Raw genomic sequence first — 72,089 nt, 5'->3', positions numbered from 1 at the left:
TTTAAAGAATTTGTTTGTAAATTATTTAAGTTAAATAAATATTTTATTTTCCATATATTTTATATTTTCCTAAAAAAATATTTTATATAATCTTTAATACTCGTTTGTTGATATTTTATTTTCCATATATTTTATATTTTCCTTAGAAAATATTTTATATGATCTTTAATATTCATTTGATGATTAATTAGTTCTGTAAAATATCTTCTATATACAACAAAGTTATAGTAACAACAATAGTGAATTAGTGCCTTTCATAAAAAAGTAGTGAATTAGTGACAATACAATTTTTATTTTTATTTTCAACTTCATTTATTTTTCTTCGTTCTTAATTTCTTATGTATTCAGTTGTTTTTTTTTCGAATACATATAATACTACTCCATATGAAATATCTTGAAATTATTAACTTATAGTTAATGCATATTTTTTTATTATATTTTTTTTAGTTAATTAATTAAGTTTAAAGCTAATGGAGTATGGTAGATTTTAAAAGGAAATAAGTGAATTAAATTAATGCAATATAATAATAAATTGATAATCCATGTCATATTAGTTTGACAAGTCACGTTGTTATTGCGTACGTGGCTTTTTTTCATCCCATGTGGCATTGTTTACGTGGCATTTTTAGGCTAGCCTTTTAATAATATTTTATAGATACCAATTTAACAAAAAGTTAAAAACCATCAAAGTCCAAGATTTGAGCTTTTAGGTCCTCTTTCTTGTTAACAAAACTCAACCACAACTGAAAAACAGAGAAAAATAAAAACAGAGAAAAACAAATACATGGGGTAACAAATAAATGTAAACGTAAAAGTCGCCACTGTCTTCCTTTCGCCTTTCGCCCATCACCAGCCTTAAAATTTTAACAAAAAAATCCAAGAACGAGATTTTAAGTTCCAATTTCTTGATAACAAAACTCAACAAAAACTGAAAAAACGAAAAAATAAGGAGATAACAATTTTACCTTCATTGCAAATCATAATATTTGAGATGGCTTTACGGTAACATATGGATAAAAAGCCCTCATTTTTACAGCCCAAAAAATCACGTAAGATGTCAACTCTCAAAACAGCCTTACGAACTGGCTCCTTACAGTTATACACCTTCAACTGCAAAATGGCCCTAATGTTATCACCGTTGATCGTCAACTGACAAGATTATTTTTCACAAGAAATTTGTACCAACTCCGACGGATTAATCTCTTCATCTGTCAGTACAGAAAGTGCAGCCTTGAGTTGTTTGGTAATCGATACGGTTACGTTAAGCGATGATGAATCGTCCATGATGGCTAGAGGAGAGTTATTTAATATGTTGTTAATCTTACCATGGACCCTTACTAACTTTATTCAAATGAATTTTGAACTTCAAATGTCCTTGTACTTTCCAAACAATCAAGCTTCTAAATTCGCATCATATCAGCATCCATTGTTGCCTCATAGCTGCAGAAGTCATACTCTTCGGGTTGCTGCTTCATTAGCAGCTCAATATTGAACAACTCAGCCTTGAAAGACCAAAGCAAACTCTTGTCAAGCGGAAAAATCGGACGGCTAACCGTTGCAGATTCTGCTGTACTGCTTACACTCATCATCACTTTGGTTAGAAGCCAATTTATCGGAATGGAAATGATTGGGCTAACATCAGCCAAGAGCCTCCATCTGCCTCTTTGCAGCAAAGTTGTCACCGTCCTTGGGTTGAGGGACAGAGATATATCCGGAGTTGGGTCTTTAGGTTTTCTCTGAATATCATGTTTAGAATTTTCCAGTTGTTTCCCCATGTATTAGTGCTGATTGTCCACGAGTCAATTTTGTGGCAAGGAACGAAGGGAAAAATAAGTCCTCTTTTTCATCCCACACAAATGAAGGGAAATCATAAGCTCCTGTTGGTTTGGGGTGTCATGTCCCCGTATCCATGGGTCATGTAGGATGAATGGTACATTGCATACGGTTTGTGTTGAGCCTAGCTCTCGGTGGTATCCAGAGAGGGTTTTGGTCAGGGGGATTTTCAAGTGGTTTTCCCCATTGGTACCCAGTCTTTTACTTGCTTTTCAAAGCTACGAGGTCCGAGTCAGCGGGGGTTATGGTCCAAAGTGTAGGAGTATTCCCATGAAGATGTGAACACGTGTTACAAAAGTCTCTCCATTGGAGACAGATTTTTGTGGTCGGTGTTCGTCTTTTATTTCTAAGTCCTTGGGGCGTGCACTTTGTTCTCTCTCGTTGGGTCAAGGGGCTCATTAGTTTCCTGATGATGTGTACCACAGGCAAAGAGACGAATCTCCGAGACGCTTTCTTGGGTCTTGTTGTAGGTATTTCTCTGAAGCTGTATCGATGAAGACGAGTATAGATGAGTTTATGGGGGCTCGTTGGTTTTCTGAGGAAGTTTATCACAGCCAAGGAGATGAATCTCCGAGACTTTCTCTGGGGTCTTGTTTAAGGTATTTCTCCGAAGCTTCTTTAATTAAGTCAAACAAAGATGAGTGGTTTCCTTTGATCGTCGATGCTCGTCCATTAAAGATTATAGGGGGAGTTGACTTTGAAGGCAGTGTCCAGACTTCAGTCGAACGACATCAACACGTTGATTTTAACCGATGCAATTACTTTGTCTTTTTAGTTTATGCTACTAGTAGTACTTTGTTTTATGTTATATTTTATAGGTATGGCTCCGTGAGCCGTACCAGCACAATGAAACACACTTTCTTTACAGCTGTCAAAAAAAAAAATTGTCTCATTAGTGTGCTCTAGATGAAACGGAAAAACGTATTAGTGTAAATTGTATTGAATTGATTGTCCAAAAAAATATATACCCTTTTTTCAGGGACAATTCTATTATAACAGTCAAAATTATGTGTCTGGCCATAACCACTATTCACTAACAATACCAATTTAACAAAAAAAAATCCAAGTCCAATATTTGAGTTTTCAGGTCCTCTTTCTTGATAACAAAACTCAACCACAACTGAAAAATAGAAACACACTCATACACCACCATCCATGTACCACGACCATCACAAGTAAACCAATCACAAAATATCGACATCACCCAATATAACCAAGACCGACAACATGAATCCGCAATAAAGACCAACGCGACTCATTTCCATAACACAATACAGAAACAATTACATGTAATAATGAAAGCCGAGTAGGGAAAACCCTACACTTTAGCAAATCTTCGCTAAGTAGGGAAAACCGAGTAGGGAAAACAGTCGAAATTACGGCTACGTAAGTAAAACGTATCTGACCATCACTACTACTATTCACTAACAACTAGTTTTCTGACTTGTGTAATGCACGGGTTTTATCAACACGCTTCCTTAAAACTTTGTCCTGATACGAAAATTTAATGAAAAAGCAGGAAAATGGAGACCAATTTTTTTTCAACGATAAATAAAAGATTTTAAGATAAAATGTAAAATGTAAAATGCTTGACACATGTTGTGAAATAATCCATGTTGTGGTAAGATTTAAAATAAGGAAGAATTTAGTTTGAGAAGTAGGTAGTTAATACAAAGTATAATCCTTTTTAAAACTTATTCATGCATATGTTTGTTCAAAGTGGATTGCGAAGTCGAAATGTACTTTTTCGTTAGTAAATCGACGTGTACTTAATGTAATGACATTATAAACAAAGAAGAAACACATAATTTTATTTACGTGAAAATTCTTATGTTAATGACAAAGTATGCAAACTTAAATTCATTTTGGTGGACTATCTTGTGAATTTGAGTTGTATTACAGTTATAATCTACTCCGTACATAATATTCTAAACATGATGATGTAACTTGTTGCCTCAAGTCATATGCATAATCATTTTTCATTGTATTTAATTAATTTGTAGAGTAACAACCGAATATTCTACATCACGTTTCAAACTAAACAATTCTTGTGACTAATCACATACTGTAAATCTGTCGGAATCTTGAAATAGGACGAATTTGTCTTAGCAATGTAAATCAAAATACTTCATTAATGCACAACATCTTCCATATTGGCTTGTTCAATTACATAATCTATACGTACTACCTGCATGTCAACAAAAAAAATACTTGTAAGCAGATTAATCACCTTATAAACAGATTATAAATACTAATCACTTGATTTAGAGATTAGCAAGGGAGGACCCAGAGTTGGTTTGACTTCATAATTATGAAGTTGAACTTTTTTATTTTACATAATACTTAAATATTAGTTTTTTAAAATTTGTAGCTTTATACTATGAAACTATGAACAATTAGGAGAAATCAACATGCAAACAAACTAAAAAGTTTAAACTTTAATAGCAATGTAGCGCCTTTGAGATGCCAAATTTATATGAAATTGAACTATTTATTTTCAAAGCACAATAAAACGGAGGCGGAAGTAATGTTTATCTTCAATGTATATTCCACATGACCCATGGAGAATTAAGAATGAATGATATAAAATGTGTTTGACTTTAGAGAGTTACAATATCGATTTTGTATTTGTTTGGTTCTCTTATTTCTCTATTAGGAAGTATTTATACAAACTCAATTGAGCAACTGAAAAGTCACCACTAATACACTTAATTATGCAAACTTATTGTATCAGTTGTTTTTTTTTTCGAATACATATAATACTACTCCATATGAAATATCTTGAAATTATTAACTTATAGTTAATGCATATTTTTTTATTATATTTTTTTTAGTTAATTAATTAAGTTTAAAGCTAATGGAGTATGGTAGATTTTTAAAGGAAATAAGTGAATTAAATTAATGCAATATAATAATAAATTGATAATCCATGTCATATTAGTTTGCCAAGTCACGTTGTTATTGCGTACGTGGCTTTTTTTCATCCCATGTGGCATTGTTTACGTGACATTTTTAGGCTAGCCTTTTAATAATATTTTATAGATACCAATTTAACAAAAAGTTAAAAACCATCAAAGTCCAAGATTTGAGCTTTTAGGTCCTCTTTCTTGTTAACAAAACTCAACCACAACTGAAAAACAGAGAAAAATAAAAACAGAGAAAAACAAATACATGGGGTAACAAATAAATGTAAACGTAAAAGTCGCTACTGTCTTCCTTTCGCCTTTCGCCCATCACCAGCCGTAAAATTTTAACAAAAAACATCCAAGAACGAGATTTTAAGTTCCAATTTCTTGATAACAAAACTCAACAAAAACTGAAAAAACGAAAAAATACGGAGATAACAATTTTACCTTCATAGCAAATCATAATATTTGAGATGGCTTTACGGTAACATATGGATAAAAAGCCCTCATTTTTACAGCCCAAAAAATCACGTAAGATGTCAACTCTCAAAACAGCCTTACGAACTGGCTCCGTACACTCATAGCTCTGCAAGTTATCCATCTTCAACAGCAAGATGGCCCTAATGTTATCACCGTTGATCGTCAACTGACAGATTATTTTTCACAAGAAAGTTGTACCAACTCCGACGGATTAATCTCTTCATCTGTCAGTACAGAAAGTGCAGCCTTGAGTTGTTCGGTAATCGATACGGTTACGTTAAGCGATGATGAATCGTCCATGATGGCTAGAGGAGAGTTATTTAATATGTTGTTAATCTTACCATGGACCCTTACTAACTTTATTCAAATGTCCTTGTACTTTGCAAACAATCCAACTTCTAAATTCGCATCCATATCAGCATCCATTGTTGCCTCATAGCTGCAGAAGTCATACTCTTCGGGTTGCTGTTTCATTAGCAGCTCAATATTGAACAACTCAGCCTTGAAAGACCAAAGCAAACTCTTGTCAAGCGGAAAAATCGGACGACTAACCGTTGCAGATTCTGCTGTACTGCTTACACTCATCATCACTTTGGTTAGAAGCCAATTTATCGGAATGGAAATGATTGGACTAACATCAGCCAAGAGCCTCCATCTGCCTCCTTGCAGCAAACCTGTCATCGTCCTTGGGTTGAGGGATAGAGATATATCTGGAGTTGGGTCTTTAGGTTTTCTCTGAATATCATGTTTTAGAATTTTCCAGTTGTTTCCCCATGTATTAGTGCTGATTGTCCACGAGTCAATTTTGTGGCAAGGAACGAAGGGAAAAATAAGTCCTCTTTTTCATCCCACACAAATGAAGGGAAATCATAAGTTCCTGTTGGTTTGGGGTGTCATGTCCCCGTATCCATGGGTCATGTAGGATGAATGGTACATTGCATGCGGTTTGTGTTGAGCCTAGCTCTCGGTGGTATCCAGAGAGGGTTTTGGTCAGGGGGATTTTCAAGTGGTTTCCCCATTGTTACCCAGTCTTTTACTTGCTATTCAAAACTATGAGGTCCGGGTCATCGGGGGTTATGGTCCAAAGTGTAGGAGTGTTCCCATGAAAATGTGAACACGTGTTACAAAAGTCTCTCCATTGGAGACAAATTTTTGTGGTCGGTGTTCGTCTTTTCTTTCTAAGTCCTTGGGGCGTGCACTTTGTTCTCTCTCGTTGGGTCAAGGGGCTCATTAGTTTCCTGATGATGTGTACCACAGCCAAAGAAACGAATTTCCGAGACGCTTTCTTGGGTCTTGTTGTAGGTATTTCTCTGAAGCTGTATCGATGAAGACGAGTATAGATGAGTTTATGGGGGCTCGTTGGTTTTCTGAGGAAGTTTATCACAGTCAAGGAGATGAATCTCCGAGACTTTCTCTGGGGTCTTGTTTCAGGTATTTCTCCGAAGCTTCATTAATTAAGTCAAACAAAGATGAGTGGTTTCCTTTGACCGTCGATGCTCGTCCATTAAAGATTATAGGGGGAGTTGACTTTGAAGGCAGTGTCCAGACCTCAGTCGAACGACATCAACACGTTGCTTTTAACCGATGCAATTACTTTGTCTTTTTAGTTTATCTACTAGTAGTACTTTGTTTTATGTTATATTTTATAGGTATGGTTCCGTGAGCCGTACCAGCACAATGAAACACACTTTCTTTAAAGCTGTCAAAAAAAAATTGTCTCATTAGTGTGCTTTAGATGAAACGGAAAAAAGTATTAGTGTAAATTGTATTGAATTGATTGTCCAACAAAATATATACCCTTTTTTCAGGGACAATTCCATTATAACAGTCAAAATTATGTGTCTGGCCATAACCACTATTCACTAACAATACCAGTTTAACAAAAAAACATCAAAGTCCAATATTTGAGTTTTCAGGTCCTCTTTCTTGATAACAAAACTCAAACACAACAGAAAAATAGAAACACACCCATACACCACCATCCATGTACCACAACCATCACAAGTAAACCAATCACAAAATACCGACATCACCCAACATAACCAAGACCGACAACATGAATCCGCAATGAAGACCAACGCGACTCATTTCCATAACACAATACAGAAACAATTACATGTAATAATGAAAGCCGAGTAGGGAAAACCTTACACTTTAGCAAATCTTCGCTAAGTAGGGAAAACCGTGTAGGGAAAACAGTCGAAATTACGGCTACCTAAGTATAACGTATCTGACCATCACTACTACTATTCACTAACAACTAGTTTTCTGACCTGTGTAATGCACGGGTTTTATCAACACGCTTCCTTAAAAATTTGTCCTGATACGAAAATTTAATGAAAGGGAAGGAAAATGGAGACCAATTTTTTTTCAACGATAAATAAAAGATTTTAAGATAAAATGTAAAATGTAAAATGCTTGACACATGTTGTGAAATAATTCATGTTATGGTAAGATTTAAAATAAGGAAGAATTTAGTTTGAGAAGTAGGTAGTTAATACAAAGTATAATCCTTCTTAAAACTTATTCATGCATATGTTTGTTCAAAGTGGATTGCGAAGTCGAAATGTACTTTTTCGTTAGTAAATCGACGTGTACTTAATGTAATGACATTATAAACAAAGAAGAAACACATAATTTTATTTACGTGGAAAATCTTATGTTAATGAAAAAGTACGCAAACTTAAATTCATTTTGGTGGACTATCTTGTGAATTTGAGTTGTATTACAGTTATAATCTACTCCGTACATAACATTCTAAACATGATGATGTAACTTGTTGCCTCAAGTCATATGCATAATCATTTTTTATTGAATTTAATTAATTTGTAGAGTAACAACCGAATATTCTACATCACGTTTCAAACTAAACAATTCTTGTGACTAATCACATACTGTAAATCTGTCGGAATCTTGAAATAGGACGAATTTGTCTTAGCAATGTAAATCAAAATACTTCATGAATGCACAACATCTTCCATATTGGCTTGTTCAATTACATAATCTATACGTACTACATGCATGTGATCAACAAAAAAAATACATGTAAGCAAATTAATCACCTTATAAGCAGATTATAAATACTAATCACTTGATTTAGAGATTAGCAAGAGAGGAACCAGAGTTGGTTATTTGACTTCATAATTATGAAGTTGAACTTTTTTATTTTACATAAAACATGAATATTAATTTTTTAAATTTGTAGCTTTATACTATGAAACTATGAACAATCAGGAGAAATAAACATGCAAACAAACTAAAAAGTTTAAACTTTAGTAGCAATGTAGCACCTTTGAGATGCAAAATTTATATGAAATTGAACTATTTATTTTCAAAGCACAATAAAACGGAGGCGGATGTAATGTTTGTCTTCAATGTATATTTCACATGACACATGGAGAATTAAGAATGAATGATATAAAATGTATTTGACTTTAAAGAGTTACAATATTGATTTTGTATTTATTTGGTTCTCTTTTTTCTCTATTAGGAAGTATTTATACAAACTCAATTGAGCAACTGAAAAGTCACCACTAATACACTTAATTATGCAAACTTATTGTATCATAATTTCACTAATAAACTTAATTAGGATAATTCATTGTGTCATAATTTATACATACCAACTCATAATCTCTTACTATTCCTAATAAAATGCAAAGAAAAATAACATAAAATGTGGCACTTAAAATTACTTAATATGGCACACGTCACCTTTTTATTATGTTGTATATATACTAATAGTTAAGTCATTTATCATACTAAATTTCGAAAAACAATTAATTTGAAATAAATTTTAAAGGATAATTAAAAAATAAAAGTGGAATGGAGAAGGTCTCATTTAAATTCACCGTGAACACAAAATTATAAATATAATTATTTTAGTTTTACTTACTAAATATATTACTAAACAATGCAATTTGTATATTTTTTTTTTTTACAAAACCTTATCCTTTACGTTAAATAATTTCATGAACTAAATACATGGTATTTCTACCCATTTAAAATTCTATTATTTGTGCTTAATTTACTTAAGTATTTGCAGAATTTGTTTGTGAATTATTTAAATTAAATAAATATTTTCTTTTCCATATATTTTATTTTTTCCAAAATCTTATCATTTACCTGAAATAATTTAATGAACTAGATACACTGTATTACTACCCTTTTAAAATTCTATTATTAGTGTTTAATTTTACTTAAGTATTTAAAAAATTTGTTTGTAAATTATTTAAGTTAAATAAATATTTTATTTTCCATATATTTTATATTTTCCTAAAAAAATATTTTATATAATCTTTAATACTCGTTTGTTGATATTTTATTTTCCATATATTTTATATTTTCCTTAGAAAATATTTTATATGATCTTTAATATTCATTTGATGATTAATTAGTTCTGTAAAATATCTTCTATATACAACAAAGTTATAGTAACAACAATAGTGAATTAGTGCCTTTCATAAAAAAGTAGTGAATTAGTGACAATACAATTTTTATTTTTATTTTCAACTTCATTTATTTTTCTTCGTTCTTAATTTCTTATGTATTCAGTTTTTTTTTTTTCGAATACATATAATACTACTCCATATGAAATATCTTGAAATTATTAACTTATAATTAATGCATATTTTTTTATTATATTTTTTTTAGTTAATTAATTAAGTTTAAAGTTAATGGAATATGGTAGATTTTTAATGGAAATAAGTGAATTAAATTAATGCAATATAATAATAAATTGATAATCCATGTCATATTAGTTTGCCAAGTCACGTTGTTGTTGCGTACGTGGCTTTTTTTCATCCCATGTGACATTGTTTACGTGACATTTTTAGGCTAGCCTTTTAATAATATTTTATAGATACCAATTTAACAAAAAGTTAAAAACCATCAAAGTCCAAGATTTGAGTTTTTAGGTCCTCTTTCTTGTTAACAAAACTCAACCAGAACTGAAAAACAGAGAAAAACAAATACATGGGGTAACAAATAAATGTAAACGTAAAAATCGCCACTGTCTTCCTTTCGCCTTTCGCCCATCACCAGCCGGAAAATTTAACAAAAAACATCCAAGAACGAGATTTTAAGTTCCAATTTCTTGATAACAAAACTCAACAAAAACTGAAAAAAACGAAAAAATACGGAGATAACAATTTTACCTTCATAGCAAATCATAATATTTGAGATGGCTTTACGGTAACATATGGATAAGAAGTCCTCATTATTACAGCCCAAAAAATCACATAAGATGTCAACCCTCAAAACAGTCTTACGAACTGGCTCCGTACACTCATAGCTCTGCAAGTTATCCATCTTCAACTGCAAGATGGCCCTAATATTATCACCGTTGATCGTCAACTAACAAGATTCCTTGTCACAAGAAAGTTGTACCAACTCCGACGGATTAATCTCTGCATCTGTCAGTACGGAAAGCGTAGCCGATGATGAATCGTCCATGATGGCTAGAGGAGAGTTATTCATCGGGAGAAAAAAATTGTTGAGAGAAAGTTTAAAAGGAAGAAGAAAGTTTAAGTGTCGAGAGTATTTGATTGAAGAAAAGACAAAATCGAAGGCTTGGGTATATATATATATATATATATATATATATATATATATATATATATATATATATATATATATATATATATATATATATATATATATATATATCCATGATGGCTAGAGGAGAGTTATTCATCGGGAGAAAAAAATTGTTGAGAGAAAGTTTAAAAGGAAGAAGAAAGTTTAAGTGTCGAGAGTATTTGATTGAAGAAACAGACAAAATCAAGGCTTGGGTATATATATATATATATATATATATATATATATATATATATATATATATATATATATATATATATATATATATATATATATATAGAGTAAGGATCAAGTGAGTCCACTAAGAAGCATTGAGTCCCTAAGTCCTATTTGGAGCCATTAAAAAGATGGGATGGAGGGTTGAGATTGAAGGGGAAAAGGAAGGGATTAATGCTAAATGGAGGGGATTGAAGCTAATTAATCACTTTCCCTCACTACCTCCACTAATCAACCACTAATTTTACTATATAACATTTATTTTCCACTCACTTCTCTCTCATCTCACACAATTATCATTCCTCTCATCTCTCTAAAAATCAAAAAAATTCCAATCCTCTCAAAAATCCAACAAAAATCAAAAACCAAATAATTCAAAAAAATTCAAAAAAAAATAATTTCCCCCTCATCAGTCATCACCCGCCACCACCACGACACACCACCCACCGCTCACACACCCGCCACCACCACCATAACCCACCTCTCCTGCCGGCCACTCACACACCACCATCCACCCACACACCCGTCACCACCACTCCCCGCGACAACCACACACGACCCGACCAAAAACGCCAGATCTGCCTCACGCACCACAACAACCACCACCTTCCCCCGTCTTTTTCGAACACACCACCACCACCGCCTCTTTCAACCACCACCCTCACGCACCACACCGACACCACCTCCTCTGTTCCTCACTCTCCCTCACACACCCAGATCCGCCACCACCCGACACCACCATGGCCGAAACCCCCAACCACCTCCCTCCCTCCCTTTCTGCCACCGACACCTTCACTCACCACCAACAACATCCACGACAACAACACCACCATAAAATACCAACACGCCACACACCACCCACCAACACCACCCACCCGACTCCTCCCTCCAACCACAACTCCAACCAGTTCCGCAACCCGACACCCACGACAACAACAACCCCAGATCTGCTCATTGTTGTCGTTGTTTGTGTTTGTTATTGTTCTAACCACGCACCATCATGCCGTCTTCACGCTGCCGGCACGCCGCCGTCGTGTCGCCTCCCTCCTTTTCTTTTTTTTCAGATCTGTTTTCTGTTGTGTTTTCCTTGAGTTTGTGTTTTTGGGTGTCGTCCTCTTTATGTTGTGTCTGTTGTTTTGTTTTGTTTTTTTTTTTTTTTTTTTTCAACAATAAAGTTTGTGTTTTTGTATGTGTCGTCCTTTTTTTTTATGTTGTGTGTGTCGTTGTTTGTTGTCATTTATGTCGTTGTTTTTATTATTATTTTTATTATTAGATTTAATGTTATATTTATGTTTTTTTTTCAATCTCTCTTTATTAGATTTAGTGTTGTTGATGTTGTTTTATCATGATTTTTATTCTAGATCTAATAAATATATTTATTATACTCATATTTTTTTACATTTACACTCATATTTCTTTACATTTACACTCATATGTCTTTACAATTACACTCGTATTTCTTTACATTTACACTCATAATTTTTACATTTAAACTTGTATTTCTTCACATTTACACTCGTTATTATTTAAATTTACACTTGTATCTCCTCACATTTACACTCGTATTTCTCTTAAATTTACACTTTTATCTCCTCACATTTACACTCGTATTTCTTTAAATTTACACTCATATTTCTTAACATTATAATTTTTACATTTACACTTGTATTTCCTCACATTTACACTCGTTATTATTTAAATTTACACTTGTATCTCCTCACATTTACACTCGTATTTCTCTTAAATTTACACTTGTATCTCCTCACATTTACACTCGTATTTCTTTAAATTTACACTCATATTTCTTAACATTTACAGTCGTATTTCTTAACATTTACACTCGTATTTCTTTACATTTACACTTGTATTTCTTTACATTTACACTCGTTAAAATTATATAAATTTGCGCTCATATTTTTTGTGGATATGAGTTGGTGGGGAAGGACGATGATGGTGGCGTTTTTTGGTAGTCGGACTAAAGTTTTACTCGTAAAGGACAAAGTTGATGGTGGCATTTTTTGGTAGTCGGACTAAAGTTTTACTCGTAAAGGACAAAGTTACACTTATAAAGGGCCAAATTCACACTCAAAGGACAAAATTTACACTCTAAAACCTTCAAATTGACTAAAAAATCAAATTTACACTCTTAAAATGTTACATTTACACTCGTAAAACCTCACATTTACACTTGTAAAATGTTAAAATTATATAAATTCAAAATTTCCGTCACAAAAAATCAAATTTACACTCTAAAAATGTTACATTTACACTCGTAAAACGTCACATTTACACTTGTAAAATGTTAAAATTATATAAATTCAAAATTTCCGTCACAAAAAAACAAATTTACACTCTTAAAATGTTACATTTACACTCGTAAAACATCACATTTACACTTGTAAAATGTTAAAATTATATAAATTCAAAATTTCCGTCACCAAAAAATTAAATTTACACTCTAAAAATGTTACATTTACACTCGTAAAACTTCACATTTACACTTGTAAAATGTTAAAATTATATAAATTCAAAATTTCCGTCACAAAAAATCAAATTTACACTCTAAAAATGTTACATTTACACTCGTAAAACTTCACATTTACACTTGTAAAGTGTTAAAATTTTATAAATTCAAAATTTCCGTCACAAAAAATAAAATTTACACTCTAAAATTGTTACATTTACACTCGTAAAACTTCACATTTACACTTGTAAAGTGTTAAAATTATATTAATTCAAAATTTCCGTCACATTTACACTTGTAAAACTCATACAACATTACATTTACACTTCTGAAATCTAAAAGTCAAAACTGATTAATTAGGGGCTAGAGAGAGAAAGAAAAATTAATTAGTGTGTAGAAATTTGATTAGTGGTAAATTTTTTTGGTAATTTTTAATCTCAACCATCCATCTCAATCCAACCATCCACATTTTTTTCCTTTTCTTTTTAAAGGCCTTTAATCAAATTCATCTCAACCTTCCATTTAGTCCATCCAATGGCCCTTAGAGGGACTTATGGACTCAATGGAAGTGGTGGACTCATTAGATCTTGACTCTATATATATATATATATATATATATATATATATATATATATATATATATATATATAGAGAGAGAGAGAGAGAGAGAGAGAGAGAGAGAGAGAGAGAGGGGTAAGATCTAATGAGTCAAACATGGGCCATTGAGTCCATAAGTCCCTCTAAGGGCCATTGGATGGACTCAATGGATGGTTGAGATGAATTTGATTAAAGGCCATTAAAAAGAAAAGGAAAAAAATGTGGAATGTTGGATTGAGATGGGTGGTTGAGATTGAAAATTACCAAAAAAAATTACCACTAATCAAATTTCTATACACTAATTAATTTTTCTTTCTCTCTCTAGCCCCTAATTAATCATTTTTGAGTTTTAGATTTCAGAAGTGTAAATGTCATGTTGTATGAGTTTTACAAGTGTAAATGTGATGTTTTACGAGTGTATGAGTTTTACAAGTGTAAATGTGATGTTTTACGAGTGTAAATGTAACATTTTAAGAGTGTAAATTTGATTTTTTGTGACGGAAATTTTGAATTTATATAATTTTAACATTTTACAAGTGTAAATGTGAAGTTTTACGAGTGTAAATGTAACATTTTTAAGAGTGTAAATTTGATTTTTTGTGACGGAAATTTTGAATTTATATAATTTTAACATTTTACAAGTGTAAATGTGAAGTTTTACGAGTGTAAATGTAACATTTTTAAGAGTGTAAATTTGATTTTTTGTGACGGAAATTTTGAATTTATATAATTTTAACATTTTACAAGTGTAAATGTGAAGTTTTACGAGTGTAAATGTAACATTTTTAAGAGTGTAAATTTGATTTTTTGTGACGGAAATTTTGAATTTATATAATTTTAACATTTTACAAGTGTAAATGTGAAGTTTTACGAGTGTAAATGTAATATTTTTAAGAGTGTAAATTTGATTTTTTGTGACGGAAATTTTGAATTTATATAATTTTAACATTTTACAAGTGTAAATGTGAAGTTTTACGAGTGTAAATGTAACATTTTTAAGAGTGTAAATTTGATTTTTGTGACGGAAATTTTGAATTTACATAATTTTAACATTTTACAAGTGTAAATGTGATGTTTTACGAGTGTAAATGTAATGTTTTAAGAGTGTAAATGTAGTATTTTAAGAGTAAATTGGTCCTTTGAGTGTAACTTTGGTCCTTTATAAGTGTCACTTTTGTCCTTTACGAGTAAAACTTTAGTGTTAATGTGAAGTTTATATAATTTTATGTATTTGAAGATTTAAGAGTGTAAATTTGGTCCTTTGAGTGTGACTTTGGTCCTTTATAAGTATAACTTTGGTCCTTTTACGATTAAAACTTTAGTCCGACTCCCAACAAACACCACCAACGCCGTCCTCCACCACCAAATCATATCCACGAAAATATGAGTCCAAATATATATAAATTAAACGAGTGTAAATGATCAGATATACGAGTATAAATGTAAAGAAATATGAGTGTAAATGTTAAGAAATATGAGTGTAAATGTACACAAACACAAGTGTAAATGTTAAGATTTATGAGTGTAAATGTAAAGAAATATGAGTGTAAATGTTAAGAAATATGAGTGTAAATGTACACAAATACAAGTGTAAATGTTAAGATTTATGAGTGTAAATGTAAAGAAATATGAGTGTAAATATTAAGAAATATGAGTGTAAATGTACACAAATACAAGTGTAAATGTTAAGATTTACGGGTAGATTTACGAGTGTAAATGTAAAGAAATATGAGTGTAAATGTTAAGAAATATGAGTGTCAATGTAAAAAATTGTGAGTATAAATCTGAGAAATGCGTGTAAATGTAAAGAAATATGAGTGTAAATGTAAAGAAATACAAGTGTAAATGTAAAAAATACGAGTATAAATGGAACAATAACAATAACACCAACGATTAACAAAAACAGATCTTAAAAAGACTAAACATCTATTTTATAGATCTAAAAATAAAAGTAGATTTAAACTACTATATATTTATTAGATCTACGAATGTAGATTTAATAAAATACGAGTGTAAATTTGAAAGATGAATGTAACTTTAATAAATTGTGTTTTTTTTTAGATTTACACGTTAAACAACAAACAACAATTAAAAAAAAAAAAAAAAGAAAGAAATATACAAAACGAGCAAACAAACGACAAACACTAAATCTCTATAAACACTAAACGCAATGGTCAGAGCAAACAAACACAAACTCTCTAAATTTGTGTTTCACCACCAAATGTGAAAGGCAAAAGAAAAACGTAAGAGGAAGGGGGGCCCATCACCACTACAAAACCGACAGTACCAGTACAAGTGTGGTACCACCAATCCTCAATTTTTTAAAAAGAAAAAAGAAAAAAGAAAGAAAAAGAAGAAGAATAAAATCGACTAAACCTATCATTAGATATGCCTATTAAACATTAAAGGAAAGGAAAAAAAAATATAACATAATAAACACAAAATAGAATATTGTCTGCAACACTACACCAACAACTACAATAGATCTGAGAAGGGGGAAGGAGAAATAGACGCCCTTCACCAACATTTTTTGTTTTTTTAATTGAAATTTTATTTATTTTTCAGATCTAGAGTGACGGTTGGGTGGTAGTGGTGGTGGTCAGATCTGAAAGAGGAAAGGATGAAGTGGCGGCAGTGGGTGGTGTTGATGGTGGACGGTGGGTGGTACGTGATCTGAAAAAAAGAGGAGGGCGGTGTTTGTGTTTAGTTGGCGCAGTTGTTGTTGGTGGTTGGAGGCGAGGATGACAGTGGTGCGTAAGTTGTTGGTGGTTTGAGACGAGGCGGTGGTTGTTCTGGTGGATGGAAGTCCGGGTAGGTGGGGTGAGGCAAAAGAGGAGGGAATTTTTTTGTTTTTTGAATTTTTTGGATTTTTGGATTTTTTTTGGTTTTTAGAGAGATTGAGGGATGATATTTGTGTGATAGGAGAGAGAAGTGAGTGGAAAAAGAAAGGTTATATAGTGAAATTAGGGGTTGATTAGTGATGGTAGTGAGGGAAACTAATTAATTAGCATCAATCCCTTCATTTTAGCCTTAATCCCTTGTTTTTCCTCTTCAATCTCAACCCTCCATCCCATCTTTTTAAGGGCTCTAAATGGGACTTATGGACTCAATGAAAAAGGGTGGACTCACTTGATCCTTCTCTCTCTCCCCCCCCTCTCTCTCTCTCTCTCTCTCTCTCTCTCTCTCTCTCTCTATATATATATATATATATATATATATATATATATATATATATATATATATATATATATGCAAGATCCGGTGAGTCCACCTATATATTTGAGTCCATGAGTCCATAACACAATATCACGCACTATACAAAACAATACCACAATTTTTTTTTTTTTGAATTTTTTTTTTTGAATTTTTTTTTTATTTTTTTTTTCAAAAATTTTTTTTTCGAATTACAAAATAATATCACGATTTTTTTTTTCGAATTACATGTGATATTGTATTACAAAATAATATCACGATTTTTTTTTCGAAAAAGTTTTTTTTTTTTTTTTTTTTAAAAATTTTTTTTAATGTATGCTGTGATATTGTTTAGTATAACGTGTGATATTGTATTACAAAACAATATCACGATTTTTTTTTCGAATTTTTTTTTCAAAAACTTTTTTTTTTTCAGTTGTGATATTGTTTAGTATAACGTGTGAAACTGTAAGCTGTGATATTGTGTAGTATAACGTGTGATATTGTATCATGGACTCACGGACTCAAAAAGATAGGGTGGACTCATGTGATATATATATATATATATATATATATATATATATATATATATATATATAGGGTCGGGGTCAGGTGCGAACTAAAGTACGGTGCGAACTGTACGAACTACTCAGATACACTATATAATACTTCCAGATACACATACTACTACCCTCAGATACACATGATATAACTACTAGATACACATGTATCCCGTAGTAATACCATGTGTATCCGGGCCGGTATTATGTGTATCTACAGCTCCACTAGGTTCCACAAAGCCTCCCACCACCACCACCAGTGGCCCCCACCACCACCGCCACTACTACCACTACCTAGAACATCGATGTCGCCACCACCATTATGACCTCCACTACCACTTCCACCACCACCATTACGACCTCCACTGCCACCATCTTCGCCGTCACCACCACTCACCGCCAGCGCCACTGTGACCACCACCAGCAGTAGCAGCGCTACCGTCGCCACCAACACCACTGTCGCAATTAACTATTTTTTAGCATACATTATCGTTTCATATTCAAAATATCACCAGGAATCATCAAATGCACTCAGATTTGTTAAATTTTGTTTAAAAAATTGTAGATCTAATCTTTTCGGAATTCATCTTTTCAAAAATTAAACAAAATAAAAACAATCTCGTCCCACTTTTTTCGCCACAACAACCGACACCATCTCGATTGTTTGCCACAACAACCGCGCGACACCATCTCTAGCTGTTTTCAATTCTAATAACACTCTGATCTGAATCATCAATTTACTAAAACAAAAACAGAATTCTATAAAGTAATCGCAATAATTACGGCACGATACAGGAGCGTCGACATTGTTGCGGTGGAGTCGGATCTGCGGCGACATTGTTGTGGTGGAATATGAGGCCTTCAAATTAAAAGAGGGAGAAAAGGGAAAAAGAAATAACAATTAAACTCCGGCGATGGTGTGCGGCCTGAGAATCTGTCGGCGTCATTATCGTCGGCGATGGTGCGACGGTGGTGCACGACGGAGTTAAGGGTGGCGGCTATCGGCTGATAAAGGTGGTGGGTGAGTGAGTGAGTTTGAAGGGAAGAGTGACGTTAGTATTGTTTGTGAGTTGGTTTGCTTTTGGGCTACTAACATGTGTTTTATATTAGTTCGCACCGAACTTTAGGTTCGCACAGGATCCTATTTCTATATATATATATATATATATATATATATATATATATATATATATATATATAGGAATGGGATCATGTGAGTATTACTTAATTATATATTTGAGGATTGAGAATTAATACTATGATAGGTATTTAGGGTGGAAACAAGCAAGGGCAAATTTGTAATTTAACGCGTGCCTATATAAACTGCTTTTCCCAGCCAAAGTCGTTATTTCCTCCTTTTTCTTCTTCTTCCTTCAACTTCTCTCTCTACTGTAGCTTCTTCTTCCATTGTTGAGCTGGAAAACCCTATAATTAAGGCGTGATCTCGGTTTTTCCTCCTCATTCTTCACAATTATCGTATTATTCCAATTTTTTCGTTTGCTCAGGTACGTAATTGGCGTTTTTCGTCCCTAAGTTTCGAATTCGTTGTCATCTTACTCTGTTTGTTTTTATTTCGTTTCTATAATTTGAATTTCATCTTGCTTTAGTTGTTGTTTTCAATTTAATTTTGTGTTTCCTAAAATTCGGTACGTTTTTGTTTTATTTCCAGGTTTTGCTGCTCATTCTTCACAATTATCATATTATTCCAATTAGTTCGTTTGTTCGTGCACGTAATTGGTGTTTTTAAATCCCTATGTTTCAATTCGTTGTCATCTTACTCTGTTTGTTCTTCTTTCGTTTCTATGCTTTCAATTTCATCTTGCTTTATTTGTTATTTTCAATTTACTTTTGTGTTTCCTAAAATTCGCACGCGTTTTTGTTTGTTTTCAGGTTTTCTGCTCAAATCTCTGCGTATTCAATCGTCATTGTGATGTCTGGTATGTTATTCTTCTTAATTTTGTACTTTCAGCGTATTCTCAAATCTCTGCGTATTCTCTCTTTATTTTGTACTTTCAGCTTTGAATCACATGTTCTTTATACTTTTTGTAAATATTCTCTATTACTAGTCGTCTTTATTTCTGTTCGTATAATTTTTGTACCTATAAATATTTTCTGTTCATTTACGTTCTTCTTTTGTATCTTTGACAAGTGTGTTTTTGTTTTGCTCAATATGTGATATTGTTTTCGACAACTGGTGATATTGTTTATGTTGATATGTACCATTGTATATTCACCTTTGTGATATTGTTTTTCAACTTCATGTGTGATATTGTTCCAGAATACGTGATATTGTTTTCCTGGATATGTGATATTGTTCAGCCCCTTGTGTGATATTGTTCCTGCAAAATTCCTTTGTGATATTGTCTTCCATCTTCATGTGTGATATTTTTCCCAGATAATGTGATATTGTTTTCCTGGATATGTGATATTGTTCAGCCACTTGTATGATATTGATTTCGTCCATATCTTTAAGACTTTTTCTTGTTATTTTACATTTTACTTTTCTTGCCAGATCCTACAAGTAATGTAACTTCTTCTTCCTGTAATGATATTCATGTCTCTGACATTACCTCTAAAGATAGTAATGATATTGTTGAGTCTTCAATTACTTCTACTGTTCTCATTCAACCACCTGATGCATCTAGCTCGACCCCACATGTTGAACAACATTCTGTTCCTTCTCGTGTGCATCAACTACTCTTGGACTCCACACCTGGTGGTAGTGAAGTGTGGACAAGGAATGTTGCAGCTGAGTTTAAACCTCATATTGGCCAGTTGTTTGGGACGTTGGAAGAAGCTATTAGTTTTTATGATGTGTATGCAGAAGCATGTGGTTTTGAACCTAGGAAGTCTTCCCAAAAAAAGGTCTGTTTCTGGTGATGTGAAGTATAAATTTGTTGTTTGCAACCGTGAAGGTTTTAGAGATCGTAAGAGGACGGCTACTGTTTTAGATAGTGGAAAGGAGCAGGCAACTCCCAGGCCTTTTGATATTAGGAACACTAAATTAACTAGGATTGGTTGTACTGCTATGATTGAGTTTCGCTATAATGGGGATGGTTATGTTGTTTTTCAGTTTCGTGAGTGGCATAATCACCGTCTTTGTTCACTTAGAAATCAACAGTTTAAAAAATAAACACAGGCACCTCCATCTTTACCATAAAAAGACAATTATTGATCATTCAAGGGTTAATCAAGGCCCAACAAGGGCATTTAGAAATGTCAAGGAATATGTAGATGGCTATGAGAATGTTGGAGCTCAACTGGTTGATTTTAAGAATTTTGGAAGGGATATCAAATGTTTCATAGGAGACCGGGATGCTCAACTGTTTGTTAACTATTTTGAGGATAAACGTGATACAACTGAAGGTTTTTACTTTGCTTATGAGGTGGATTCTGGGAAATGTTTGGTTCGTGCATTTTGGTGTGATGCAGAGTCTCGTAGAAACTATGCTTTGTTTGGTGATTACATCACTTACGATCCAGCTTACAGTACGAATAAGTATTGTATGTGATGCGTGTATTTTATATAAGGTTTTTACCTCATTTTTACACGCATTTCTGTACTTTTTATGTAGCATCTGGCAACAAATACCCCCGAATATTCTACTTTGATTCGTTTTATGTAAATTGCAGGAATAAACCAAAGAGTAGCTAAATCGAGCCTAAATTCGTCCCATTTGCATGCATTTATGGAGAACAAGGAGCCGGAGCTTGGAATCTAACACTTTGAAGACACGTGAGCTGGTTTCGGTAGGTGTTATAATGTCTAACGTGCCAAAATAGCTCGATCGACTACTTTTCTAGTCTATCGAATGCTTTATATACTGAAGGTTACTCGATCGAGCAGTTCGAGTATTCAATCGAGAAGACATTACAAGGAGTTACTCGATCGAGTTGTTTATTTCCACTCGATCGAGGGGTTTGACGCTTAGTTGCTCGGTCGAGTGGTTTATTTCCACTCGATCGAGTAGTTTGGCCTGGATTAGAATTTTTCCGCCTATTTTCGTATGGGCTTTTGTAATTTAGTTATAGATTAGGTTTTGAGGAGGATTTTCGTATACTACTAAATACAGTAGACTGCGTAACTATCCTCATTGACTTTTACTCTATCATTTCCCTACTGTTTCTGGGATTTGCTCTATTTCTACCCTTTTGCAACTCGAATTCGGATTTGTGATCGGTATTATTATTCCTTCTTAATTCCTTAATCTTAATTGTTGCTTTATTTCTTTCTTTCCTTTATTGCTATCATCTTTACCCTATTCAATGTCTATTAGCTTTGTTAGTATATTTAATTTCAATTATCTTTGTGTTATTGTTGTTGATTCAATAGTGATGCATAGCTAATTTCCCTTGCTTAGACTAGGGGATCCATGATTATGAGGGGATAGTAGTTGCCATATTAGGTTAATGCTGATGCAATCGTTGTTGTTAATTGCTGCATTTATCTGTATCTGTCTAATTGAGTCGACGCAATTAGGCATTTAAATCATAGTAAACCTTGACCTGGACCGAAAGGTTGGAAAGAGTGAGACTCGTAGCGAACAATAGGGCATTATAGTGGGGGCGAAAGCTAAGCTATTTGTGCTTTAGGGCGAAATGAGACCGAAAGGAGATATTCACTGCTCCTTAGACTATACTTGCACTAACCTGAAACCTAGATTACTTGACTGAATGATCATGGTGAACCGTCTGTCTTAGCTGCTTTCCTTATCTGCTTAATTCTTTTTCTCTGCCTTATTCTCTTTCTTACTCTCATTAGTTTAGAACAATACAATTAAAACCCCCCAATTTGGTTACCGTGACGAACTTAGACAAAGCTGACATTTTCCCATCTCCCTGTGGAGATCGACCCGACTTCCCTAGCTATATTAGTTAGAGCCAGTTGGTTATTTTTGATAGGTATACGTTTGCCCTGTCAAATTTTGGCGCCGTTACCGGGGAGGTGACGCAATTTTGTTGCTTTATTTAAGTTTGTTTCTCGTCTCAAGGAATTTATTCCTTGAGACTGATCTCATTTCTGCAAAGTTTTTGATTAGTTTTACAGGTTATCTGTTTTGCTTTTTAAATTCTATTTGCCAGAATGCCGAATATAGCCAGCCATTCAGAGCCGAATGTGGATTCCCTTCCAAAAGGTTTCTTACTACCCATTACTGATTCGGGAACCTTTGGAATCCACCCATCTTACATACAGCTGGTCGAGAGAAATCTCTTTAGGGGGGTACTTGAAGAAGATCCAGGCAAGCATATATAGCTGTTTACGGAGTATTGCTCTACCATTCCTCTTGCTGCTGGGGTGACACAGGACGAAGTAAAGGGAGCTATTTTTCCCTTTTCTTTAACTGATGACGCCAGGGAATGGTTGAGAGATCTAGATAGGGAGGTAGCCGGTGTAACCGACTGGAGTTCCTTTGCTCTAGCCTTTTACAGGCGATATTTCCCACCGCAGCGCACCAATGCCTTGAGAGCTCAGATTAGTTCTTTTGAGCAATTGTCTACTGAAGACTTGGATGGGGCTTGGACTAGGTTCAAGAAGCTTGTCCGCTCTGTGCCTCATCACGGGTTCAAACATTGGTTCCTTTGCACCCAATTCTACAACGGGTTATATCGGAGCCAGAGAGCTATTCTTGATAGTGTAGCTAAGGGGAGATTCACTAAAAACGTGGAAGATGATCAAGGGTGGCGTCTCATTGAGGAGATGGCTATTCATGTCTCCGAATATGGAAATCCCCGAGGTAGTGAGCAAGTTAATGAGTTGGTAGCAGCTGCAGTGGAAAGTCCTAGCAAAAGTCTAGGTAATGTGGAGATTATGGAAACTACAGGTGAGAGTGCACAGGTTTGTTCAATTACTGAGCATGTGGAGATATGTGGTAGATGTGGCATGGAAGGGCATGACTGTAATACTCCGTATTTATGAGTCTCTGGGTACTCTATCGAGTAGGCCTTACTCTGTCGAGTAAGGGTGAGTTGCGTTTTAAAATAGTTTCTGACCTGTTGGGTACTCGATCGAGTAACTAAGATACTCGATCGAGTAAGGGGGCACTCGATCGAGTACCTTAGCTACTCGATCGAGTACCTTAGCTACTCGATCGAGTAGCCGGTTTACGGGGTGTTATTTCTCGGGTTTTGTTAATAATGCGATTAGGTATATAATCTTTTCCGTCATTGTTCTTAAACACTTTTCAAAACCTAAATTACTGTCAAGAGAGAAAACAAAGTACGTTCTTCGCTTTAATCGCATTGTTAGCAAATCCCGGAGTTTGGAAGGTCGGATTTCACCTTTCGTTATACCGTTGAGATCCTTGCGTCGAGGGTAAGATCTATGTACCGTTTTTACAGTATTTCCTTTAAGTTGGTTAAACCCTAATATGGGGATTTGGGGGTTTTTTGTAGATTGTGATTTGTTAGTGTTTATGTGTTTGTATGATAGGAGGAGGTTTTGTAGAAGAGGCTTTTTTATTTGATACAGCTGTTGATACCGTCTGACTATTGTGCTTTCCTGGTAGGGTTTCCCTACTCAGTATTAGTCCCATAGTGATTGTTGATGTGTTGAGATTGATTGTTTGATTAATATCGTAATTGTATTGTGACGGTTGTGATTGTGATTGTTTGTCTCTGGTTCTCGAGATGCGTTCTCGGCTGAGTGGAGTCACTTGCGGGAGTGGCTTCACGCCCTAGTTTCGCCCTTCGTGGAACCCGCCACGGAAGGGGATGTGCACATTAATGAACATGGAATTCGCTCAATATGAGGAGCGAGGATTTGGTGGGTACGGCTGCGGTCCCCCACTGGCAGGGCTGGTCCAGTGGAATGATGATTAAGATGGATGGGACTGGTGTGATTGTGTGTGTGTGTGACGGTTAAGCTGTCTGTTTATCGTATTGTTAATATATATAAGTTGTGTGATTAGTACTGACCCCGGTTGTTGTTTTGTAAAACCTGCGGTGATCCATTCGGGGATGGTGAGCAGTAATTGAGCAGGTTTGAGTTGAGTCACATGGGATTGCTGGGATGTGCCACTGTCGATGATAGAAGTCTTCATTTTGTAGCTTAGTAGTTTTATAAACTTTGCTTTTAGTTGATTAGACAGTTGGTTTGAGAACTTGTACCCGTATTTTGGGATTTGGCCTTGGTTTGTACTTTTCACTAAAGTTATATCATTTAAATGTTGTTTCGTTATTGTCTTATGATTATCATGCCTCGGGTAACCGAGATGGTGGCATCCTTATACCTGAGTGGTCCTGGTAAGGCACTTGGAGTATGGGGGTGTTACAATGACCCTATTGAGTGTCTGGCAAGTATAGAGCGCGTCCTTGCTTATCAGAAATACAAGCAAGGAGTTCCTTTTTCTCAATTGTATAAAGAAATGAAGAATGTTTCTACTCTTTCTACGCCAGCGCCGCAACCGGTCTCTCCTTCTGCAAACGAGGAAATTGCCAAACTGAAATCTTTGATGTTGAACTTAACACAACAGTTTAGAGAGAAATGCAATAGGAATGAAACCGTCATAGTGGAGTTGAGAGAACAAGTCGCGCAGTTAACACTCGCGAAATACCAAGCCAACCTTCTACCGACATACGATCCGGTTAATGCAACGAATCTCCAGAGTGGCCTTGTTCATGAGGGGCCAAAAGTACCAGAGGACGGGGTTGTGACAGTTGATAATACCCCGGATGATGATTTGGATGAATTTCTAGACGAAATCCTTGCTGCGTGTTCTTCAGATACTCGATCGAGTGAAAAATCTAATCGATCGAGTGAATTAATTCATCCCATCACTCGATCGAGTGATAATTGTGGTCGATCAAGTAGTGCCCAAATCACAGATGGTCGATCGAGTTATATTCTTACTCGATCGAGTAAAATAGCTGAAGAAATCACTCGATCGAGTAAGCCTGAAAAAGAGATCACTCGATCGAGTGATAAAAATGGTCGATCGAGTAAAAGCTAATATGAAACCACTCGATCGAGTGGTGAAAGTGCTCGATCGAGTACCACAAGCAGCGGAGACCCCATTTTACTATCTAATTCCGCTACCGTGTCATCTTCCCCTGCTGTGGAGACGTCACGCACTGATAAAGGTAAAGAGAAAGTCGCGGTTCCACTCATTGCTACCAGAGTACCCTTCCCAGGTCGTCTGAAGGACGCGAAGGTCGAGCGACATTACGGTAAGTTTGTGGACATTGTGAAGAACCTCCAGGTAACTGTCCCTTTTACCGAACTTGTTACCCAGGTACCTACTTACGCTAAATTTATGAAAGATATTGTGACGCGTAAGAGAGAGCTAAGTGAATTTGAGACGGTTTCATTTATGGAAGAGTCTATTAATTTATTTTTAAATAAGGTTCCACCTAAAATAAAAGACCCGGGTAGCTTCTCTATTACCTGTGTTATAGGCAATGTGGTTATTGATAAGGCTCTTTGTGATTTAGGAGCCAGCGTCAGTGTCATGCCCCTATCTGTCTGCAAGAAATTGAATATGAGTCATCTTAAAGTGACTAACATTACCCTACAGATGGCCGATAGATCTGTTAGGAGACCCTTAGGTGTCTTAGAGGACATGCCTGTGAAAATAGGCAAGCTCTTTATACCTGTGGATTTCATTGTTTTAGATATATTTGAGGACACCCGGACCCCAATTATCTTAGGAAGACCATTCCTTTGTACAGCTGGGGCCATTATTGATGTCAAACAAGGGCGTTTGACTCTTGCAATAGGGGATGACGCGATCACTTTCAGTCTGCCTAGTACTTTGGCTCGGCCAATGATAGAGGATACTTGTTATTCGGTTGATATTATTGACGAGTCTATTTATGACTTCTGGTCGGGTTCTTTCATGAAGAACCCACTAGAAGCTCTTATGCTTTTGGACGAATGTGCAGATAGCCCACATGACGATGACGCTGTGATGGATTTGCTTATAGATGATTTAGATGAGCGTGGACTCACCGACGCTGAGGGAGAGCAAGTGGAACAAATGATTAGCACTCTTTGCTCCATTGAGGTAAAGGTACCGGAGTATAAGCCTCTTCCTTCTCATCTAAAATATGTTTTCTTAGACGATACTGAGCAATATCCAGTCATTGTTAGTGCTAAACTTGATAATGATCAGCTGACTTCTTTGTTAGCTGTGCTTAAGAAAAACAGGAAAGCATTGGGTTATTCATTGGACGATATCAAGGGGATTAGTCCCGATATTTGTATGCACAGGATAAAGCTGGAGGAAGATCACAAACCTTGCAGATAGGGTCAGCGCAGACTGAACAAGAAGATGCAAGATGTTGTGATGGCTGAGGTAATGAAGTTGCTCGACGCAGGTATTATCTATTCTGTTGGTCATTCTAAATGGGTGAGTCCAGTGCAGGTAGTCCCGAAGAAAGGAGGGACTACCATGGTTAAGAATGACAAAAATGAGTTAATACCCACTTGAGTAGTGACTGGTTGGCGGATGTGTATAGATTACAGACAGCTTAATGCCGCCACCGAGAAAGATCACTTTCCCCTTCCTTTTATTGATCAAATGGTAGAAAGGTTAGCTTCTCATAAATTTTTCTGCTATTTAGATGGGTATTCAGGGTTCTTTCAGATCCCTATTCACCCAGACGATCAAGCTAAGACTATATTTACTTGTCCTCAAGGCGTGTTTGCTTATCGCAGAATGCCTTTTGGTTTATGTAATGCCCCTGCCACCTTCCAAAGGTGCATGATGGGGATATTTTCCGAGTTTATCGAGTCTATTATGGAAGTTTTCATGGACGATTTCAGTGTTTATGGAAGTGATTTTTCTAACTGTCTGTCTAACCTTGATAAAGTGTTGCAGCGCTGCATCGAGGTTAATCTCGTGCTTAACTGGGAGAAGTGCCATTTCATGGTCAACGAGGGAGTTGTCTTAGGGCACTTAGTTTCTGATAGGGGAATAGAAGTTGATAAAGCAAAGGTGGAAGTGATTCAGCAATTACCACCTCCTGTTAATGTTAAGGGGGTGAGGAGTTTCCTTGGCCACGCCGGCGTTTATCGCCGGTTTATCAAGGATTTCTCAAAAATTGCTAAACCACTTACACAGCTGCTACAAAAGGATGCCCCTTTTGTGTTTACTGATGAGTGTCTTTCTGCTTTTCACAGGTTAAAGCAGGCTTTAGTCTCTGCGCCGATCATACGACCTCCCGATCGGGACTTGCCGTTTGAGATAATGTGTGATGCCAGTGACTATGCACTAGGAGCGGCGCTAGGCCAACGGAAAGACAAAGCTTTAAATGCAATCTACTATGCGAGCCGAACTCTGGATGAGGCTCAAGTGAAGTACACTACCACTGAAAAAGAGCTGCTAGCTGTAGTTTATGCCTTAGAGAAGTTTCGTTCTTATTTGATTGGGTCGAAGTTCTTTGTTTTTACCGACCATGCAGCTTTGAGGCATCTCCTTGCTAAGAAGGAGGCTAAACCACGACTATTGAGATGGATACTCCTTCTTCAGGAGTTTGATTTGCAGATTAAAGATAAGAAAGGAGCTGAGAACGTTGTAGCTGATCATTTGTCGCGACAAGAAGGGGAAGATTCTCTACCTATTGATGACTCTTTCCCTGACGATACTTTATTTGATGTATTATCGTCTATTGTTAACCAAGAGCCTTGGTATGCAGATATAGCTAATTACGTTGTCGTGGCAAGTAAGCGCGCCGCCCGACCTTTCTCATCGCCAGAGGAAGCGTTTTCGTATAACGCTAAGCAAGATTTTCGGGATGATCCTTATTTGTTTAAGGAATGTGCAGACGGTCTCTACAGACGGTGTATTCCGCAGTGGGAGGCCAAAGTAGTCCTGGAAGGCTGTCACTCCTCTTCCTATGGTGGTCACCACGGTCCATCGCGCACTGTGGCTAAGGTACTTCAGTCTGGTTTTTATTGGTCTTCTTTGTTTGCTGATGCTAAGTCTTTTGTTTCAGCTTGTGATGCTTGCCAACGATCAGGGAACATTTCAAAGAGACATGAGATGCCACAAAATGGTATCTTAGAGGTTGAGGTTTTCGATGTCTAGGGCATTGATTTCCAAGGACCGTTCCCGTCTAGTAAAGGTAACAGGTACATTTTAGTGGCTGTAGATTATGTGTCGAAATGGGTTGAGGCAATTGCTTCACCTCATTGTGAGGCCAAGACCGTGATAAAAATGTTTAAAAAGGTCATATTTCCCCGATTTGGTGTCCCTAGGGTCGTCATTAGTGATGGGGGAATGCAATTTAAAGAAAAGAAACTAACTTCCATTATGTCTAAAGTTGGTGTCCAACACCGGTGTGGTTTGGGTTATCATCCCCAAACTAGTGGTCAGGTAGAGGTCTCTAATCGCGAGATGAAAGAGATCTTGTCTAAGGTAGTTTCTAAATCATGGAAGGACTGGAGTCTTAAATTAGAAGACACATTATGGGCCTACAGAACAGCCTTTAAGACACCAATTGGTGCATCACCTTATAGGTTAGTTTATGGGAAATCATGTCACTTACCTGTTGAGTTGGAATGTAAGGCTTGGTGGGCAATTCATGAGCTTAACTTTGATCCTAAGTTGTGTGGTCAGAATCGTCTTTTGCAGCTAGATGAGTTTGAAAAATTTAGGCTTAATGCCTATGATAGCTCGCGCATTTATAAAGAAAAGACGAAGAGATGGCATGACAAAAGAAATCTACCTCGGGAGTTTCATGTTGGGCAAAAGGTCTTTCTTGTTTAATGCCGATTGCGATTATTTCTGGCAAGTCAAGTCCAGGTGGAGTGGTCCTTATACGGTGACGGCTGTTACCAAATTTGGATCCGTGGAGCTCGAAGATTCCGAAGGAAGTAGGTTCAAGGTGAATGGGCAATATGTGAAGCATTATCACGAGGCAAATGAAGCAGACAATCGTGTTGAAGTCTTGTACTTCGACGAGCTAGATGCGCCAGTTGATGCCAGAAAGGTCGTGCGGGACCTCTTAAACCTGCGCTCTCCGGGAGGCAACCCGGACTGTTTTATTGTACTTTTGTTGAACTTTTTATTTGCCTATAGCTTTTTGTCGAACTTTAGACGCTGTTTTATGCACCCTATGTATTTTCCTTGCTTTTGATGCGTGTTCTGCAGGTACAGTCACTCGATCGAGTAGTTTTTCTACTCGATCGAGCACTTTTGAGATCATATTCACTCGATTGAGTGATATATATACTCGATCGACAAGCTGCATAATCACGTTTACTCGATCGAGTGATTATTTTACTCGATCGAGTCCTTCCAGACACTAGTTCACTCGATCGAGCTATTCCAAGCTACTCGATCGAGTAGTTTTGTCTTCCAGCTAAAACTTTACGTCTATTGAGCTACTGCTTGACTTCCTTTGACCTCCCATGTTCATGGTCGGTTTGGGGAGGTCCCTCTTCACAACATTTTGTTAGTATTCCGACTCCACTTATCCTTTTCTCCTCAGTTTGCATTTCTTTCCCTATTTTTGGTACAATGAGGGCATTGTACGGTTTGGTTTAGGGAGGTATGCATCCATATCTGTGTCTGTATTTTTTCTTGCATTTTCGCTTGCTTGCACGTTTCATTATTTTCGCATGCATTGTCGTTTTTAATTCAAAAAATCACATAAAATTCAAAAATTTTCACGTTTAATTTGAGTCGGAACGTTTGAACTTTGACGCTATATTGAATCCTTTCTTCTACCTTGCATATTCTTGACATATAGTTGGCATGATAATGTGCATGATCTACGAGTTTTTGTCTCTCTCTTATTTGAACGAATAGACTTGACTCATATATCGGCAAGCTACATTACATTCTGAGGTTAGAGCTTTATAAACTGGTGACATTCATGACCGGTTTCATTTAGGATGTGAGTAGTACTCTCTGTAAGGCATGTAACATCAATTTGCATAAACATGAGTCTAGTCTTCTTAATACCTGTATGCATTCGGTCTGTGGATGGTGACACATGTTAAGGAGAGGCAGTTCCCCTTTATTTCATTCTACCCATGAGCCTCACATAGCCAAATTGCGCTTTTGTCCTTTTAGCTACATACTATAATTTTTCCTACCCTAGCCGAGCTAGTAATGAGTAGCTGTTTGGAATGCTTTACTGCAGTTTAGTTATTTTTATTTGAATTCAGAAGATGGTGGAAGAATTGAAGGGAATGAAATAAAAAATGATGGAAAAAAAAGAGAAGAAAAGAATGAAAAAAAAATGGAATATGAAAAAGAAAAAGAAAGAAAAATCACGTGCGAAAAGAAAAAATGAGAAATTGTACAGATGATTTTCACTCTCATGTCTAATTTACATCTTATGGGGAGTTGACAAGTTCTTGATGTTTCGTGAGTTGAGTGCATGGAATTTGCACCGTTTTGTTTTGTTATATTGAGTACGAAGTTGGGATGCAGTTCATATTTGGATTCGTTGTTGCTAGCCTGGCTATTAACACCACATATCCAAATTCATCTTAGCCCCTTCTTACCCATTACCTCACTTACCCAACTGTAAGTCCTCGACATGTGTCTTGGTCATTAGTATGGTTGGAATGCATATGTACGGTTGTAGAGACTTTATTTATGTTAACTGCATGCGTGTTCTTATAGGTCGAGTTAGGTGAGTGTCTTTACTTCTTTCTATCTTTCACATATATACTCACCTTTTGCCTAATTTTGAGTGATGAGCAAGTCTTGCAAGGTCGACGGTTCAATAAGTTTGAAACATTGATTTAACTCGTTTGCACTTCTCATTTGCCACTTTGTTAGTTGTTGCATTAAACTGGTTTTGGTGGGTGATTTGTAGCTGATGCGTTGGTCCCATTCCACTGTTTATTCTTAGTTACATTCATAATTTGCTTGGGGACAAGCAAAGGTTTGGTTTGGGGAGATTTGATGCGTGTATTTTATATAGGGTTTTTACCTCATTTTTACACGCATTTCTGTACTATTTATGTAGCATCTGGCTACAAATACCCCCGAATATTCTACTTTGGTTCGTTTTATGTAAATTGCAGGAATAAACCAAAGAGGAGCTAAATCGAGCCTAAATTCGTCCCATTTGCATGCATTTATGGAGAACAAGGAGCCGGAGCTTGGAATCTAACACTTTGAAGACACGTGAGCTGGTTTTGGAAGGTGTTATAATGTCTAACGTGCCAAAATAGCTCGATCGACTACTTTTCTAGTCGATCGAATGCTTTATATACTGAAGGTTACTCGATCGAGCAGTTCGAGTATTCAATCGAGAAGACATTACAAGGAGTTACTCGATCGAGTGGTTTATTTCCACTCGATCGAGGGGTTTGACGCTTAGTTGCTCGATCGAGTGGTTTATTTCCACTCGATCGAGTAGTTTGGCCTGAATTAGAATTTTTTCGCCTATTTTCGTATGGGCTTTTGTAATTTAGTTATGGATTAGGTTTTGAGGAGGATTTTCATATACTACTAAATACAGTAGACTGCGTAACTATCCTCATTGACTTTTACTCTATCATTTCCCTACTGTTTCTGGGATTTGCTCTATTTCTACCCTTTTGCTACTCGAATTCGGATTTGTGATCGGTATTATTATTCCTTCTTAATTCCTTAATCTTAATTGTTGCTTTATTTCTTTCTTTCCTTTATTGCTATCATCTTTACCCTATTCAATCTCTATTAGCTTTGTTAGTATGTTTAATTTCAATTATCTTTGTGTTATTGTTGTTGATTCAATAGTGATGCATAGCTAATTTCCCTTGCTAAGACTAGGGGATCCATGATTATGACGGGATAGTAGTTGCCATATTAGGTTAATGCTGGTGCAATCGTTGTTGTTAATTGATGCATTTATCTGTATCTGTCTAATTGAGTCGACGCAATTAGGCATTTAAATCATAGTAAACCTTGACCTGGACCGAAAGGTTGGAATGGGTGAGACTCGTAGCGAACAATAGGGCACTATAGTGGGGGCGAAAGCTAAGCTATTTGTGCTTTAGGGCGAATTGAGACCGAAAGGAGATATTCACTGCTCCTTAGACTATACTTGCACTAACCTAAAACCTAGATTACTTGACTGTATGATCATGGTGAACCGTCTGTCTTAGCTGCTTTCCTTATCTGCTTAATCCTTTTTCTCTGCCTTTTTCTCTTTCTTACTCTCATTAGTTTAGAGCAATACAATTAAAAACCTCCCAATTTGGTTACCGTGACGAACTTAGACAAAGGTGACATTTTCCCATCTCCCTGTGGAGATCGACCCGACTTCCCTAGCTATATTAGTTAGAGCCAGTTGGTTATTTTTGATAGGTATATGACTGCCCTGTCAGTATGCTTTTCACTCCTTTTACCGGCGTAGACCACCACAAAAGGTCAGTTACTTTTGCTTCTGCCTTGCTATTTCATGAGGATGAAGATTCTTTCACGTGGGTCTTTCAAAAGTTCCTTGATGCTATGGGACAGCGAGAGCCACACTGTATAATAACTGATCAGTGTCCTGGAATAAAGCTGGGTTTGCGTGCTGTCTTCAAACATGCTAGGCGCAGATATTGCATGTGGCATATCATGCAAAAGCTTAGTGATAAGGTTGGGCCTGCAATATCGAAAGAGACTGATTTTGTCAGCCGTTTGAATGCTATTATTTGGGATGCTGAGTTAGAACCTCTTGAATTTGAAGAAAAGTGATGTCAGTTTGTCAATGAGCATAATCTTGAAGGTAATTCCTGGTTGTCAACCATGTTTAGAAAAAGGAGAAAATGGATCCTAGCTTATTTTCGTGATGTTCCTATGGGTTGTCTATTACGAACAACTCAACGTTCTGAGAGCCAGAATAATTTTTTCAAGCGTTTTGAAAATGCACATGGTACACTTGTTGAATTCTTGATGCGGTTTCAAATCGCCATTGATGTACAACGCCATACTCAAAAACAACTTGATAGAGACGATGATTGTACTCTTCCACAATTAACAACTTCTCTTAAGTTGGAAGCTCATGCTTCCAAGGTTTATACAAATTCTGCTTTCGCAGATTTTCAAGTAGAAGCTTCTGCTTCTATTTGTTCCCTTAGTGTTGGTGGCTTCACACCACCTGCAAACGGTATAGATTTAATTGGTATTGCTGATGCCATAATGCAGAAGACCTACGAAGTTGTCTACAATTCTCTAACCAATGATGCTGATTGTTCTTGCAAGTTGTTCAACAGGAAGGGTATTATTTGTAGACACATTATCTGGGTTTACTCTGAAAAACAAGTACACACTTTGCCCGATAAATACATTCTTATGCGGTGGACCAAGAATGCACACAAGATCCCTCTTTATGGTCCACATGGTGAGTTAATTGAGGATTTTGATGCCACTGATTTAAGAAAGATGGAAATGTGCAAGTTATGGTCAGAGTTCTACGCGACCATCAGTGTGCTCAAGAATGTGTCTACGAAGGACATCACTGATCTTGTTGACACACTTAAACAATTTAGGGTGAAACTCAATCCGCAATCAGAGTCAATGACCAAAGAGCAGGAGTTGGAGATGCTTCTTGGGTGCAGTTCCTCAACTAATGTGAGGATTCTACCACCTCGTCAGGCAAAGAACAAGGGTAGCGGGAAGAGAATGATCTCCAAAAAGCAACAATGCATAGCTAAAGCGAAGAAGCCTAAAAGGCTTTGCCGTAATTGCAAACAAATGGCTCACCATGATAAACGTAACTGTCCTAATGCTTTTGTACCTGATGCTGACAATAAGGTATGTTCACCATGAAAATTCTATGAAACTTTTTATATATGCTGTATGGTGACGAGTCAGAAACAATATCACATGTTATTTTAAATAATATCACATCTTATACGAAACAGTATCACTATTTGACGATAACAGAATGTGATATTGTTTGAGGATAACAAAATGTGTCAACGCATCTGTATCAACTTTCTTTCTATTTTCCTGGTAATTTTAGAAATAATATCACACTTTATACTACACAGTATCACTATTATAGGATAACAGAATATGATATTGTTTGTAATTGTTCCGAGATAGAAACAATATCACACTTCATTTGAAATAATATCACTCCTTATATAAAATAATATCACTGTTTCACCTTTTTGTATTTTTCAGGGCAGTTCAGATGAGGATGATGTTGATGATCGTTGATCGGTTGAAGGAGTTTTTGTTGATGGCGCTCATTAATTATAGCAGCAACAAATAGACGACATACTTTATGACTATTATATTAATATACACCACAACCTTCATTAAAGTATAGATTATACTTTATTTTTATATAGAAAATACTCGTACTCGGAGAATATTTGATTATTTTATTTGTCTCAGTTGTCTTGTTTTTGTATTTTGTGATACTGAGAAACAATATCACACCTTATATTTATATATTTCACATCTTACTCTAAACAGTATCACTACATCAGAACTACTATATATGCCTTTTGCTTTAAGATTTTCAAATCTTGTGTTTTGTGTGTTGTCAAAATACAGCAGTTCGAGTTTATATTTAAACAATATCACAAACATCAAATCAAAATATGGCAGTTTATTATATGCTTCTGCAATTTTCTAACACAATATCAACCTGTGTACACAACAATATCACAACATTCTAAAAACAATATCAACGTGAAATTTAAAAATCCATATCCATAGTGATATTTTAAAGTAACCAGTGTGGTATTGTTTAGTAATCTGTGATATTGTTTAGTAATCTGTGTGATATTGTTTAGTAATCTGTGTGATATTGTTTATCAAACTGTGTGAAACTGAGAAACAATATCAACCCGTGTACACAACCATATCACAACATTCTAAAAACAATATCAACGCGAGATTTAAAAATCCATATCCATAGTGATGTTTTTAAGTAACCAGTGTGGTATTGTTTAGCAAACTGTGTGATATTGAGAAGAAATATCACAACAATTATTACACAATATCACACCAAACGTGAAATAATATCACACTTTAGCAAGAGTTATATGAGATCCAAAATAGCGATCACTACTTTACCATTATAAAAAGTACCATTAAATTTCTTCTTGTACTAACATTACATACCATTTAGTTTAATTACAACTTTGTTCTAACAAATATAGTAGTCCTAATTCCTTCCTCTACCTCTACCGCGGTTCTTAGGATTTGCAACGGTCTTAATCCTACCACGTTTGTATGTTATTGCGGGCTCGTTGCTACGATCTTCACCATCTTTTCCGGAATCAGCTCCTCTGTAAAGCAAATCAATACTAACAGTCAGTTATTATTTCTGGACACCTTTGTAATAATTACTTTCTACCTTTTTGTATATAAAATTGTAAATGCTTTGGTTTTTACCTTTTCCTAGGAGATTGCCGAAGAATTGGCAATTCTGTGTTAATAATCGGTTTCTTAGTACAATCCTCCTTTGCTGTTTCCGGAACATCTTCTTTATTTGTCTCCTCCACAACAACATTAGCGTTCTCTTTTGTTTGACCTTCTGCCATTAGTACTTCTTCTTTCTGCTTCCCTTTCACCTTTTCGTTGTTCTTCCTCGTTTGCTTCAATATCTTCCAGATTTCGTCCTTCCCATCTGAAAATTCTTTTACTTTTTCGATCAAAGGTGTTCTGTTCTCATTTATGTCAGCTAAAAGCAATGCTGCTGCCATTTCTAGCCAGTAGTATCGCTTATACACTTTTTGGTTCAGGTCGGCTTCAAACATTACACCCTCATATCGAATCATGTGCATCATTAAGAAGTTTCCAGACTCAGTATTGTTCATCTCTGTCTTTTGCCAAGGGAAGTTGATGTTGACAACATCAAACGTTATTATATCATCTGCTCTTTCCACGTTCTTCTTTGCTAAGTAGTCACTCATGTGCTCCGCCTACAATATTAAGCTTAACAATTAGTGATAATCTTACAAACATTAAAATTCATTATTTCAATGTTGATATACGAAAATAATTTAAAGAACTATCAATTAATCATACCACCAAATCTGCAACTTTGTGTATTTGTGTTTGCTCCCAGTCGGCGTACTCTGTGTTGTCCAGCACTTCTACTGTTTCGCTTTTGAAATTTATACAAATACAGAAATAATGTTCTTTCCATACCATTGGAATAAAAACCAGATCTGCTTCTAGGTTACAGGGAACTGTGTTTCTTCTAATGAATTCGTCCCATTCTTCGAACATCTTTTCTTTAATCAATTCCCTGTCTCCAGCTCCTTCGGTTTTTATTTCCTGTTTTGAATATATATGTTAAAAGTTGATGATGATGACATAGTGGGATAATGCCTCTAGAGAGTAGTGGAACTGTGTCGGGAGAACGAGGGTGTCGACCTTCGGTTTCTTGTTGTTTGGTTTGGGGGAGGATGAGTCGAACTTCGGGGACGAAGTTCTTTTTAAGGGGGGAAGACTGTAATACCCGCCCTTTTAGGGACCTGTTGACCAGTGTTGACCGACCTTTGGGGGTAGGTGATGGTCTTTAGGAATGCGTGCCAGAGATGCCCAGTGTCTTATTAGAGTATGAGGATGAGTGGTACTCGATAGAGTAGAGGCTACTCGATCGAGTAGCTTGGGTACTCAATTGAGTAGGGGCCACTCGATCGAGTAAGTTAGTTACTCGATCGAGTAGCGTCTATACAGCGAGGGTTTATAATCGTGTTTTGTTAAAACCGCAAGTCATTTCCGCCTCCTTCCTTCAGACCTAGATGCCGCCTCCCTCCTTCCCCTTCACCAAATACCTTTCATGGGAGCCTTTGAGGATGCTAGTGCCTTGAGAATGATTTGCTTGAGTCGGGTAGCGGTCTTAACGCCGTTGTGAGATGCGTAGGTATGTCATCATCATTGTCTTTGTCTTTGTCGTTCCTTGTAGGGTTGTAGTGGTAGTAATAGAATTGTATGCTATTTGTATAGGGGTTGCTTGCTTGGTCGATGTCTTGTGGTTGATCGAGGAATTGCTGCGGTTGGCTAAATGTAATACTACGGTTTTATGAGTCTATCGGTACTCTATCGAGTGGGCCTTGCTCTGTCGAGTAGGGGTGTTTTGCGATTTAAAACAGTTTCTGACCTGTTGGGTACTCGATCGAGTAGCCTCGGTACTCGATCGAGTAGGCGGCACTCAATCGAGTACGTCAGTTACTCGATCGAGTAGCCCGGTTTGTGGGTAATGTTTTGTCGGGTTTTGTTAATAATGCTAATTAATATATAAAAACTTCCGTCACTTTCATAATACACTTTTACAAACCTAATTACTTTCAAAAGAGATTTCAACCTACGTACTTCGCACTCATTGCATTATTGACAAATACCGGAGCTTGGAAGGTCGAAATTCATCTTTCTTTACATCTTTGTGATCCTTGCGTCGAGGGTAAGATCTATGTACCGAATTTGTTATATTTAATTAAGTCTTGTTAAACCCTAATTTTGGGAATTAGGGGATTTGTGTTAGTTTTGTGTGGTTTGTGATATATGTGATGTTATGTTAGGAGGAGGATTCGTATAGGAGGATTTTTGATTACAGCTGTTGAGATCGTCTGACTGTATTGCATTCCAGGTAGGGTTTCCCTACTCAGTATTAGTCCCATAATGTGTTGGTGGTTATTTGTGATTGCTGATTGTTATCATACGAGTATTGTGACGGTTGTTGGTTTTAATTGCTGATTAGTAGTTGTGATTGATTCTATCTGTCTGTGTTCTTCGGGGTGCATCCCTGGCTGAGTGGAGTCACTTGCGGGAGTGGCTTCACGCCCATTATTCGCCTTCTGTGGAACCCGCCACATAAGAGATGTGCACATTAATGGATTTGGGTTTATCGCTCGACGGAGATGAGCGGGGCTTAGGTGGGAATGGCTGCGGTCCCCATCGGCGGCGAGGAGTAACTGTTGCGATGGGTACTCAGCGGGGCTACACACTTTAGTGTGTAGTCAGTATTGTGGAGTTGGTGATGGAGTTCGGAGTACATCTGTGACGATTGAGTTGTGTTGTTTGTTGTTTTGTTGAGTTATATAAATTGTGTGATTAGTACTGACCCCGTTTATTGTTTTAAAAGCTGTGGTGATCCATTCAGGGATGGTGAGCAGTTGTTGAGCAGGTATGAGTCGAGATACATGGGCTAGCTGGGATGTGTCACCTTCAGATGATAGAGTCTTCATTTGTAGCATTAGTAGTTTGTCAGACATTTTCAGTTAGTTGTTTGGACAGTTGTTTTGAGAACATGTAACCCGTATTTTGGGCATTTGGTTTTGGATTGTATTCTTTCACTAAACTTATACTATTTAAATGTTGTTTCGTTATTGTCTTATGATTATCATTGCCTCGGGGAACCGAGATGGTAACAGCTTTATACCTGAGTGGTTCTGGTAAGGCACTTGGAGTATGGGGGTGTTACAAAATGGTATCAGAGCGACGATCCTGAAACTTGTAACTAATGAATATAATGAATATAGGGAGTCAATTAAAATGAACCCGGGGTAAAGGTTGTAGGAGCTAATGCAAAGGCTTAAGAGACGTCCTAAAGTCGCGAACTCGCCCTACAATTTTGAACCGGTCACATGGGGGGTATGTGTCAAGGTCGTATGTGGTGTTTGTCAGCTTATGTGAACGTAACGATGTATGTTATGAATTGTTGGATGTTGGGAGTAGAAGATTGAAATTGTGATTGAAAATTTGGTGGGGTGTGTACATATGTTAGTTTGAATAAAGAAGCATGATGGTTGTTTATTATGTGGCATTTGATAACCTGAAATAGTTTGTTTTGTTGATTGTATGAGGAATTGTGTAGAATTGCATGCTTAGTCATATTATAATGTTGAGTTCATAAAGTTGCATAGTACGTTGGGTTATGAGAGATAACATGCGGGTAGTATATACGAGTCAGCATGACTCGATCGAGTAGGGGGTACTCGATCGAGTAGGTGAGGTACTCGATCGAGTGGGTCTGAATCGATCGAGTCGGCATTTTGACGTTTTTATAACCAGAATCGTGTTTTGGGTACTCGATCGAGTACATAGGGCACTCGATCGAGTAGGGGGTCACTCGATCGAGTGGCTATGCTACTCGGTCGAGTATGTTAGAGATCAGAAGGTCTGTTTTGGGTCTGAGGTCGGGGCACTCGATCGAGTATGGTGGGCACTCGATCGAGTAGCCGCTACTCGATCGAGTAGGTTTAGGCACTCGATCGAGTGGGTTTTGAGCAGGGTGTTTTCGTGTTTTGGGTTATGGTATGTATGTTTATATCTACCTTTTCTTATATAGTTTCAAGATGCCGCCAAAGAAAACCGCTTTGTATGCGAGAGCTGAGAGCATGAACATCGACGACATAGTTAAGATATTGGAGCATCAGGATGCTCTTACGGAGGCCCTAAAGAGAGTGGGGAAGGATACGGAGGTTGATCACTCTAAGATCAATCTTTATATAGCGAGGTTCAACCCGAAAGAGTACAAGGGGACGGGAAGCCAATTCTTCTTGGTAATTGGCATCATGAGATGGAGAACATTCTCGACCTGGTACATTGTCCTGATGAGATGCAAGTAGAACAAGTTGCGTTCTACTTGAGGGAGGCGGCCGGTGAGTGGTGGGATAAGGTGAAAGCGAGTGCTAGAGAGATGTATACGAAGCAGGGCCTACCTGCTATACCTTGGGAAGAGTTTCGGAGGGCTATGCGGAGAGAGTTTGTACCTGAGCATGTGAGGAGTAAGCTGAGGGAAGAGTTTGATAGGTTTAGGATGACATCTGATATGTCAGTTGCTGAGTACTACAAGGAGTTTAATGAGAAGTCTAGATATGCTGAGGACATGGGGTTGAGTGAGGAGAACCTAGCGCTGAGATTTGAGAGGGGGTTGACACCCAGGATCATGGACAAGTTACCCATGGGAGTCCTTACTGATGTTAAGGAAGCTTATGAGAGGGTTGGGAGAGCTGAGAGGTTGGTGGAGATAGCCCGGGAGAGAAGTAGTGAGAAAAGAAAGGCTGAGAGTGAAGGTGGTGGCCAATCTAATTACAAGAAAGGCAACCACAGTCAGGCAAGAGCGTTTTCTTCTGGTTTAGGGTTTAGTGCTGGGGCTTCCTTTGGGCGTGGCCGTGGAAGCGGTGGTGGTAGTTGGGGGATGACCTGCTTTGGCTGTGGCGGTGTAGGCCACAAGAGACATGAGTGCACGAGTGTACCTGGAGCTTTTCAGAGAACGGCTCAGGGGAGCTATTCTCAGGGGCCGGCACAGAGTTATGCGAGTAACAGACCGACTGGGTCATGGTATAACCGGGGAGGTCAGAGCAACCAGGGTGGAGGTAACCGCAATGGCGGTAATTCTTATCAGAAACCAGTTACGAACAACAACAACAATCAGGGGTCGGGTGCTCAGCCGACCACATCAGCCAGTACTGTCCAGGGAGATGGACAGAAGACCAGTGGAAAGCTGTTTATAATGGATAAGAAAGCAGCTGAGGACGACGCACATGTTATCACTGGTACTTTTCTTGTTAACGGTATTCATACCTTTTTTTTGTTTGATTCGGGGGCGTCTCAGTCATTTGTTTCTTCGAGTCATGTTAAACGGTTGGGTTTGAGGGTATATGAGTCTGTAAGTGAGAAAGTTTTAATACCTTCCGGTGAGTCTGTATCATGTGGGAGGTTGTACAGAGATGTATCTATGATAGTTGGGCAAGTTGATCTACCTGTAGACTTGCTAGAGTTTCCTTTAGACGGTTTTGAGATGATAGTCGGGATGGATTGGTTGGGAAAGTATAAAGCTAAGATAGACTGTCATCAAAATAAAGTGTCCTTGAGAGGTCCTAAGGGTGTTAGTGTGTCTTATCGTGGGTTTGTGGTCAAACCCAAAGTTAAGTTGATTGCAGCTGTGACCTTGAAGTCCTATCTGAGGAAGGGATGCCCTTTGATCTTGTGCCATGTGAGAGATGACCGGATAGAGAGTCCGACAGTTGATCAGATACCAGTGGTGGGTGAGTTTGCAGATGTCTTTCCAGAGGAGATTCCAGGGTTGCCACCGAAGAGGGAGATAGATTTCACGGTTGAGTTGAAACCGGGGACGGGGCCAATCTCTAAGGCACCATACCGGATGAGTCCTAAAGAGATAGAGGAGCTTAGGAAACAGTTAGATGATCTGATAGAGAAGGGATACATTAGACCTAGTGTATCACCGTGGGGAGCACCAGTTCTTTTTGTGAAAAAGAAAGATGGGAGTTTGAGGTTGTGCATAGACTACAGGGAGCTAAACCGAGTGACGGTGAAGAACTGTAGACACCTCGTTTCTGCACCTCCCGCAAACCACCCGGTGATGATTGGGCCGCATGTTTGGTACGCGGAACGATTTGTGACAGTTCGTAAGTTTATCGTCAAGTGATCGCTCAAATATTAATGTCTACCTCTTAGTTGTCATCTACGTGCCGATGCGGTTGTTTTGACAGTAATTAGAGTACATTTGGAGTCCGGGTCAAAAACCGTCTTCATTTTATAAAACCATCAAATCCCGAGTCAAAGCAATGTGCTTGTCTACCTAAGGTTAGGATGTCGTAAAATGTTGAGATTATATCTCATTTTGAGTCTCATGTCACTTCATTAGGCTAAACTAAAAGTTTACAGTACAAAATGTGCATTTAGTTAAATTGACAACCCGAGCTTTAGGCCCGTTTTACGAGGTTATAACGACTTTTTTGGGTCGGGCCTATTTCACAGAAAGTTCTAGATCTCTTCCTTAGCTTTCCAACGCCACCGAAATCACCTTATCCGAGTCTTGTAGAGAAAGTTATGCCTAAAATACGACAGGCTGTCAAACGCGCTTTCTTGCGCAGGAGGAACCCGCTGAGGAAAGGACGCAGCAGGTGTTGCGCCTCTTCCCAGGGACGCAGCTCTGCTGCGCCTTTTCCTCAAGGTTTTCTTTTTGTCCAAGTTTCCGCGTTTAACCTAAGTCGGTTATTTCCGGATCTTTCTCTCCTTTCCTAAACCCTAATTCCGTGATTAATATAAATAGGAGCCTTCGCTCCTCATATTTCTCACGCGAGTGTCCACCCTTTTCTTCTCCCTTTGCATTCTAGACTTTGTTCTTACTTTTGGCGTCTACGTGCTTGAACTTTCGACCACGTAAGCTCGGATCCTTCTGAGTACCAGCCTCCCCGTTTGCATGACCGACCAATTTGACCAACTACACTCAATCAACTTAATTAATTAATCGTTTTCCTCTTACGAGGGCACTTTCTTTGCATTCGCGTCGAGCATCACTAATTGATATCTTAGTCCTTCTCGTTTCGTCAACATGTAAGTCTGAGGGTGTAAATCTCTCCTTTTATTATTATTATTTTACCTTTTGTATAATCATATTGTAAGGTTTACGTCGAAAATACCATTAAAACCGATTTCTAAAACCATGCTTTAAAACCTCTTTTTACGGATTTTCAGTAGATAACCGTCGAAAAGGACGCAAAGAATCGCTGCGCCTCTTCAAGGAGCGATTCTTCTGCGCCTCTTCGTGAGGCCGCCGCATTCCGCTTCCTTTCTTCTTCGTTAGATCTCTCGTTATTCGCCAAGTTTCTTTTTTTTGTTTTTCGTTTATTTGTTAATTCTTCATTATGATAGTCTAATAATTCACATGTATATTTATTATTCATCATTAGCATATGTTTTAATCATCACAAATCCGACTTAAATCCCAAATAATCCAATATTTGCGGGTTTTCGTCATTAAATTCAATTCCGGGTTGTAGAGATTCAATTCATCCATATTGAGTTTCTGGAATTCGTCTTTGATATAGTTTTCATCTGTTATTTCACATGTTCATCATATATTCGTCATTAATCCATCGTATCTAACTTAATTAATTCAATTAATTTGTTTAACTCATTAATATTTTTCACTTCTGTCATTATTCCGTCTTAGATTAATTCGTTCAAATCCGTCTTATTCATGTTTTATTGATTTTATGACCCATTCATATGTTAAATAACATGCTAATCACTTTCATCCGAGTAAATATCATTAATTAATCATTTAAATCACCAATTAACATTAACGGCTTGCAATTACGGCTTCACGGCGGGCAGAGCCGAGGCCAAGAGAACGACGCGTCGCTGTCGCCTATTCAAAGGACGCAGCTCTGCTGCGCCTGTTCCTGGCTGAGTTCTGTCCCTGAACTCCGTTTCTGCCTTGACCTAGTTTAATTAGTCTACGTTTAATTAACTATTATCCGTAATATCACGCTAATTCATGTTCGTTAATTTATTTGATCCTGTCTTTTATTCTTTTTCTCAAATTATCCGTTTTAAAGGTATTTTCGACATAAATCGCCTAATCCAATGTAATTAATGTAATTTTCATTATTGTAATTTATAATTATTGTATTTCTTTTATCGCTTGTATGTTTTCACATGTAAATGAGCATTAAATCCAACTTCGACCCAATTGTTTGTTAATTACGTGTCAACCGACTTAGTATTAATTCTCACATGCTAGGATTAAAACTTGGATGTTGCATTGCATGCATATAGCCGACGATATATCAAGTACGAATAACTTCCCTAATCATTAGTAGAGGCCGCTATCGAGGCGGGCGGGATTAGGTGTTCGATCAAAAGAGCTTCCTAATACGTACCCTCACCCCTTACTCCAGATATCTGTGAACACCCGTGTTCATTGGCATCCACGAGAGTCATTCTAGACATAGAATGCTAAGGGTAACGATTGCTTAGTGTTCATGTCTTTACTTTGTGTCTTGACATGACACGAGGTATTCGAACGGTTCCAATTTCCCATAAAAATTGGTGGCGACTCCATACAAAATGCAAACGCTTGTTTTCCAAGTGCCCCCATGGCCCCCGCTGTCCACAGTTTGGCGACTCCGCTGGGGATAATACACTTACGTGTAGCAAGGGTGAAACTTGAACAAGGTTAGGGAATAGTTTGTACAAGACAATTGTCGGTTTTCATAACTCGGTCTTCCTAGATCGTTTTATTCGGCCTTCCTAGGCCCAATCCAACCCATTCGACCAATCGTCCCGTCTAAACGGTCCTAATTCTTATTTGGGCCTAAGGATGGATAGCGATTGACGTCATCCATACCATGATGCTTACTCTTGTTTGTATCAAGGGCCTTCACTACTTGAGGAAATGGACTAGGAATCGGCCTTACTCTTGTTTGGTACGAGCCTCTCCACAGACTTCGGGTTTGATGGTTCGGTATGGCAACCCACCCTTTAAACCAAAACCCTTTTAAATGCACTCAGCATCCCGTTATAATGCTTGTATAAATGTTTATACCTTACGTGATCACCACTTCTAAACAAAACCATGACGATTTTGCAAAAATCAAAACCTTAGCTTCTTTTAATGAAAATTTCGAAAAAAAATATAGGCCATTGATTAGCGCAAAACCCAGTCAAAACTCTGTCCATTTGTTGAGTCAAACTTCGGGCCGCAAACCCATTTCAAAATCCGTGTAAAAAAAAAAAAAAGTCCAAAAAAAAAAAAAAAAAAAAAAAAAAAAAACAACAAAAAAAACAAAAACATGTTTTAATCAAAAGATTTTCAAATCATGTAAATATGTAAATTCAATTGGGCTAAGTTAGAGTCAAAGTTCAAACGGACTGTGTCCTAGTCCGAACTCCGTCGAGTCATGAACCCGTCTTCCATTACATTTTGGGTCTTTTCAAATTCAAGTCAAGTCCTAAGGCGTCACGCCGTCATTTTGGACCCCCTATCCCAATTCAATTAGGAGCTAAACATTTCTACACCTCGACTCACAAACTCGAGGCTAACACATCGAGTCATTCCAAAATCGGTCTCTTGAATTCTCCTAATGACACGTTCGGGACACACATACCCGAACCTCGAGTCAAGTCTGTTTTAAACACACGAATTAGAATTAACACGTGTCATCAATTCCGTCAATAAAGTCAACCACATAAATGTCACTCTGTCAAAGTCAACACTCGAGTCTAAGGTCAAGGTCAAACACCGTGAGTCCAAACACGAGAAGTCGCTCACGACATTTCACGAATTCACAAGTCAAGTCTAGATTTGTCATCTTGTCCCTTCCTTTGTTTGTTTCCTTAGTATGTGTGACCCCATCGAGTTGTAATGCGTGTCATTTCTGTCGAGTAGGAATCCAGCAAGTTCTGTCAATCAGCAAAGTCACGAAGTAGATCAAGCCACACTCACCGTGTCTCTCCAAGACGTTTATGCCATGGTCCTAGGAGTTCAAGCTACAGTGGAAAATTTGAGCATTCGAGTCCTCACCCTCGAGAATAGAATGGTGGAAAAGAACACACCACCTAGAGAAACCTCTTATCTAGGTCGTCCAAAGCTTACCTCTTGCAATAACCATCGTCCTAGAAAGCCGAAAACAGCTGAAAGGAAACCTGGGGGGCATCAAAGGGTGCTTACCAATTTAGGCATGTCTTATGCCGATGCTTTGAAGAGACTTTCTGCCCAAGGCAAGCTACATCCAATAGGGCCAACTCCGGATCCACCTTTAGAGAAACAGGTGAACCTCTGGAGGGGCAACAAATACTGCTTATATCACCAAGGTAGAGGCCATGATATTGAAGAGTGTTTTCTCTTGAAACACACCATCCAAGATATGATCGAAGAAGGCAAGCTTCCTAAGCCACCTTCTGTCGAGCGATCCAAGAAAATCGACCTCTTAGGTCTAATATCATTAAACATGACGAAGAATCATCTCTAGATTGTTCTCATCTCCTCGCTCCACATGGTAGTAAAGAAATAAATGTCCTCGAAGACGAAGATATCCAAAATGGAATGCTCATGCTTTCCATGGCCTTCGACAATAAATTCTCCAAAATAGAAGGAGCCATTGATAATCTAAACTTCCGACTTTCCAACATGGAGAAACAGTTTGCTGAAATGGGTAAGAAGCTTGATGCCCAACCTCTCAAAATGAAAAGTGTCCAGACAAACCCTCAACTTGACAGTCCTAAGGAGAAAGCAAAAAATGGACAATCTATTCCTAGTTCTTCTCATCCAAGAATCAAAATCAACAAAGGCAACCTCATGGAGCCTTCGGGGTCATTTACAAAGGCTTCCGAAAATAAGGGCACACCTCCTAGGAAATTTACCAACATTGGTATTAGATACGCCGATGCCTTTCAGAGACTCATGGAACAACGAATGTTGAAGCCTATAGGACCTACACCCGAACCAGAAAGGAAATCCAAGTTCTGGGACGAGAACTTATACTGCAAATACCATAGAGGCAAAGGGCATGATACAGAGAAATGTTACAAATTAAAAAACGTCATTCAGTATATGATCGAAAGCGGGAAGTTGTCCCTCTCAACCTTTAACCCACAAGGTAGCTTAGGCGATCCTCATGGATATACAACTTATCAGGAAACTTTTCTTGACTATTACCCTTTCAATGTTCCCAATAATGAGGACGGGGTGCTCAAATGGGTGAATGCTCAAAGTCAAATGCCGAAGCCAGTTGCTGGAAGATTAAATGTTCAAGCGTGGGCCGATGATTACGAGTCTGGATCTAAGATCACGTCAAAGTCCGAGTCCGAGTCCGAGTCTTAGGCTTTCTATCCCATATTTGTTCTATTATCTTTCTTTGTTCTCCATTTCCATTTCTAGTGACAACCTGGGGGCTGTCCCACGAGTCACATGTCTTCTCGAGTCTATGTTAAATACATTTATTATCCATTTCAATAAAAGCACACTTTTCAATCCACATATTCTATCATATCTCTTCCTCTACCCTTTTCCTATGACAACAAGAATTGGTTTGAGACATTTTTTAAAACGACAACAACAACACATGACAGTCAATGTGAGTGCACTTATATGATGTTCCATTCCAAGTTGTAGGGGACCCAAAACTCCATGTTCTTTTCTTACCTATTCCATGTCTGGCAATAGAAACCACAATATAACCCTAGTCTAGGACGAGCATATCTCAAGAGATTCTAGGACGAATCCAGACCATCTCCCTTATTAACGACCCATGACGGAAGGCAAGCCCATTCCTCACAATAAACAACCCGTGTTACTAAAAAACCAACCCATTTCACACCAAAGGTGCTAGTCTGACCGAAATCCATGTTATGCAAGCAAATTCAAGACGATATGAGCCACGATCAAAGACAAGGCTCAATCAAGAGAAACTTAGGTCAATATCCAAGGCCACAATTATGCCCGTAATCCAAGACAAAAGAGTCAAAAGAACAAGGCTCAATCAAGCAAGTCAAGTCAATATCCAAAGTCAACGTTATCCTTCAAAACCTGATCAAAATCTGAGCAGAAATCCAAGATATACCCTAGACCAAGAATCCAAATTTGAATCAAGAACAAGCCTGGAATCAAATGCTATACAGAATACTCCTGAAGTCTATATAGAATCAAGACATCAATAAAGATGGTCAGCTAGCACCCTCACTTAGCCTTTCACACATCACACCCTAAGTCCTTCTCGAGATCGTTATAGGGAGATGGTTAGGAATTTTGAGAATCCTCTCAAGCTCGTCAAGTATACCCATTCCTTTAGGACCAAGACATGGAAACTTGATCCTACGTCATTTTAACCCACCTTTATGTACTCAGGCTACATCAAGCCAAGAGACTCCAATTCCAAGCCATATTACAGGCCATACCCCCATAAAGCCTTAACTCCACAAAATCAAGCTCCAGAGATCTTGCTCATCAAAGCCTCTAATTTCCGAGCTCCACATTCCAAATATCCAATCCAGTTTCACCTTGACCCATACACGGAGTCTTCAAATACTTTGCTACCTAGGACGGGACGAACCCATATCATCCTTAGGGTCCACTAAGTGTGCTCACATGACAAGGAAGTTTTTTACAAACTTGATTATACCTCTTTGGTCTATGATCAGAGGGAGTTATCTCAAATCAGTTCTTCGAGTCACCAAAGGAATATTACCCTTGTGACCCCTGAACTTTAAGGTCCAAACAACATAGCTTAGGCACACACTTGAACTACGAGCATGGTTTGATTTCACCTCTTCAGGTGGATACGTAGGCAGTCCTTTCTTACACAAGAAGGATACAACCACAACACCCAAACAAAATTAACCAAACCTTAGAACTACGAACTGGTTTGATTTCACTTCACGTGAATACGTAGTCAGTCCTCAAGGACACAACCATCCCCACTCTCAACTTTCAACCTCTATTTCAACCTTCCAACCTCAATTAACATCCCTTCCACAAACAACACCTCTATACTGGGGGCTCTTTATTATCGCCCAGTCTCTTTTTACCAAAGTCCAGAGTCATCTTCTCATCCTGGGGGCTTCTCTTCCAAGATGCCACCCTTCCTTTATTCCTCTAAGTCTAGCTAGTGCTCGGTCAGGACAATGACAAAGGTCTTAGATCAATTCTCCAAGTCATCGTGTCTCAGAGGAGTCTCTTTTACAGCGAACGATGTCAAAAGATGTCTTGTTAGACAGCTGATCCATGGCTCATGCCTTGCCTTTATATGCCTTCATCATTCTTGCAATTCTTATACTTTTGGAACCGATACGCATTGTCACCCACACTTGGCTAGGGGTTGCGCATACTTAAACAAAGTCTGTCAAAGTCATCCCCGTGTCGCGTCAAATCTAAGTTAGTGTCGCGTCAGTCATACCTAAGTCTGCATTTCGCATCGCGTCCTAGTAGGTCTATGTCATGTCAAGTCCTATGTCTAAAGCCCATTGAATATGCATAACGCATTACAAACGACAAATTTCTTTGAACAAGTTTTAAACACTTTTAAAAAAGAAACAACTTTTGCAAAGCCTATGTGTTTCCTCATTCGAGGTCCATGTGATAATTGCTTACGTGCATATATTAGATTGCATTCTTGTATGGCTACTAACCATGCAGGTAAGTATCAGAAGCAGTACTTTATCAAGACCTCGCTTGCCACAACGAGCGAGTATTTCCCGACAGGTGTTTCGACACGCCTTCATTATATTTCCCCAAGCGAGAGTAAGCGGATAGACAATCTCTCTCAAGACATGGAAATAAATTCCCGATTAGGTTCCCCAACGAGAGTTCACGACCGACAATCACTTCCTCTCGAGACATGGAGATCAACATCAACCCCAAGACTTATCGAAGTTTGTTTGAAGACGACCCAAGCAGATTTCTCCCAGCAGTTCCCGCCTGTGTCCTTCTACTCACAATATTTTTTTTGTTTCCTCATAGAGTTCGGCAAAGGTGTCGTTCTCCGAAAGTTCCCAAACCAAAGCCTCCTTTCTTAGGTTCGTAAACCCAAAGTTAGGATTCTTACCCCTAGATTCTTAGATCCTAAAATGGCTTCCTTTAGGTTCATAAGCCTTTAAGCTCCCATACCCAACGTCCTTAGGTTCATAAACCCATAAATCCTTTTGGAGTTCCCATGCCTCAGAAAGCTTAAACGCACGCGTTTAAAACAAGAATTAGTAACCCAGTAGTTCCTAAACTTAACCCTAGGATCCCCATTCCTCTTAGGTTTATAAGCCTTTAAGTTCCCATACCAGCCTTTCCTTTTAGGTTCGTACACCCAGGTTCATACGCCTAGCTCTTTAGGTTCCCAAACTCCCTAGAGTTCATACACTTCTACCTTTTAGGATCATATTCCTTTAGGATCACCTTTTTCCTTTTAGGATCACATTCCTTTAGCATCATCTTTTCCCTTTAGGATCATATTCCTTTAGGATCACCTTTTCCCTTTAGGATCATAATCCTTTAGGATAATATTCTTTTAGGATCACCCTTCCTTAGAGTTCCTATACTCAAACCTTGGTTACCCCTTAGGTTGAACTTATATTTGACCTCCTTCCCGTCGATGCTTTCCTTTAGGGCCCCGTACCCTAGCACCAAACCTTATATATCTTTTAGGTCTTACCCTTAGCTCCTACGCACCCCCGAAAGCATCTCGAGAAAGAAGTCTCAGGTATGGTCTCTTCTTATGGCTGGCGAGCTTCCTTACGTAGTCAAATGGACTTTAAACGACCCTCCCCGATAGTCGACAGACTCTAAAATGTTCCCGACGACAGGTCCTTGGTTCAGACCCCTTGAGCCGCCTCACGTCGCCATAGTCGTCAGGTTGTAATCTTCGATTGACCTGATGGCTATACTTTGACTTTCGTCTTGTCCAAGCCTCAGTCAAAGTGGGGGCTCTGTAGACACCTCGTTTCTGCACCTCCCGCAAACCACCCGGTGATGATTGGGCCGCATGTTTGGTACGCGGAACGATTTGTGACAGTTCGTAAGTTTATCGTCAAGTGATCGCTCAAATATTAATGTCTACCTCTTAGTTGTCATCTACGTGCCGATGCGGTCGTTTTGGCAGTAATTAGAGTACATTTGGAGTCCGGGTCAAAAACCGACTTCATTTTCTAAAACCATCAAATCCCGAGTCAAAGCAATGTGCTTGTCTACCTAAGGTTAGGATGTCGTAAAATGTTGAGATTATATCTCATTTTGAGTCTCATGTCACTTCATTAGGCTAAACTAAAAGTTTACATTACAAAATGTGCATTTAGTTAAATTGACAACCCGAGCTTTAGGCCCATTTTACGAGGTTATAACGACTTTTTTGGGTCGGGCCTATTTCACAGAAAGTTCTAGATCTCTTCCTTAGCCTTCCAACGCCACCGAAATCACCTTATCCGAGTCTTGTAGAGAAAGTTATGCCTAAAATACGACAGGCTGTCAAACGCGCTTTCTTGCGCAGGAGGAACCCGCTGAGGAAAGGACGCAGCAGGTGCTGCGCCTCTTCCAAGGGACGCAGCTTTGCTGCGCCTTTTCCTCAAGGTTTTCTTTTTGTCCAAGTTTCCGCGTTTAACCTAAGTCGGTTATTTCCGGATCTTTCTCTCCTTTCCTAAACCCTAATTCCGTGATTAGTATAAATAGGAGCCTTCGCTCCTCATATTTCTCACGCGAGTGTCCGCCCTTCTCTTCTCCCTTTGCATTCTAGACTTTGTTCTTACTTTTGGCGTCTACGTGCTTGAACTTTCGACCACGTAACCTCGGATCCTTCTGAGTACCAGCCTCCCCGTTTGCATGACCGACCAATTTGACCAACTACACTCAATCAACTTAATTAATTAATCGTTTTCCTCTTACGAGGGCACTTTCTTTGCATTCGCGTCGAGCATCACTAATCGATATCTTAGTCCTTCTCGTTTCGTCAACATGTAAGTCTGAGGGTGTAAATCTCTCCTTTTATTATTATTATTTTACATTTTGTATAATCATATTGTAAGGTTTACGTCGAAAATACCATTAAAACCGATTTCTAAAACCATGCTTTAAAACCTCTTTTTACGGATTTTCAGTAGATAACCGTCGAGAAAGGACGCAGCAACTGCTGCGCCTCTTCGAAGGAGCGCAGTTCCTACTGCGCCTCTTTGTGAGGCTGCCACAGTCCCTGCTTCCTTTCTTCTTCGTTCGTCCTCTGTTATTCGCCAAGTTTCTTTTTTACTTGTTTCGTTTATTTGTTAATTCTTCATTATGATAGTCTAATAATTCACATGTATATTTATTATTCATCATTAGCATATGTTTTAATCATCACAAATCCGACTTAAATCCCAAATAATCCAATATTTGCGGGTTTTCGTCATTAAATTCAATTCCGGGTTGTAGAGATTCAATTCATCCATATTGAGTTTCTGGAATTCGTCTTTGATATAGTTTTCATCTGTTATTTCACATGTTCATCATATATTCGTCATTAATCCATCGTATCTAACTTAATTAATTCAATTAATTTGTTTAACTCAATAATATTTTTCACTTCTGTCATTATTCCGTCTTAGATTAATTCGTTCAAATCCGTCTTATTCATGTTTTATTGATTTTATGACCCATTCATATGTTAAATAACATGCTAATCACTTTCATCCGAGTAAATATCATTAATTGATCATTTAAATCACCAATTAACATTAACGGCTTGCAATGATGGCTTCACAGCCAGAACTGAGCCAAGGAACAGACGCAGCGTCTGCTGCGCCTATTCCAAAGGACGCAGCTCTGCTGCGCCTGTTCCTGGCTGAGTTCTGTCCCTGAACTCCGTTTCTGCCTTAACCTAGTTTAATTAGTCTATGTTTAATTAACTATTATCCGTAATATCACGCTAATTCCTGTTCGTTAATTTATTTGATCCTGTCTTTTATTCTTTTTCTCAAATTATCCGTTTTAAAGGTATTTTCGACATAAATCGCCTAATCCAATGTAATTAATGTAATTTTCATTATTGTAATTTATAATTATTGTATTTCTTTTATCGTTTGTATGTTTTCACATCTAAATGAGCATTAAATCCAACTTCGACCCAATTGTTTGTTAATTACGTGTCAACCGACTTAGTATTAATTCTCACATGCTAGGATTAAAACTTGGATGTTGCATTGCATGCATATAGCCGACGATATATCAAGTACGAATAACTTCCCTAATCATTAGTAGAGGCCGCTATCGAGGCGGGCGGGATTAGGTGTTCGATCAAAAGAGCTTCCTAATACGTACCCTCACCCCTTACTCCAGATATCTGTGAACACCCGTGTTCATTGGCATCCACGAGAGTCATTCTAGACATAGAATGCTAAGGGTAACGATTGCTTAGTGTTCATGTCTTTACTTTGTGTCTTGACATGACACGAGGTATTCGAACGGTTCCAATTTCCCATAAAAATTGGTGGCGACTCCATACAAAATGCAAACGCTTGTTTCCCAAGCGCCCCCGTGGCCCCCGCTGTCCACAAGAACAAGTATCCTTTGCCAAGGATATATGACCTGTTTGATCAGTTTAGTGGTGCATCAGTCTTTTCCAAGATTGATTTGAGGTCGGGGTACCATCAGGTGAAGATTAGGGAGATGGACATACCGAAGACAACTTTCGAGTCGAGGTATGACCATTATGAGTATGTGGTGATGCCTTTTGGGTTATCTAATGTACTGGCTGTGTTTATGGATTTGATGAACAGAATCTTCAGACAGTTTTTGGACAAGTTTGTGGTGGTGTTCATCGATGACATCTTAGTCTATTCCAAGACTAAGGAGGAGCATGAGGAGCATCTGAGGATTGTGTTGCAGACCTTGAGGGAGCATGAGTTATATGCTAAGCTGTCTAAGTGTGAGTTCTGGTTAGAGAGAGTTGCTTTTCTGGGACATGTGATCTCTAAGGATGGGGTAGCTGTGGATCCGGCAAAGATTGAGGCAGTGACAAAGTGGGAAGCACCAAAGAATGTTGCTGAGATTAAGAGTTTCTTGGGTTTAGCTGGATATTACAGACGATTCGTGAAGGATTTCTCCAAGATTGCTAGACCTATGACAGCTTTGATGAGGAAAGAGAACAGGTTTCGTTGGGATGAGAGTTGTGAGATGACGTTCCAAACATTAAAGGAGCGTTTGACCACAGCTCCTATCTTGGCATTGCCTGAAGGGATTGAGAACTTTGAGGTTTATACATATGCCTCAAAGAATGGGTTGGGATGTGTGTTGATGCAGAACGGTAAAGTAATTGCCTATGCTTCTAGGCAATTGAAGCCTTATGAGGAGAACTATCCTACACACGATCTAGAGTTGGGTGCAGTGGTGTTTGCTCTCAAGATTTGGAGACATTACCTTTATGGGGTGACCTTTAAGGTATTTTCTGATCACAAGAGTCTCAAGTACATCTTCACTCAAAAGGAGTTGAATATGAGATAGAGGAGGTGGATGGAGCTGATTGGAGATTATGACATGGATATTATCTACCATGAAGGGAAAGCCAATGTTGTTGCAGATGCTTTGAGTAGGAAGAGTGTATATTCTTTGTGTACAGCTTTATCTTTGACGAGGTTAAGAGATGAGGTGGGGGAGTTTGGGATACATATGATGCAGAGAGAGGATGCCATGGGAGATTTGACAGTGCAGCCTGATCTTTATGATGATATTCGACGTAAACAGGTGTTGGATCCTAAGATGGTAGAGTGGAGAGCTGGAGTAGAGAAAGGGACAGTGTCCAGATTCTCTATTCATACAGATGGTAGTCTAAGGTTTGATGGGAGGTGGTGTGTCCCTAATGATGAGGAGCTGAAAAAGACAACCATGACAGAGGCACATTGTACACCATATTCAGTACATCCACGTGGTGACAAGCTATATAAGGATTTAAAGAACATGTTTTGGTGGCCTGGGATGAAGAAAGAAACAGCTGAGTTTGTGGCCCGTTGTTTGACATGTCAGAGAGTTAAAGGGGAACAGCGACGACCACAAGGCAAGATTCAGTCTTTAGAGGTACCTGAGTGGAAGTGGGAATCCATTTCTATGGATTTTATCGTGGGTTTGCCGAAGAGTCAACATGGTAACAACATGATATGGGTAATAGTGGATCGACTGACCAAGTCAGCTCATTTTGTGCCAATGAAAGATACATGGACTAAGGCACAATTATCTATGGCTTATCGGAAGAATGTGCTAAAGTTGCATGGAGTCCCTAAGGACATAGTATCTGACAGAGATGCGAGATTTATCTCAAAGTTTTGGAAAGAGTTACAGGAATCTTTGGGCACAACGTTGAATATAAGTACAGCATTTCATCCTGCGACAGACGGTCAGACTGAGAGAACATTCAAGACTCTTGAGGATATGTTACGAGCTTATGTGATGGACTTTAGTAGTAGCTGGGAACAGAGGTTAGATTTGATTGAGTTTTCTTACAACAACAGCTATCAGTCTAGTATCGGCATGACACCGTTTGAGGCCTTATATGGGAGGAGATGTAGGAGTCCGATTTGTTGGGACGACAATGCTGAGGCAGTGGTTCTAGGACCAGAGATGGTACATGAGATGGTTGAGCAGATTAAGATGATCAGGGAAAGGATGAGAGCGGCTCAGGATAGGCAAAAAAGTTATGCAGATCTACATCGCCGGGATAAAGAGTTTCAGGTTGGGGACAAGGTTCTTCTGAAAGGGTCTCCTATGCGTGGGATTATGAGCTTTGGGAAGAAAGGAAAGCTAAGTCAGAATTTCATCGGGCCTTATGAGATCTTAGAATGGGTTGGAGAGGTTGCTTATCGTTTGGCTTTACCAGCTGCGTTGGAGAGGGTGCATAATGTGTTTCATGTATCTCAGTTGCGCAAGTATGTGAGTGATCCATCACATGTGTTAGATGCAGAGAGCATAGAGCTAGATGAGTCCTTGTCCTATCTTGAGGTACCTAAGCAGATTCTTGACCGGAAGGTTAGGAAGACTAGGAGTGGTGAGACAGTTTTGCTCAAAATCCTTTGGTTTAATCACGAGACTGGGGAAGCTACATGGGAGGCAGAGGAGGCCATGAGAGAGCGTTACCCTTTCCTTTTTGATCAGGTATGTATGGTTACGGGGACGTAACCTTGTTTCTTTTAGAGGGGTAGGAGATGATCGCAAAGAGTTTATAAGAGCTTTTATACCCTTTTTGGTGTTGTGTCGGTATGTGTCGGTATGTTTGTTGTGGTTGAGTCGGGTTGAGTTTGGGTTAGTAACATGTTTTATGTTGAGTTTATTTTGGTTGTTGTGTCGGGAGTGTAGTAGTGTGTGTCTTTGTTTTGTTGTGGTTTGAACTTCGGAGACGAAGTTCATTTTAAGGAGAGAAGACTGTAATACTACGGTTTTATAAGTCTCTGGGTACTCTATCGAGTGGGCCTTACTCTGTCGAGTAGGGGTGTTTTGCGATTTAAAACAGTTTCTGACCTGTTGGGTACTCAATCGATTAGCCTCGGTACTCGATCGAGTAGGCGGCACATGATCGAGTACGTCAGTTACTCGATCGAGTAGCCCGATTTGCGGGTAATGTTTTGTCGGGTTTTGTTAATAATGCGAATTAATATATAAACACTTCCGTCACTTTCATAATACACTTTTACAAACCTAATTACTTTCAAAAGAGATTTCAACCTACGTACTTCGCACTCATCGCATTATTGACAAATCCCGGAGCTTGGAAGGTCGGAATTCATCTTTCTTTACATCTTTGTGATCCTTGCGTCGAGGGTAAGATCTACGTACCTAATTTGTTATATTTAATTAAGTCTTGTTAAACCCTAATTTTGGAAATTGGGGGATTTGTGTTAGTTTTGTGTGGTTTGTGATATATGTGATGTTATGTTAGGAGGAGGATTCGTAGAGGAGGCTTTTTGATAACAGTTGTTGAGATCGTCTGACTGTATTGCATTCCAGGTAGGGTTTCCCTACTCAGTATTAGTCCCATAATGTGTTGGTGGTGATTTGTGATTACTGATTGTTATCATACGAGTATTGTGACGGTTGTTGGTTTTGATTGTTGATTAGTAGTTGTGATTGATTGTATCTGTCTGTGTTCTTCGGGGTGCGTCCCTGACTGAGTGGAGTCACTTGTGGGAGTGGCTTCACGCCCATTATTCGCCTTCTGTGGAACCCGCCACAGAAGGGATGTGCACATTAATGGATTTGGGTTTATCGCTCGACGGAGATGAGCGGGGCTTAGGTGGGAACGGCTGCGGTCCCCCACTGGCGGCGAGGAGTAACCTGTTGCGATGGGTACTCTGGCAGGGCTACACACTTTAGTGTGTAGTCAGTATTGTGGAGTTGGTGATGGAGTTCGGAGTACATCTGTGACGATTGAGCTGTGTTGTTTGTTGTTTTGTTGAGTTATATAAATTGTGTGATTAGTACTCGCCCCGTTTATTGTTTTAAAAACGTGGTGATCCATTCGGGGATGGTGAGCAGTTGTTGAGCAGGTATGAGTCGAGATACATGGGCTAATCGGGATGTGTCACCTTCGATGATGATAGAGTCTTCCATTTGTAGCATTAGTAATTTGTCAGACATTTTCAGTTAGTTGTTTAGACAGTTGTTTTGAGAACATGTAACCCGTATTTTGGGCATTTGGTTTTGGATTGTATTCTTTCACTAAACTTATACTATTTAAATGTTGTTTCGTTATTGTCTTATGATTATCATTGCCTCGGGGAACCGAGATGGTAACAGCTTTATACCTGAGTGGTCCTGGTAAGGCACTTGGAGTATGGGGGTGTTACACTAAAGGTAGGTTCGCCAACTCAGTTTCTGTTGGTTGTCTAGTGTGTCGGTTGTTGTATCGTTGTTGTATTGTTGTTGTCACCGTGTGGCGGATTGTGTACAGTAATTTGTTGGTGTGTGTTTTTTTTTTATTGGTTGTTGTTGTGGTGCAGCTGTCTGTGATTGATTGTCTTTGGTTCTCGAGGTGCGTCCTCGGCTGAGTGGAGTCACTTGCGGGAGTGGCTTCACGCCCTAGTTTCGCCCTCCGTGGAACCCGCCACGGGAGGGGATGTGCACATGACTGAGACAGGTTTATCGCTCAGTATGATGAGCGGGGCTTAGGTGGGAACGAATGTGGTCCCCCACCGACAGGGCTGGTCTAGTAGACAGTCGGTGATGGTGATTGGTTGGAGTGGTTGTATCTGGTGTGTGTGCTTGGTTGTGTTTGTAGTATGCTGATAGTTGATGTTGTGTCTTGCCTCAGTTACTGACCTTGTATGGTTCGTCTTTTGTTTGTTTTGTTGTCTCTGCCGTGATCCCTTATGGTGAGCAGTCAGTCTTAGCAGGTGTTGTCTTGGATGGTAACTGGAGTCCGGGCAGAGATGAGTCTTCACAAGTAATGACAGGAGTAGCTTATATAGTTTTGATGTGATGTATCTTTTGTATTATTAGTTGGGTTATATCCCTTGTAAAGTTGTTATAAATGTTCTTTTATTGACCTTTGATTATTACTTTCTTCGGGCAACTGAGATGGTGATGCCCTCATATGCTAGGGAAGGTCTTGTTAAGGCTCCTTGGTATATGGGGGTGTCACAACACCACTCTCCGTCAAACTCAACTTCGAGGTGACAAATAACGCGGCAGAATACGAAGCTTGCTTCATTGGGCAACAAGCAGCAGTAGGTTTAGGCATCAAGAATCTTCGGGTACATGGAGATTCATCTTTGATCATCAACCAAATTACGGGATCTTGGAAAATTCGGAGTGAAAGCCTAGCACCGTATCAAGCCAGAATAGACCAAGTTGCCCAATTCTTCGATCAAGTAACCTACCTACACCTACCGCGAGAAGAGAATCAATTTGCAGATGCTCTTGCAAAACTCGTATCCTTGATTAATATGCCAGATAACATGGTAGAAATGCCTTTACGCATCGAACGACGGTCAGAACCAGCTTATGTACACCAAATCAAAGATGAATAAGAAAACCCAGAGGAACCTTGGTTCCAAGCGATTCTGAACTTCAAACTCAACGACACTTATCCACCAGATATGGATAAGAGGGGACAACGTGCTATACGCTTACTAGCCTCCTAATACGTCCTCATGCAAGGAGAATTGTATAAAAGAACACCTCTTGGTGTAGTCCTGCGTTGCCTTGATCATTCACAGGCACGAAAAGTGATGGAAGAAGTCCATGATGGAGAATGTGGCCCTCACATGAGTGGACCTATGATGGCAAATAAAATCACGCATTTGGGGTATTATTGGACCACAATAAAATCCGATTGCATCAAATATGTCAGACATTGCCACAATTGCCAAATCTTCGGGAATGTGCAACATGTCCTCCTTCATTACTCTACACCATGACATCTCCTTGGCCATTTTCTGCTGGGGAATTGACATCATCGGAAAGATCACCCCAGCCGGAACAGGAGGTCACTGTTTCATTCTGGTGGCGATCGATTATTTCACCAAATGGGTAGAAGCGGCTTCTTATACTAGTCTCACGACCAAGAACGTGGCAAAGTTCATACAAACCAATATCATATGTCGATACGGTTGCCCACATGAGATTATCAGTGACAATGGGTCACATTTCCAGGCTGAGACTGAGCAATTGCTAGCCAAGTACAAGATCAAACACCACCATTCCTCGTCGTATAGACCACAAACTAATGGCGCAGTAGAGGCAGCAAATAAGAACGTTGTCACAATCCTCAAGAAAATGATTGACAATTATCGAGATTGGCCAAGCAAAATACCATTTGCCTTATGGGGATATTGCACATCCGTTAGGACGCCCACTGGGGCCACTCCTTTCTATTTAACCTACGTTATGGAAGCCGTGCAACCAGTCGAGCTAGAAATACCATCCTTGCGTATTTTACTTGAAAGTCAAATCCCAGAAGCCGATTGGAAGAGAGATAGATATGAAGAACTTATCCTCCTAGATGAACGAAGGTTGCACGCATTACATAATGTGCAAACATATCAGACACGTATCAGACGAGCCTTCAACAAAAGGGTTAAGCTAAGAAACATCAAAGAAGGAGACTTAGTTCTCAAACCATTCCTGGTCAAGTCCATACTCCTGGGGGGTGCGGTTAGAATCACAGACCTAGATGGGAATGAATTTGCCAACCCAACAAATCTCGACCAACTGAAACGTTACTATGCCTAGAATAGAAACAAAAACGCGCCTCGCGTAACTTCACGTGTCACAAAATAAAAACGGCCCCTGGCCAGCTGAAATAAAGCTTATGTCACCTTGATCTTGCATTTTGACAAATCGTCATCCTCATATCATCAAATAAACTGAATTGTGCTTTAGGAGTAAGTAAAAGCTCATGCTTATTTTCTAGTTCATTACGAGCTCTTGCTCAGAACAATTATTCTTTTACATTTACTTGAACTACGTGCAAGGGTTTGATTTCATTTTTAAAATGAATACGTAGGCAATCCTTCACAGGATACAACTCATTATTTTTAAATGTAAATAGAAGGACATTTGCATATGCATTTGGAATTCGACAAGAATAATAATAGTAAATCACAATGGTTTCATAACCAATTAACCTTTTTATTCATTTCTTCCCAATATTATAGTAATATGCCACATAATAAAACAATGCTAAAATAAATAGGCTAGGATTCTAAAAACCCCACCGTTTATTACAAATAATAATAATAATAAATAATACTAAGACTTAGGCTATTCTTCCATTTTCCCTTTGCCTTTATCATTCTTGTCATATTTCTTGTCTCGACCACGAGTCGGGCGCTCCTGCACTATCTCAGACCTAATCACCAATGGTCTCTCTCGCGGTCTAGCCTTGCCATTCTTATCAACCACCTTTTCCACGGCAGGAGAGGTCTTCGGTTTCTTCGATGGATAAAAAACTCGAAATCCGGATTCTTCCTCTCCCTCGGTCAAGTGCTTCTCTTTCTCCTTCTCTACATCACGAACCTTGTAGTCAACAGGCTCGTGCTTCCCCAGCCTCTCGCGCTCCTCAGGAGTAGTAGCCTTCCTCCACTGCAAGTAGGAATCTGATACCCAGAGCGCACTAACAGAAGAGTTTAGGAACCACATATTTCTCTGAGCCCATTTGATGGCCCACTCTCTTCGGCTCTCAATAGTAAGCACCATGGCAGTCTGAGGAACAGTATCAAGCTTAGGAATCGTCTGCTTCAATCCAACCTGCCTCATCAGCCTCTCTGGGAAGATGCATATCACGAACTCCAAGCCAGGAATACGCACCGATCGGGAAGGATCTAAAGACAACACTCCAGTAACAGACTTGAGGTGCCACCAGGGTACAATCCATCTAATCAGGGGACCATCCTCGTTCTTCAACTTGTTATCCCAGTAGTTGCAAACTCGAGTAAAGTCCACCATGTAAAGCCTAGTCCTCATTGCAATTGAGCGAGCATGATAAGCAGGAATATTAACTGGGGGCTCGATCAGCCGCAAGCGCTCCATGAGCCAGACCTACCAAGAGCAGGTATTAGTATCCAACACAAAAAAAAAGAACGAAAAAAAAAGCAGAAAAAAGGAAAAAAAGAAAATTGAGTTCTTTTACCTGCAAGATGATGGGACTTCCTAAATAAGGAAGGTCGCGGTTGGCTTTCCTATTGTCCAACCCCAATAGGATCTCTCCTAAACATAGGTAAGCTGGGCTCCTGTGCAGCTCCATTTGCTCAACTAGGCTCAAATAGCGAGGATCACCTCTAAAATCCTCATCAACATGCCCTTGAAGGACATAACCATGCAATAGGCAAAACCCGAATGCCCTATTTATGAATTGATCGATAAAATCAAGCATTCGGACTCCTTTTGAGGTCACAAGACGGTCAACCTCGGCTCTTGTCAATCCAAGCAAATCCCTAAATTTGTTCTTATCCCTTGAGAAGTAGAGGGTATAGCAGGCATATGTTCGGGGTCCCAACCGCGGATTGCAGCTATTTCTTCAGGAAACGGACATATATCGCCTCCAGGAAAGGCAAATACGTGGAAATTCGGGTCCCAATACTCAAGACAAGCATCCAAGAACGGTTTGACCACTTTGATTAGCTTCAAGGTCAAAATCGATCCAAAATTATAGGCACCCATATCATGTTTCTACATGTTTGAGAACTCGTTTGTCCATTCTTTAAGACAGATTTCTAAAGTATTCATGATATATGATTAATTAGAAGAGTTTTTATGTAATCGCCGGAAGAAAGACGGAAGAATTATGTGAATAAAACCTCCATCGACGTCTATATTTATACTAAAGGCTGTTTCCTAAAATCTGTCCGGACGGACAAACTGGGGAAAGGGCGCAGCACCTGCTGCGCCTCTTCAAAGGGACGCAGCTCATGCTGTGCCTCTTCCTCAGATGTAGTTCTGTGATTTTCCGCGTCGGATCTTTCCTAAATCCTTTAAGCATAATTTCCTATTCATATGGGTTATTATTTTTGGTAATTCTGTCAAATTACCATGTTTCGAGTTTCCTAATCCCACGGGCACACATTTCGAGGCGAGATCGCCATTTCTTAGTCAATTCAGCACACTTATCCATTTCTTTTTTTCATTTTCTTTTTTAGGGAATCATTTCACCAATTTAATTATTCATTTTCAAACTTATCCATTTCTTTTTTCATTTTTTTTTTGGGAATCATTTCACCAATTTAATTATTTATTTTCAAAATTAACCATTTCTTTTAATTTTTCTTTTTTGGGGAATCATTTCACTCTCATTTCATATTACATTTCAAACTTATATGTTTCTATTTTCATTTTTTTTAGGGGATAACCCTCCCTACCGTCCGGTCATTTTCGGTAATTTTTTTGCAGTTTCTCGAGTCGCTGTCTTGCGCTAATTTAGGCCATGTGTACAAATATTTGTTTTATGTACAATTTCTGTGTAAATTTCGGTAGCATGACGGCATAAACCGTCATCTACCAAACCTGTTCAAAGCTAACCTGCAGGTACAAACAAAGCAACCCGGTAGCAAAGGCACTCAAGCCATCATATATACAACCAAAAGAAATATGTACACCAAACTGGGGGCTCGTGCCCGAAACGAAGTCCAAAAGTCCAAAATGAAGGTCCTAAAAATGTACAAAATGTATGCAGTATGGCCAACAACAAAAACAACAAAACCACAGGAACTACTGCTGGTCGCCGCCCAACTCGGTAACTCTCGCCTCGAGAGCAGCGATCTTGGCGTCGCGGACCTCCAGCTCCCTCAGCAGGCGAGCCGTCTCCTCCCGGGACTGCGCTAGCTCTCGCTCCAAGTCGCGCTCCCTCTACAAATGACAACAATTGGCTCATGTCAATCGTTTCAAACATAAAGAAAGTTAGAAAATTCAAAAAATGAAGTAAACGGAAGGTTCATACCTGACGTCCTTGACCGCCAGCAAGTGCCTCGATGGCAGTAGCCCGTAGCCGGTTGGCTACCTGTGGACATGGACCATAGGCCGGTCTGCGGGCGCGATGCCGCCTACCGGTCCGTAGTCACGGGCCACCTGCACGCCAAGCCAATCTGTGGACATGCAGTGGTCTAGAAAGCCACGCTCGGCGACGTAAAAATGCTTTCGACCGGATCTATTTAGATAGGTCGGTTTCGTCTCGGTAAAGGTCTCGAAACGATGCAGAGATGGTCGGAGTCGCCACCAAACATTTGTGGGATGCTTGGAACCCGTTCGAATCCACTTTATACCTAGGTCAATCAAGGCAAAAAGCGGTGCTTGACATAGGTACTAAAGATAAGGACTCGTCCCCCTTTTAGCATTATATGCCTAAAATGACTCTCGTGCGCCCTGGATAAGGCCATCCACTATCCAAATGTTCTGAGTAAGGGGTGAGGGTACGTATTGGGTAGCCCTTTAATCAGACACCCAATACCGCCCGCGTTAGCGGCCTCTAATGATCGATCATGGTTGTTTAAGTGTAAGAATTGATAAAACGGTTTAAATGCATGAATGCACATCCAAAAGTCTTAACCTAACATGTGAATATTTCCTAAGTCGGTGGTTTATGCATGTACCAAGAAATTGGTGTCAAAGTTGGATTTAGATTGATTTGCATGTGAGACGGAAATTAAACAACCATTTACCAAATTCGGATTACGATGCTTAACACGATTCCATTGTTTGAAAAAGGGTGTCAAATGACAAAGTGTAAAAACACGTAAACTTGTCAATCTTATCTATTATGTATACAGGTTAACCGTAGCCGAGACCGTCCTAAACAAGTGCTAAAACGAGACAGAACAGTGCCAGGAAGCCCCATTGGGGCGCGAGCCTATTGGCGAGGGAAAGGGCTCTGCCCGGGTTTTAAAATATGAAAACAGGAGGCCTTGGGGCGCGAGCCATGAGCCAAACCAAGAGGCATCTCTTGGTTGTGAAAAGGTTGTTTAAAACGTTGTTGAAAAGGCTATTTAAAACCGTATTTGTGATGAATGTTTGCAGGCATGATTTGCATGACTCGGAATAATTACTATTATGTTTGTAATATTCGTTGTCGTATTTGCAAGTTTGAAAAGCATAGTTTACATATAAAAATGTAAAATGTTTGATTTAAACTAATTATGTTAAGTTCAATTATTTGTGATTAGTCAAGTTTGTCATCGTACTCGGATTAAACTGAAATGGTATAAAGAACCAAGGATGATGATGAATTATGACTAATATGTTTGCAAATGTAAATAGATGAGAAAAATGGTAAATAAAATAAGAGGGGGTTAAAATACCCTTTAATATGTAATTAACCCAATAATATCATCGGGTCACGGAATAAACCGTCATGGTATAAAGAACCAAGGATGATTTTAATTTATGGCTAAAAGGTTTGTCATAAAAATGATTTGAAACATTTGAAATGGTAAAAACCGATTGCAAATAAGAAATGAAATAAAGAGGAAAGACGAGAACAAACACGTTTGAGTCTGACCCGAGAACCCACAAGAGGCGCGAGCCTCTTTGCATAGCAAAGGGCTTCTGTCTCGGGCCAAAACTCGGTTTTGGCTCGTCTAACCTATATTTGAATCCTGTTATGCATTGTTCATGTTCATCAACTCATAAAAACAGTAGAGACATGAAGAGCATGTTTGGCCTCGATTCTCAAAAATGAGTTTTTGATTTTCAAGCTTAATTTTTCAAAAGTGTTTTTCAAAAACAGAAACAACAAATAGCTGCTTCTATTTCTATGGGCAAAAATATGGATTTTTAGCTTTTGAGAATTTTTGTTTAACTTTTAGAAAACGATGTGTTTGGCCAAAAAGTGTTTTTGAGTCCAAAAACACTTTTACAAACTAGGCCAAACACACACGAAATAAGTGAGTTGTTTACACCCTCAAACTTACATGTATTGATGTTTGCGAAGTAGACGACTTTAGAGACGATTTTCTCGTTGTGACTAAACGCGATCAAAGAAGTTTAAAAGAGTGCCTTAAAAAAGGATTTTGTTTTGAAAATATGTTGAAAATATGTTAATTAAAACATGTTGATTGATGAATTGAGTTGGTTAAATGGGTCGGTCGAATGCACGGCGAGGGTACCAAACAAAATGTGTAAGGCTTGTGTTTACGATCGGTAGGTCGTAAACATGTGTCGATTTTGTGATTTAGGAAGTCGGGTCTAGAAGTTTAAGGGAGGAGGAGGAGGCGGACTCTCCCGTGAAGATTATGTTGTGTGATGGTGGGTATTTATAGAGAAATGTGGGATGGTAGGTCGGTCGATTTTTCTTGGAGGCTAAGGAGACACCCCAAAGAGGCGCGAGCTACCTCGTGATGTAATGGGGTGTACTATCCCTTTCGCAAATTTGGATTTTGCATTTGTTCTAACCAATGTTTTGTTGGTTGTGATTTTTGGTCTTTGTTGGTTGCTTAGCCGTGTAAGCTTCCTCTTGGGTGATATTTGGGGTAGGTATTTTGTGTCTTTGACTCGAGTTTGACCCGTGTAAGTCAGGATTTGAATTTCGAGTCGGTTTTTGGCTCGGTGTCAGTTTAGACTCTAAATAGGGTAATTTTAATGGAAATGACATGATGAAGACATTCATGGCATTATTTTCGACATTCGAGATTTGGGTTGACTAAGGTTGACTCGAGTTGCGGATTTCTGACTCGGTTTTGGGTCCGAAGACGGTTTTGACTCTAATTAGGGTCATTTTAATGTAAATGAAGTTAGAAAACTTTTGAAATCATTTTTCATATCCGAGTAGTGCATTAAAGCGTCTCATGTATAGCCAATCCATGCACACATATCAAAAACACGTTATAGTCCGATCATCATCGGGTGGTTTTCGGAAGGTGCAGATACTGGGTATCTACACTACCCTCCACAAAGCCACGAACCGGGATGGTGCTACCTGCATTTCAATAAACAAGGATTCTCACTGATTGGACAAAGTTAAACAAATGTGTTCTTATACAAAAGCTAAACAAGTTGGGGAACGTACCCTCCAAATCAGATGCTGCCACTCGTCCAGGCCAGCATCTTTCACCGCCACGCCAAAGTCGCGAAGCTCGGAGATCATCGTCATCCTCATCAGATCAGTGTACTCGAGTGTCTCGGGGTACGCTGGGGGCTCGATGCCTGCCACCTCAACCTCCTGCAAAATTCAAAAGGTTTCCATTAATCGATGATCATTCATCATGTTTTCAAGACAATCGAAAGAAAATTGAATTACTTACCATGACTGGCCAGTACGCTAACCTACGGTAGAGGAACGCCGAGTAGTCCTCGCCAGGAAGAAGGAGGGCGTCACCACCAACGTCTTCCAAGTCAGCCTCCCTCTCAGCATCGGAAGGCTCCCTGAACATCGTCCGAGGAAGATCGATGGGGACCGTGAAGACATCTCGAGAGCACTGGCGAGTCAAACGCTCGCCCAAGTACCACACGAGACCCATCGACGTCCTCATAAGCTACCGGCTCGAGCTCCTAGGTCGAAGGACCTCAGCCACAAAAGGAGAAACGCCAGTGTAGTCCGCCCAAGGCCTGGTCACCCACTAAGATAAGCAAACAAGAGGTCATTCTTATGATCAGTTCTAAAAGAAAGCAACGAGAAAGCAAACAAAGAAAGGTGAGTCGAAGATACTCACACCATCCAACTGCAGAGCGTTCATGTCCCGTCGACAGACGTCGTGAAAGGAACACTGGCTCTTCGTGCGACACATCACCCAGTCCCTCATGACGGGATAGGCTCTCTCCCCCGGCTCCGTCCTCTTAGGCGCGAGGCTAGGAAAGTAGGAGTAACACCCAAGCCTGCAAAACAAGATAATCAATAACGATCTTTTGTGATTTGATAAGGAAAGGAAATGATCTTTCATGATACGAAATGAAGGTTCATACCTCCAGCAGTAGTCCAGGACCACCAGTGGCAGGAGAAGTCCCCTTCTCCATCAGCTCCGGATGAACCATGGCCCTCATATAGCGAATGAGGACCACAAAGCCAGCAGTGACCCAGTCCCAACGACCTAGGCCACTCAGATCAGAAAGGAAGAGAAGAAGCTTCGTCGACAGCCTCTCTCCCTTGTCTCCGAGGTAGATCGAAGACAAGAACCACCAGAGCCACAAACGAGCTCTCTGCTCCGCACTGCAAGGAGGAGGAGACGTCTCCCTCCCATCGATCACCACCATCGCCGGGGTCTTCCCAGCAAAGTAATCCCGGACGTAGGAACACGACACCAACCCGGGAATCGCAGCAGCTTTCGCCGTCAGGTTCCAACCAATCAAGCTCCTAGCCTCAGCTGAGTCCACTCTCATGGCTGTCTCCGGCCACTCCACAGCCTCAGTCCCGTACGGCAAGCCATAAATCATGCCGTAGTCCTCCAACGTGACCCCAACCTCACCAAAAGGCATGTGAAAGGTCGAGGTCGTGTCCCAAAACCGATCAAGGAAAGCTCGAACCAGGCTAAGGTTAGCCCGAATCTTCCTTCCCTTGATGTCCCTCCACGCTCGTACCAAGACACCAAACGCTCCCCGCTCGATGATGGTCTGCTCCTCCGCCGACAATCTCCCGTAAGCCTCCATCATCGTAGTGTAACCCGAGAAGGACCTGATGTTCCCGACCTCCTATTTTGATTCAAAGCAAGAGCTATCTTTAGCTCGAATGAAAGAGAAGAGGATTAGCGAATGAAAATAAAAGAAGGTAAATGAAAGAATGATGAAGTTCAATTTACCAATCTCTTCACCGTCATGTAGGATAGGTGACTCTCCGCAGCCCAGATGAGATGTCTGATGTCCCAACTCTCAGCCCACTCCGGTGATCCCCTCAGATGGCGACCACCTTATCCGACGTTGGCCCGCCTCTGGACCTCGTCCTCAACAGCCTCCTCCTCGACGATCTCGTCCTCAACAACCGTCACTGCCGTAGCAAAAGCCTGCTCCAACGCCTCCTCGAGCGTACAAGAAGGGTCAAGAACGGTGTCCACGTCCATGGGACCTCTCCCTGACGTATAAGCCTCGTCACCTGCAAAATTAAAGCAAATTTAGTCCGCGTCAAGTGACGACGAGCCTTAATTAGTAGATTTTCGAGTTTTCAAGGCTCTGAAATCGCTCTTTTCCCACCATCTTTGGCCATTTTCCTCGAAACCCGTCCGCTCATGTGGTAATATGGGTCAATTCAAGTCTAAATTCAAGCCTAGTCATGGGTTCGAGTCGGAATTTCGACAGCATTTCGTTATTTACGGCGATTATGCCCTAGAAAAGTGTCCTGAAAAAGCCGTCTTAAATCAAAAATCTGAAATGGTAGGAAGTTTACCCATCATACAAGGATTCTAAATATCAAGTTTTGTCACAAATGGGCAATTCTAAGGCTATTCTCGAAGCAATTTACGGTTCAGCTGTGAGACCGTCACAATTTCACTCAAATGCTCAAAACTCAATGAAAATTCGAAATGAATACATGGTTATGATCCCTATACTACCAATTATCCATTTACAAAGTCAATTTTACAAGGCAATATCGTTTGGGGGAAAAGCCCCAATTTTTCGACATTTTTAGGGTTGGAAACCCTAATTTGTCGGTCCAAATTGATCAAATATGGAAGATTAATGCCAGAATAATATACATACCTCGATTAGTCATAGCAAATGAAAGCTCTTGATCAAATTTTGGCGAGAAATGGTTGGAATTTGAGAGAGTATTTGGAGGATTTATGTTTCGAAAATTATGAATAAAACACGATTTTTATCGAGTTTTTACTCAGGCAGGAACACATCCAGGAAAGGACGCAGCTCTTGCTGCGCCTCTTCCTCAGTTTCCCTCTAAATCAATTTTCGAAAATTCGTTATAAGTTCGTTATTTGTGGGCCCATCTTTGGTGCGCCTCTTCCTCAACACCCCATATCATACATTTGGTCCATTTGATGTTTATTCTTCGCCCGACCCGTATTTTCAAGCAAACTGCGAACTGTCGCGGTATTTGATCAAGACCTCGCTTGCCGCAACGAGCGAATATTCTCTGACAGGTGTTTTGACACACCTCAAATCTGTTCCCCCATAGGAGATCAGTCTCGATTCTGTTCCCCCAGCGAGAGTTTCGGATAGCCAATCGTCCCTCTCAACACGTGGAGTTCAACATCAATCTCGAGTTTTGCCGAAGTTTGTTTGAAAATCAACCCAAGCAGATTTCTCCCAGCAGTTCCTGCCGACGTCCTGCTGCCTCCCTTCAATCCTTCAATATCACGTTTTGCTTCCCCTTGGAGTCCGACAAAGTAATGAGTTTCAAGGAATCTCAGGTATGGTCTCTTCTTATGGCTGGCGAGCCTCCTTACGTAGTCTAATGGACTTTAAACGACCCTCCCCGATAGTCGACAGACTCTAAAATGTTCCCGACGACATGTCCTTGGCTCAGACCCCTTGAGCCGCCTCGCGTCACAATAGTTGTCAGGTTGTAATCTTCGATTGAACTGATGGCTATACTTTGACTTTTGCCTTGTCCAAACCTCAGTCAAAGTGGGGGCTCTGTAGATACCTCATTTCTTCACCTCCCGCAAACCACCCGGTGATGATTGGGCCGCATGTTTGGTACACGGAACGATTTATGATAGTTTGATGTTTTATCGTCAAGTGATAGCTCAAACACTTGTGTCTACCTCATGGTTGTCATCTACGCGCCATTACGGTCGTTTTGACAGTAAGTAGAGTACATTTGGAGTCCGGGTCAAAAACCGTCTTCAGTTTCTAATAACAGTTTAAAATGCCGAGTCATAATATTCTGGAATGTTCCGGAATAGAATCTATTCCATATTTTCAATCTTTTAATCTTTTGGCAAATTATATCCCGAAATTATTTTATAAATAATAAGGAAATTAAGATCAAACCGCAATTCCATAATAGAAACGCAGAAATCTTTCTTCCGCATGAGGAAACCCTTGGGGAAAGGACGCAGCAGGTGCTGCGCCTCTTCCAAGAGACGCAGTGGCTGCTGCGCCTCTTCCCCAGCTCCTTTCTGCGTATTTTCAAATCTTTTCGAGATTTACTTCCAAAGTTTCTCCGAAACCCTAATTCCTTCGCGTGATTGGTATAAATAGGGACCTTCGTTCCTCATATTTCTCACGCGAGTGTCCGCTCTTCTCTTCTCCTTTTGCATTCTAGACCACGCTATTGCTTTTTGGCGTCTACGTGCTTGAACTTTCGACCATGTAAGCTCGGATCTTTCTGAGTACCAGCCTCGTTTTGCATGACCGACCAATTTGACCAACTCTACATCAATCAACTTAATCAATCTTGTTTAATTTCCTCTTAGAGGGCACTTTCGTCGTACATTCGAGTCGAGCATCACTAAACGTTAACTTAGTCAAACTCGTTTCGTCAAACATGTAAGTCTGAGGGTGTAAATCCCATCTTTTGTTATTGTACTTTATTTTTGTAATCATTATTGTAAGGTTTACGTCGAAAACACATTCAAATCCGATTTACAAAACCTTATTTCAAACCCTTTTTACGAATTAACGGGAGACAAACGTCGAGAAGGAACGCAGCAACTGCTGCGCCTCTTCGAAGGGACGCAACACCTGTTGCGCCTCTTCCTCAGGCTGCCGCAGTTCCTGCTTTCCTTCTTCTTCCTTCGTCTTTTGTTCGTCTGTTTACTTTTGTTTTGTCTTCGATTGTTCTTAATTCATTAACACGATAATTTTAGCATGATAATTTTGACGTATAAATCATTAACAATTTATCATCTTTTATTTCACGACTTAAATCCCTTATAATTTATATTTGCGGGTTTTCGTCATTAAAATCAATTCGGATTTTTAGAGGTTCGATTCATCAATATCAAGTCTCTTAAATTCATTCTTTGATAGATTTTCATCTGTTGTTCATCGTCATCATTAGTTTGTCATTAATTAACCTAATTAATTTGTCTTAGTTTGTTAATTCATTACTAATCTTGCTATTAATCTTGTAATTAATATGTCTTAATTAGATTTATCTCATGTTTTATCGTTTTTATGACTAATTTGCATGTAAATAATCTATTAAGCCACTTCTATCCGAGTCAAATATCAATAATCAAGCATTAAATTTACCCACTAACATTAACAATATGCAGTTCCGGCTTCACAACCAGAACTCAACTCAGGAACAGACGCAGCGTCTGCTGCGCCTCTTCCAAAGGATGCAGCTCTGCTGCGCCAGTTCCGGGTTGAATTCTGCCCCTGAACTCCCGTTCCTGCTTTAATCTAGTTATTAGCTTACGTATAAAATTAACTATTATTCGTATTATCACTAATAATCTGTTCGTTAATTTATTTTCTATTTTCTTTTCTCAAATCATCCGTTTTAAGTGTATTTTCGACGTAAATCAATTAACCCATTGTAATTATTGTAATTTTCAATTGTTGCATTTTTATTGTATTTCTTTATCATATTGTTTGTATGCTCTCACATGCAATTAACCTAAATTTCTACCTCGACATTAATGCATGTTAAATTACGTGTTTCACCGACTTAGTTAATTCTCACATGCTAGGATTAATCTAATGGACGTTGCATTGCATGCATATAACCTTCAACATATCAAGTATAGACGATTTTCCCTAATCATTAGTAGAGGCCGCTTTCGAGGCGGGCGGGATTAGGTGTTCGATCAAAAGATATTCCTAATACGTACC

General features: G+C 38.9%; 2 protein-coding genes across 2 annotated transcripts; both read left to right on the top strand.

The window, feature by feature from the left end:
- The first annotated feature begins 19,776 nt into the window (after window positions 1-19,776).
- Window positions 19,777-33,475, top strand: LOC141595686 (protein FAR1-RELATED SEQUENCE 5-like). The gene is made up of 5 exons (XM_074415651.1): window positions 19,777-19,783; window positions 20,359-20,679; window positions 20,762-20,930; window positions 21,031-21,345; window positions 33,121-33,475. The coding sequence occupies exons 1-5, from the start codon at window positions 19,777-19,779 to the stop codon at window positions 33,473-33,475; spliced, it is 1,167 nt and encodes a 388-aa protein (XP_074271752.1).
- Window positions 33,476-33,526: 51 nt separating this feature from the next.
- On the top strand, window positions 33,527-34,945 carry LOC141595685 (protein FAR1-RELATED SEQUENCE 9-like). Its single transcript, XM_074415650.1, has 2 exons — window positions 33,527-34,534; window positions 34,910-34,945. The coding sequence occupies exons 1-2, from the start codon at window positions 33,527-33,529 to the stop codon at window positions 34,943-34,945; spliced, it is 1,044 nt and encodes a 347-aa protein (XP_074271751.1).
- Window positions 34,946-72,089: the final 37,144 nt, after the last annotated feature.

The sequence above is a fragment of the Silene latifolia genome, chromosome 8 (assembly GCF_048544455.1).
Source record: "Silene latifolia isolate original U9 population chromosome 8, ASM4854445v1, whole genome shotgun sequence".
In the NCBI taxonomy this organism is placed as follows: domain Eukaryota; kingdom Viridiplantae; phylum Streptophyta; class Magnoliopsida; order Caryophyllales; family Caryophyllaceae; genus Silene; species Silene latifolia.
Note: the sequence above shows the minus strand (reverse complement) of the source record. Positions and strands in the feature narration are given on the sequence as shown.

Bases quoted from the DNA above. Each gene is read 5' to 3' on its own strand.
- LOC141595685 (XM_074415650.1), top strand. From the start codon at position 33,527: ATGTTTAGAAAAAGGAGAAAATGGATCCTAGCTTATTTTCGTGATGTT. The intron at 34,535-34,909 runs GTATGTTCACCA...TGTATTTTTCAG, and splicing joins TACCTGATGCTGACAATAAG to GGCAGTTCAGATGAGGATGA.
- LOC141595686 (XM_074415651.1), top strand. The intron at 20,680-20,761 runs GTTTTGAACCTA...GCAACCGTGAAG, and splicing joins TGTGTATGCAGAAGCATGTG to GTTTTAGAGATCGTAAGAGG. The intron at 20,931-21,030 runs GCATAATCACCG...TGATCATTCAAG, and splicing joins GTTTTTCAGTTTCGTGAGTG to GGTTAATCAAGGCCCAACAA.